The sequence below is a fragment of the Thunnus albacares genome, chromosome 20 (assembly GCF_914725855.1).
Source record: "Thunnus albacares chromosome 20, fThuAlb1.1, whole genome shotgun sequence".
Lineage (NCBI taxonomy): Eukaryota > Metazoa > Chordata > Actinopteri > Scombriformes > Scombridae > Thunnus > Thunnus albacares.
The window spans coordinates 7,361,509-7,433,597 of NC_058125.1; the positions used below are offsets into that span (position 1 = coordinate 7,361,509).

The 72,089-nt window shown below is 39.8% G+C and overlaps 2 long non-coding RNA genes across 2 annotated transcripts; one reads left to right on the forward strand and one right to left on the reverse strand.

Annotated features, from left to right (window-relative positions):
• The first annotated feature begins 32,119 nt into the window (after positions 1-32,119).
• LOC122971326 lies at positions 32,120-47,402 on the forward strand. Its single transcript, XR_006399447.1, has 5 exons — positions 32,120-32,681; positions 32,769-32,940; positions 33,116-33,215; positions 46,511-46,633; positions 46,761-47,402. It is a non-coding gene; the product is annotated as an uncharacterized LOC122971326 (long non-coding RNA).
• A 1,935-nt stretch (positions 47,403-49,337) lies between these two features.
• On the reverse strand, positions 49,338-51,004 carry LOC122971569. Its single transcript, XR_006399516.1, has 3 exons — positions 50,851-51,004; positions 50,580-50,663; positions 49,338-50,200 (listed from the first exon to the last, which is right to left on the reverse strand). It is a non-coding gene; the product is annotated as an uncharacterized LOC122971569 (long non-coding RNA).
• Positions 51,005-72,089: the final 21,085 nt, after the last annotated feature.

The window sequence follows — 72,089 nt, forward strand, 5'->3', positions numbered from 1 at the left end:
ATGAATCACCCTACAGTTGACATGTTTGGTGCAACAGCCACGGTCACAGTGGGGTAAGCGATAAATATGTGGCTTAGTCAGTCAAGCAGGCAGTCTGAGGATCAAGCTGTGCCCCAGCGGACTTATGTTCTGCGGGGTGTGTGTTACATAGACCCCTCGGTGTCTGTATAGGCTACTGACCCGTTACTGGACCCCTCCTCTGCTGCCTGCTAGCATATAGAACCAGGGTGCTGCAGGGTTGACACACACCCGGACTCACTAACATGCATATGTGTGGCCCCTCACTCACACAGAACATCTTGTTAAAGTTTATGGTAAATTTTAGATGGAAAGAGATATCAGCATGGATTTTATTTGGTCTGCTGTTGATTGGGAGCCCCTTGCTTCTACCAGTCCTACATATACTGTATCCTCCAGTGGCACTGTAGAATATTTATGTATTCATTGTAAAGGAATAGCTGGGAAAATGCTCCTTCATTTTCCTGCAGAGAGTTAGATAAGAAGATCGATACCAATCTCATGTCTATACGCTAAATATGAAGCTACACCCAGCAGCAGATTAGCTTAGTTTAGGAAAAAGAATGGATGCAAGAGGAAACTACAAGCTTGGCTCTGTCCAAAAGTACCAAATGTACAATGCTCACAAAGCTCACAAATTACCTTTGTGAGCTTTAGAGGGCTGGAACAAAGCTTTGCTAGCTGTTTCCTGTTTCCAGTCTTAATGCTAAGCTAAGGTAACCATCTCCTGACTATAAATTATTATTAACAAACAGATATGAGAGTGGTATCAATCTTTAAGCCTTTCCTCAACAATAAAGCAAATATGCATATTTTCTCAAAAAATCCTGTAAATCCAATATTGCCATATCGCCTACTGGTTTGCCACATTGCCCTTTAGAACCTGTTTCAACCAGAGATATTAAAGGAAAAGCTTCCTCGGTAAAAACAGTGTAGAAAATCTCTAAAACTTGACGAATCTCTGTGGTCTCACAGTATAAGTCACCATATCGCCTACTGGTTTGCCACATTGTCCTTAAGAACCTGTTTCAACCAGAGATATTAAAGGAAAAGCTTCATCGGTACAAACAGTGAAGAAAATCTCTAAAACTTGACGAATCTCTGTGGTCTCACAGTATAAGTCACCATATCGCCCAATCTTACAAACAGAATACGTTAGGCATGATTGATGGGTAATGTAGTCTGACAGTATGACTGATGGGTGTTTGGGGACCTGAGTCCAGATTGGGGAAGAAACTCATCCATCAGCATCCCAGATTGCCCCCCCGACCACCCACTTTTCTTTGTTCCTATTGCATAGTATCAATTTTTGTGATGTATCTCCAGTCACCCGCATAGGTCTTTTTCACAGATGACATTTTGACTTTTCATGGAAGAAGTTGATGAGCACAGACTATTAAATTTAATGATTGTTGTATTCAAGTGTCCCAGTAAGCCATGACAGGTTGACAGTGAGTCAGCATGCACAATACCAGGACCCTGAAACTGAGGCAGCCAAATGGAATTCAGCCAGCATTCACTTTATTCTTTACACCTGTGCTTTTCCTACCATGACACGTCTAAATGTCGTCAGTGAATATGGTCTGGCAGGTATGGCACCATGTTGGAAAACTGGCTTCAGATAATGAAAAACTGTAGAACCCCCATTAATTGCATTTATCTCAGGGTGTCTATTAAATGTTTACTATATTGCATCAGGTGTTGTAGCAACATCTGTCGCAACACTGAAAATGTGTCAGCAATACGGGGTGTATAATTTGAAAGAAGTATAAATTTGGATTAAATTACGGGAGTGAATCACGTGACCTAAATTCTAAAAATACACTCTTATACTACACAGTACATGTTTAAGGATACAATTTATGATTGAGAGAAGGGAGGGAGAAAATAACAGAGAAGCAGAAAGGGAGAGACGGGTGGCGTCGGAAAGAAGCGAGGTCTCAACAGTCCAGTGGAAGATTTCAATTAGTCATGGAAACGGGAGTGGCCCACCCTGCTGCAGTAGTGACAGACTTCACTTGTCCTCCTGACATACATTTGCAATCCTCCTCCTCCTCTGCCCTACAGCTACAAGCTCTATATCTCTGGCCATCCTTATTCCCTCTTCCCTCTCCTTCTCTATCCATCTATTGCATAAGCATCTCCATTTCCTTATCATTTGGTTTTATATCTTTATTCCTCTTTCCTTACACTCTAGTGTAATCTTCTTTTATGCCTTTCTCCTTTGTACTTTTTCTTAATAGCCTGTTTCACTCTTTCCTTTTTCTCTCCGACCATTTTCTCTCAATGACAGCTGAGCTTTGACAGCTTTTTACATTTCATTTTTCTCCGCCACAGTGAGAGAACAGCCGGGCATCAGGGGCCTTGTTCAAACAAACAGGAGGCCGTGTGGTTCGCCGAGGGTGGCGACACGCCATAACAAACCACTGGCTCCTGGCCGTCGCAGGCACATGGTGCATAGGGCCCCGCTACGGCGAACGGGGGCCAAACAGGACCTTCCATGTTGGTCTCCATGGTGACCAGACAGCAACATTGCAGTGGTGAGGTGTGGAGTGATGGCAGGAGCTGATGCATTGAACCACCTGGTCGGACGGTTTGACGTGTACTAGATGGAATCACAACAGCGAAAACGGAAAGGGGAATGTCTATTTTGATCTGAAAAATAACATTGAGGGCAAATATTGAAGGGAGGAGGAATGAAATAAAGAAAGAAACAAAAGATGAAGCAACTGTGTTATAATAGGCTGCAAGGAGAGGTGTGTGCGGTTTTAAGCAGCCGCTAGTACATGAGTCAGGATGTGTCAAGGCTGAGTCAAGTCAAATACATCTGCTGGATGAAGGGCTTACAAACCTTGTAAGGCTTATTACAAAGTACTTAATTGGACAGAACAGACACAGAATCAGGGTTCTCTGATGCAGGAGGGCAGGAAGCTGTACAAAGGCTTCTGGCATATAGATTACAACAAGAATTATTGTGTTAGAGCTCTTATTTAGCTGCATTTCGGGGGCCCAAACATTTGAGCACTACCACTGTCACTGCCACTGAGTTTATTTATAGTGGTGAAATTTCTGACATTCTCTGGGAATGTCAGTTCATATCAGACCATCAAATAGAAACTTTACAGGAATAAATAAATATGTACTTTGTAATTCACATTACATTACCTGTATCACAAGATTGTTTTTAGCACTGGAGTAGAAACCAAATCGTTGTGGAAATAGTTCAATGTTTTGCGGAATTCCCAAGAATTACATGAGAAGATTGATACCACTCTCATATCTGTGTGTAAAAGTTTGAAGCTGAAGCTGGTAGGTGATTAGCCTAGCTTGGCATAGACTGGAAGCAGGGGGGAAACAGCAAGCTTGGCTCCTCCAAAATTCTAAAATATGCCTACCAAAGCTTTTAAGGCTTACTATACATTATTTCTCATTAGTTTAATGAGAAATGTTATATGTCATTTTCAGAAGAGTTACTGATTTTTTTTTTTTTATGTAATTGTACAAGTTTATGCTATGTGATATCAGAATTACTTGAAATACCAAGCATCATCAAGCAACATGCAAGTCTTAATTACAACTGGTAAACTCTTAATTTTTCTGAAAGTTCCAAAATATCAGACTTGGCACTATAATACCATTAAAATGCCTCAAAAGCAAACAAACGCGGATGTCTCACTTCAGTGAAAGTCTGTTGTTCAAAGTAGGCTGACCTAAATTTAGTGGATAAAGTGCTATATTGCCAAGGCAGAGTATTTTTAATCCTCACATATCCAAGTCATACAACTGTCACAAGTTGTCCAACAACATGAGTACTCTTAAGTTGTAGGACTCATTGGGGCTAAAAACAACAACAAAAAAAACAGAGTACGGAGAGAGAAGAATATAGGACATGGAAACAGACACAAAATTATGGTTATGGAAAAGTCTTTGAATTTTATATGGCTACAAGAACCAGAATAGGGAGAGGAAAGGGGAACGACTGGACTTTAGGTAGAGAGAGAGAGATTTCTAAACAGTCCAAACAGTTTATGCCATGCATCTTGATAAGATCTCCCCGCCACAAATAAAAAACACATTAGCAGTTTGTTTCCACAAACCTCCCTCGAAACTGCTACTCCCAACTTGCACTTAGCATAGACTTTCCAAGTAAGTGGCCAGATCTCCACAAAGATTACCCAAATGACCAAACCCATTCTCTCCATCTCTACAACCAGCTCTACCCCCATCCAACATTAATCCACCTCTGGACTCATAGCACTGACTGAACAGCACCTAATGACCTCCCAAGTGATGTTTTTCTTCTCGTTCTTTCTTTCATTCTTCTCTCATCCATCCAAATTGTAATGGCCTCAGAGTTTATTTTTGTCGGCTGCAGAAATGATTTCTTTCTCTTTCCACTTTTTTTCTGCCCATCACTCCCTGTCCCTTTTTTGCAATTAGTGGAATTTTGTCTTCCATTTAGACAATTTAAGGTAATATATGCATCTACATTTCTGGTTAGTTTTTAATTTTTTTTGGTAAATTTACTTTTTTCATTCATTGCCTGTTAATTGTTTTCACTCTCCAGCTCTCTTCTTTCTTTACTCTATTCTTCACTGGCTCTTTACATTTGGTCTGTGGCCTCAGTCACAATAGCAAACACTACTTTAAACCTTACCACAAACCTCAAACTTTAACCTGCATCATCTAGCCTATAACCTAGTTTTGCCTTATTTTTGTGGTGAATGGTGGGTCAAGAATCCACTGAGAATCAGCCAAGTTTGAGATGGAGAAGTTAGATTACGCACATTTCTAAACTGATTACTCTCAAATCAAATCAAGCGGTCACTGGAGACCACAAACCTCAGACCTTTAAAACGGAACGGGCTGTACTTGTTAGCTGTTCATCAATGAAGAATTCACGTTTGTTTACATATTTACTTTGGCCATGAACGTTTTGGAGATACCTGCATGCTTCCAATAAATTTTTTCTTAACCAATTTATGGTGGGATAAATATTCACACAGGTAAACACATTTGTCCATGGAAACTGACCAGTGTCCACAATGCCCTACTGTAGCTGCGGTCCAACTGACTGGTTGTCTACTGGTCTGTCAAGCATAGAGTTGCAAAGCTGGTTCTGGAAGTGTTTTTTGCCGTCCTGTATTTCTATTTCAATCTCTTTTAACACGATATCCTCAATTTTACTGAAGATTGACACACTGGATAATGTCACAACCCTATAGGTTTCTGGTAGGGAAACCAGCTTAAATTATTTCAACTTTTGTTTGGAAAAATCACATTTTATCCATTATTTCTGCATGATGAATGTCTCTAACTACTACAAGACCCATGAGTCTTGGCTGCTGTTGCGATGGAGGAGTAGCCAGTCAGAGGGGCAATCTTCACAGTAGCACATCTGTGTTTGGGAACAAACCTACATCATAGTTGCTGAATTCATCTGAAATTAACCCAGAATCTGAAAATAAATGTATTTAATCTGCAAATTGTCAAATCCATGTATCAACAGCTTCTGCTAGATGTTTCTTGCCAGTATACACCTTGGAAATTTTTTTGTTTTGTTTTTTGTTTTTGTTAGCCTTCAAAAACAAAAGAGGAAATTGTAAATAATGGATTAAACAGCATGTTTACCTACTCTTACATAAACAGCAAACGTTAACATGTCTGGCTAACTACCTTACTACCTACAGTAACCTAGCATTACTTTTAAGTCATGGAGTTCGCACATTTTTTAACTAAGCTAGTGACAGGTTTGTGGGGTTACAGGTTACACAAAAAAACAAAAGCCCTGTTTGTGACTAGAACATCCACTGTGAAGTATTTCCTCACTACGTGGAAGTTGGTCATGGATGCTGTCAGAGTGTAGGCTAACGTTAGCAGCTGCTCTAAATTTGATATAGGAAAGTTTGCACTACAGCAAAACCTAGCCAGTGTTACCCAAGATAGCACTACATTTGCCAAACACATTGGTTAGTCATCATCCTAAAAGCTTGTTATCTTATAATGTTAAAAATTAAAAACATACTCTTTAAAAATATGAACAAGTATGTTAGCACAGTCCTACAGGGTTATGTTAGAATGAAATAACAGTCCGATCTTAAATGTTTTTTTTTTTTACCTTACTGATGTAGTACTAGGATTCAAGAGCTCTACACAGTAATTGAAGAACAGTGCTGTTTCTTTATTTTGTGTCTTTATCATTTTTTTCTATAATAATCCTCAATTGGTGAGGATGCTGATTTTAGCCTCTGTCTCTTAGCATGATATATTCTTAGCCATCAAGTGCATATTTAAGACAATTTACAGGGGTCTTACCAGAGCTAATGTTAACTTAATCAGCTAGCTAGCGGCAGTTGATAAAATCTGCCATAACGGTTGCCAGCTAAAAATGAGCTGCCTGCTTTTGTCTATCACTGTCTGAAATCAAGAACCCATTGTTATAAAAATGAATATGAATTTCGATGGAATATTCAATCTGTTCATCATTGTGAACTGTATTATGTGCTGTGCAAGAACAGAAAGTTTTACTAGTGTAGCTTTAACCACAGTACCTAGAGGAGTGTGGCTTAATCAAGTCCATTGAGAGTGAGGTCCTTTGCTCAAAGACAATATGACAGCAGTTGTTTGGGGAGAATGACGGGTTTCTCACCCACTTCATCCAGCGAACTAACTAGCTGTCACAGTGCTGCCCCTCTAAGCTTTTTAGCCTTGACTTTTCCCAGCCTGCCCAGTCACAATTCAACCACTAAGCCTCTCACCCTTTATTGTCCTCTTCCTTTTTTCTCATCTTTCCCTGAGCACATTGATGCCTTCTGCGGCGGCTTTGGTGTTTGGAGTTGGCTTGTTTAGCTGAAAAAATCAGCAAGAGATCATGCGGTGTGTGTGTTTTTTTTAAATTCCCACCCTTACAGTGAGCAGTGCTTGGTTCGACACCACTGATTGCACCCCAAGGCCTTGGGAACATTGGCAGCGTTGTATGGCGAGGGAGCCTCCAAGTCTGATAGATTAACATTAATATGGACTGGGGGAGAAGGCTGGGCATATTAAAGGTCATTTCCCCACTTCATGGCTATCGAGGGAAAATGCAACGGGCCATTGACTGCAGGGCCACACACGCATGAACGAATGCACTCGCTCACACAGACACAAGAAAAGAGACGCAATCAGGCACAGAGATATAAAGATGTACACGGAGGCATGAAGAGCACAGACGGGGATGTAATGGTGGGCACACATGCATGAAAAAAGACATAGACAGACATAAAGACAAACACTCACTCTCATACACAAAATGTGGGGCTCCACATGAGATGGCATTATATACATGTACTGCACTGGTAAACTGCTGTGCCGACAGCCTATTAAAAACCCAGTGAATTTATAACTCCCAATTTGGTGATGAAGGATTGTGAATTTGCTTGCTCTTAGCTTCAGGTTCTTGTCACACAGGGCCTGTTTTCTGTCTATAAATCTAACGGCCAGGAGTTTTCTTCTTTCCCCCACCCTTTTTATGGAGGTGATTGCTCCAGCCAATATAGGATTAAGACCGTTTCATGTACATTTTTCACTACCTCTGGCTAAATATGTGAAAGCTGTGTCTCTCAGGTACCAGCTGTACATTTCCATTTGTCTTTGGTTCACTTGTAGAACCATCCATCAGAACAGCTTTCCTAAAACCATATGACAATAGAATCAGTCAAAAAGCAATTTTTCCCCAAAGACAGCAATGGTAGATGTCCAGTACAAGTTTTAGGGTTGCAAGAACAGTACCATAGTGCCAGATGCTTTCATTCCTGTACTGCTTTATTTACATTTAAATATAGCTAATGTCACTGTCTGTGTCTGTCTGGTTTTCTTAATATTCTCAGCCCTGTGGCACCTCTGTACCTGAGATGTTTGGTTTGGTAAAAGCTATTTTGAACAAATCAACCCTGTGTATAATAAATTTGAACATTCTGCCTGCTAAGGGTAAATCCTCCTCTTCTTAGTTGCAAACTCGTCCTCTTTCTGTGAAATTAACTGTTTTAAATGAAAAATGGCACCCATGTGATTAACATAGATCGGAAGAGTCTTTTCAGGTCGTGAAAGCGGTGCATCACGAAGTTAAGTTGGTCCCTATTCTTTTCTCTGAAATGTAAACAATTCACTTCTGAAAACTTAGTAGCCATCAGGGTATAGTGTATGTCAAAACACCTGCACCAATTTCATTAAAAAATGTATTTATTTATTTTTTTAAAAAAGGACTAGTTTCATTTAAGATCATTCATTTAAGAGCTGAGGGTGATGTTTTTATATTATTTGTTTTTTCAGTCAGTTCAAAACCAAAATATAAGATATAAAAGAGAGAAAAGTAGCATATCCTCACATTTTAGATGTGCTAATGTGCTATATTTGGCATTTTTGCTTAAAAAATAAGTAAAAAGATAATTTGATTATAATATTATTTGGCAATACAATTTGAGCAGCCAGCTTTTTTTTTGACTTGATTTGAATTTTTACATAATTTATTGATCTCATTCAATTTGAGCAACCTGAATAATACCAGGCTTCTATCATTAGTATCTACCTGTAAACACATAAAAACATCTGAACACTGTTAAATGCACAGGATTTAAGTGTGAATTTTCCCTTACAGCCTAAGCAGCTTATTGACATAACAGCTGTTGTGCGCAGAACAATATTTGTAGCTTTACCAAGCAAGTAGCCAGAGAGGTGACATCACGGTTCAATAAAATGATTAATCAGGTATATATTTCATGACCATGCATGTGCTGTGGTTAAAGCACAGAATCAGATGTTTCCTCTAACTTGTTGTATCTTGAAATGTTTAAGATCCTCATAAGTCCAAATGAATCTCATTTGTTTTCTCTCTTTCCCCATCACTTCTCTTATTTTCCTCTTTTTCATTCACCCTCTGTTGTATTCCTGTTGAATTTGTGGTTTTGGCGAAATTGGATCCTGGCACCGAGAGGGGTTTCTATTTCCATGGAGACTGCTAACTTCTTATCTGCCTCTCGAACTTGCACTGGAAAGTAAACAAGCAGCTCATTCACCTCTGTTTTGCTTTCCACTCGCCCCTCACTTCAAGAGCAGAAGCAATAAATACATGGACATATAAAATGTATAACTTTAGAATAATGTAAATACATACAGCAACTGTAAACGCTGCATTACACACACATATGTTCCTTGCGTGTGTTTATCTGGACCATTGCTTTCCTGTGTGGTTTTTATCATGTGATGTTTAGGTGGGCAAAACATGTCACATAAAGCACCGTTGGATTGAGAAATCATGGAAGCCACGGAGGTAGTGGTGGGTAACGCGTAAAACGTAGTTTATGTGTCTTTTTATTAGCAGAAATAGTGTGCCCACATTTTAGCATACATAAATATTTTCATCATAAATAGTCTCAAACTAATGGAAATTACACAGATAATATATATGGTAAAATGTAATGCAGAAAACATTACCCAGGTTTAGCAGAGGTCAAACATATATCATTCAGTGAATATGTTGACACCGACAGTGGTGGAAGACATACTGAAATCCTTAAGTAAAAGTAGCAATACCACACTTGAAATACTTAATTACAAGTAAAAGTCCTGCATTCATACTGTTGCATAGTACAGAAACTTGAACAGAGGCATCAAAAGTGAAAATACTTATTATATTAACTTTTTTAAGTTGATTAACTGATCAAAGTGTTGCTGCTGATGGCTGCTTATCCATCACTGGTGAAGTAGAAGTTTAAGGCCTCCGTAAACTCTCTGACAAAGCACCTTAACCAACCATCCTTTTTAGCATTGATCTCAGGCTGAACATCAGCCTCTTTTGAGTCCTTCTCGTCCGATTTGGCTGCAACAGTTTATTTTAGGGTTTGATACACTGGTCAGCGTCCAGGTGCAGCATCCTCCTGACCAGGTCCTGACCAATATTGTCTGATCACTCTGGTGTCCCCTGTTCATTACCATGAGTTGCTCAGGATCATCAAAAGACTTGAGTCTGAGGTATCTAGTTTCTCGAGTGTAGTACCCTGTCTCATAAGCAAACTCCTCTGGGGTCCTGAATCTCCAGAGCTGTCAACTTTTGCTTTGTTTGTGGAAGAAGTGATCGGTTACCATTCCATGATCAGTACATAATCAGCTGACTGATGCTGAGTTTCTACGATAAATCAGCACGTCATAGTCAGTCTCCCCAGGATAGAGCAGGTAACCAGTGGCCAGCTCTGCAGCTTGAGGCCAAGAGACCATATATGCATGGCCTTGGTGAAAATGATGTGCAGTATGACCTCTGGTGCTCCATACCACATGATCTGCACACAGACACCAGCCTCAGCAGAAGACACATGACGGGCCAAGTCGAAGTCAATCAGTTTCACTTTAAGTGGCTGCTCCTGGTGATCCACAACCATTATACTGTCTGGTCTGAGGTCTGCATGCACAATTCCTATTGACCTCAAGTGAGATAGTGCTGCCAACTGATAGACAATCACCTCTTTCATGGGAAGACCATGTCTTCTGTCCTATATGAAACTCAACAGATTTTGATCCAGTCTAGACAAATGTGATCCTTATCGAAGAAAAAACATTCCACCTCAGGATGTTGCACTTGTCTGGATCCAGACGCTTAAGAATGGCAATTTCTTCTCGTGCCTGGCGAACGATTTTGCGGTGGTTCCTATTAACCTTAATGGTGACCCTGTCAGTCTTAGTTTTGCTGCATTTTGTTACAAAACCAATTCCACCAAGGAAAGCCTCCACCTTGCAGCGCTCGCTGAGTGTGCTCCCTACATGGAAGAAGGACAGCAGAAAGAGTGTATATGAAAGTGGGCAAATTAATGCCACTGTTGCTCTGTGGAGGTTATTCTCTCCAGTGGATGATAAAATATCGTTTGTCAGGATAAGGTCCAGAATTGGTCAACAATGTAACCCACTGACCACAACCCCTCTGACCTTAGATGGGGTCCTTGTGCTAGTGGTGGTTAGATGTTAGCATTAGCATCAGGAGCTGGTAGCAGCATGCTACTGGTGCAGCTGAATTATATTGAAAAACAGGATGACGATGAGTGTGGCAGCTTCAGCATTACCCTATTGGATGACTAGGAAAGTTGCCTCAGATTTTAAATTGATACAAGGAAAGCGGATTGCATCTAAATGTAAAGCAACCAAAAAGTACACCTTTGTGGATGTATGATTCATTATTTTTGTGTTAAAAAGCAGAAATTGCAAACGCACAGAAGTCACTGGTGTAAATGAGAGTATTTTGTTTGTGATGGACATTGACATGAAAGGAAGTACTCAGGTAATGAGATATTATCACACACATACGCACACAGTTTCTAAATTTTGCATGTCTGCCCAGAGTGATGGGAGTTAGCCAACTTTCATTGCAGGATATTAAAAACGGCAGTAGGACGCAGGTTCAGGTTCCATGCTTCTGTGCTTTGGCCTGTTTGTGTACTTTGGATAAGCCTTGTACTCACTCTGAGAGAAAATCAACAACACAGACGAGGAAAGGCTTAAGAGTTCTTATTGATTGGAATTAATTGCTAAAGGCGTCACAGGCAGAAATAACAAACAGGTAAGTAAAGAGTTTATTATATGATTCAGCTGGTTTTACACTAATCAGCACATGGAGGTTATTTATTATGCAGGAGGGGGTAAGTATATTTATGAATTAGGGTATATGTACATATGTTTGCCTTTAGATGTATGTGAAGACTGACTCATTTTTTGCCCTGATTTCTGATTATCACTATTTTTTTTGTTTGTTTACTTCTGTATTCATCTGACCTCTTGCTGTTTGTTTTACACCTCTGTAGATCTTCCAACCTTCACAATATATTAGTGGCCATTTGCCAATTCTTGTCTTGCCAAAGCTCTTTTTAATGCCTAACTGTCCATCGCTCTTTTTGTCAGTGGTCCACAAATTAGTACCTCGTATGCAGTCCCATTCTCTCTTTCTCCACTACCACATTAACAAATTTATAGTCTTGGCTTTGAGATATATAGTGTTTTCTTTGGTTCTGCTCCCATCTAAGTCTTGCTTATTTAAAAACTGCACAGCCTCATACATTACCTGTGGAGCTTGGGTCTTAACGTTATGTCACCATGGGATCGCGGTTCTGCTCCTGCACTTAAAAGCCCCCTGATGACGGACAAAGACATAATCAAACGAACTGGGAGGAAAACACGCCTACCTTACTCTGTGCACGTACTGCACAGTGCAAACACACACATACACACACACACAGTAGAAAGGAGAAGGCCTTCCATCTAAGAGACTGAAACTACATTACGCAATTTTGCACTTTGGCAGCCCCAAGTGGCAGTAAGAAGAAACTGTTTTGAGGCTTCATACTGTAATACTTTGAAACCTGCTGTGAATAACCAGCACACCTGGTTTACTTTTTCTTAGTAGAGTGGTTCAAAACCTTTTTAGCTGGTGATCCCTTCTCACAGGTTCCTTTGTCTATTAGTTGTGAGCAGTTCAACCAAAGGGTGATGTTCTTCTTCAGATTGTTTCATTTGAATAGAGTTTAGAGGCCTGAGGAGGTAAATCTATCCAGTGTTTCACAATAAATGAGCAAAGATTGGAGAAAAGTCAGAAAAACTAGTCATCATTTGCGTAGATGAAATGTGTTTTTCTTACTTGCTATCTTGTTAACCATCTTGTGATCCCTCAGATTTCTATTGCGACCCTTTGGGAGGTCCCGACCCCCAGGTCTGGTGAAAAGGCAGCAGATAACAATCCATGATGACAATTTATCTTATTACAACACATAGAGTATATTGACCAGGGAACCAAATAAGTCATCAAAGATAAAATATACTTTACCCATATTTGTTACCCATTATGGTTTTTTTTTACTTTAACCTTGTCATTATCCAGTACTTTATGGACAAAGCCCTTTAAGAATCACCAATCCATTGTCCACTTTGGTAATCCATTGTCCATCTTGGCAACACTAAAAGTTGTGGGAACATTAATCATGCATAACGCAAGCAAAAAGGCAGCACATTAAAGGGTAGAGGTCCATGAGCCTAAATCAGAGGTCCCATCAGAGTTTTCATGAAATCATCATGTACAAATGCTGACTGAGTAAGGAATGTGGTAGGAAAAATATGCCAAAGGCTGCATCAGCCATGATGTCAGGGCCAACTGTCTGACCAGAGTCAGTTGTCACATGAGTCATTCTCTTTAAAATTCACTCAAGTGCCATTCAAGTACAGTATAGTAAGCTCAGGAATAATAACCTCACTCATTTCTTTTGTACTGGTTTTGGAGACCATGGCAAAATGTCCTTTTTTTCCACATGAAGTACACATCACTGCAATAACTGGACAGAGAAATACATTGGCTTGATGGTTTGCAGCTCCTTAAGGAAAGTAGTGACTCTGGTTGCTCAATGCTGAAGCCGTCTGGGTGGTCCTGCATGAGGTTTTCTGGGAAAACTTGTTGTCTGTCACCAGTGCTTTCTATAGATGGCTTGAACTATTAATGCAGAGTTTTTTACAATGGACACAACTTGACGAACAAGAGTCATAGCTGGAGTCACTTACAGAAACGAGATGGGCATGTGCAATTAACTAGTTACTCAATTTCCTGTGATATCATATGTATGGCTATATTAATGTGTCTTGATCTCTTTATTAATTGTAAATATCTGTGTCTTAGATGTGTACTGTATGTCGTCTCTTTCCTGTCTGCCTATACAAAATGGCTCAGAATGAATATTGCATGACTTTTTTGAAAGAGGCTTTGATAATTTCATTTTGTGTCATGATGCAGGTATCCCATGAAGGTAATTGCTCCAGTACGGTATAGTTAATGGCTAGATTAATTTGATCAAAACTAATGTCAGCGTTTGAAGTCAATGCCCATTGCACAATAAATGACATGCTAAGAATGCTAGAGTGTGGAACCTTTTTATTGTCAGTTTGATAAATGAATGTCAAGATACTTTTGCAAAGTTAATAAATCCAACACTATTTTAGTAAAGTCAATGTCAAGTCTCAGTTCCAACTCTAGTTACTGACTGTGACAGTGATTTGAGTTCAAGTGACTCAAGCCAAAACGTCTGATGTAAGAATCATTAAGACATATAAACGTGTTTGTGTTTACAAATGATCACACAAATGCAAACCATCCAATATTCATGGAGGCATGACGTTGTGAGAGCTACTCAGCTTCATTCCCTATCACACACATGTGCACACACACATGCACACGCATGTACACACAGACTCCATGAGCCGCTGTGCTGTAACAAGAACCTCTGGCTGTCAGCACAGCACTGTGAAAACAAATTAGTCCAATGATTAATGGAAGGGAATTAGAGCCAGCAGATCATCCTGCTGTGAAGATGGGACACCCGGAGTAGAACAGCATGTGGCATTCAGTCACGCACGCACACACACACACACACACACACACACACACACGATTTCATTACTGAACTTGTGAGGACCTCTACTTCAAATATGAGTTTTCTCAACCCTGAACCACCATCATTACACACTTAAACTTTATCTTATCTTCCATTGTGAAATATACAGAGGACAGTTATCTTTATGTAAAAAAGAAAAGCTCCCACAACCTCTTTTCATCCATACATGTGGAGCCACATGTACACACAAAAATTTGCCATCATAGACACAACCATACATAGAACACAGAACACACACCATATATTGATGCACATCACTACTGATGTGAGGTTTTTACCAAATAATGGCAACATATCGACAGGATCAAGCTGTAATTTTTAGGAAGAAAAGTTTCTGGACCGATACAAGACAGATTCCAAATAAGTGGGACTTTTTAACTGCTACCATGCAGCATGTCATTGCCCATTAAAAATCTTTGTATTCAAAAATTATTTGGAATAAGAGAAATGCCAGAGAAAGATTGATCTATTGTCTGTTTTCTATTAGAGATATATTCTATATAGAGATGTTTTAAATGCAAAGAGTAGCATATAGGTCAAAACGTGAAAACAACCCTGATTAGAGTTAAAAGATTTTCACAGCACATTGCAAAAATACAACAATGCTGAACAGCTGAAGATCAGTTCCATGCTCTGTCCTTCTTTTTGCCTCTGTTCTAAGAGTTTTCAGCTGTGTGCTAACTCCCACCCAGCTGTATGTTTCCTTTGTACCTATGGCAACACTAAATTTTTTTGATGAAGACTAGCTTTGGATGATGACCAAATAAGCCTTTATGAGCTCTAATCATGCAACAATAGGATTTAAACTCTAATTACCAAATGAAGCAGAGAGAAAAATGATTGAAATATTTCTTTTCACTCACCCACCAAATTAGAGAAAAAAAACATTAATGTAAGCACAAAATATTGAGGTATAAGAGTCAGGAGTGATGATTGTGGTTTGGATAGATGACATTAAAACAAGAAGCAGTTTGAGCCTTTAGAAAACACTAAATGACATGTTATTTGACAGAAATGTGGTTTTTAGGTCTCAGGATCCTTTAAGAATAAATATCCAGGCAGTACATGAAGTTACTGACTAAATATGAGGTCAATGTTGGCCTTTTATTAAGTAAATAAAAACTCATATCAACCAATTACATCACCATCTGTAGATTCATTCTCCATTAAAGGCAGCATTGTATCCCAGAGTGTTTCTACAAGTGAATAGGTGTGGTTGGTCACGCTGCCTTGCAGAAATACCACCACTAAAACAATTTCAGTGGAGACTTAATGTCCATGGTGATCTAAATGCTGTTTAGAGGCTGTAACACACTGACAAGTTGTTCTGTTCCCTGACTTTTAAAACATGAACAATGACTCACTTAATAGTGGTGAATATTAGTGGAAAAATCAGGTGAGTCTTCATATAAAACCATATCCAACATACCCTACTGTCTGTTTTCAGACTGTAATTCTTACCCTGATAATGCTCTTGCAAAATGGGCAGCATTTGAAGTTTTTGGAGAGAATCAAATAACTCTCTGCCAATACCACAGATTAGTCAAACTTAGGGAGGGAAATGAGACTGATTGGAGAGAAGAGCTAATTAGATTAGAATTATTTTTCATTAACGTCATTAGTGTGGTGAATTAAGAGGGGAAACTATACAGTGGTGAGAATAATGCTTTCAACGTGCTCTCTGCTATGAGCTGGCAGCATTCAACACCAAAGTAAAGAGATATCCTTTTCAGAAAATTAGCCACTGGAAGTGATCATCACCAGAGAAAATATTGACCGCCAATTTGGATAAGTGATAGGGGGGAAAGAATAAATACGTTGTGAACTTTTACACTATACGCTGATACTCTCTGTCCTTTTTATATGTTGAACTAAGTGGGAATGACCAGCCGCGGTTTCCCCCTCAACATTTATTCTGGAGCGATATACCAATTATTTTTAATGGAGCTGAAATAAGAATGGCGCGGAGGTAGTGAGCAGCGGAAGGCATGAATTGCCTGCGGGTGGGACGCAGCAGCACAGTGATGACCTCATACAGGAAGCTTCTTCTTCCCCTTCAGTGTGGGGGAGTGATGGGTGATGGGATACGAGGCAGGCTGACAAGGTTTGGATCTGTTTGTGCCCGGGCTGCGCGAGCACTTTGACTGACCCGTGCACTGCAGATTGACAGGCGCGGGAGCTACAGATGTCTCACCTGTCAAGAGGCGTATGGCTAACACGGTGGACGGTGACGGATTGAAGAGGGGATGGATGAGTGGAAGAAAGAGAAGTTTAAAAAAAGGTTCAAGAAAAGGGATTTGATGAGGAACAGAGGTGGAGAAGGGGGGAGGGGGGCCATGTGAGGAGGTCTTTGGTAGAGAATGACAAAGGGAAATGGAGGCAGGAGGGCAGAGAAGTGAGGGATGTAGGGTGAGAGGCCTCAGTCCCTCTGGTAGCTAGAGTGGATGTAATCTAACCAGCATGAGCTGTTAATGACATTTTATATAACTATTAAGCAATTATTGAATACACAAAGCCTTTTTATAGCATCCGAGCACTGTGCACGTTGGGGACTTGAACAGCGGCAGGGAGCAGAGGGGATTAAAAAAATAGTAATAATAAAATCATTCGAACGTCCGGGCCAAAACCTACATTTTCATTTGGCAAAGCAGTCGCGCTTGTGCATGATCCACAGCGCACCTCGGGTTTCATATATGACTGGGGTTCGTCCACAGTGGCCTCAGCTACTCTCTTTAACAGGTACAGAGCTCTCTGCGGCCTCGCTCAATGAGCCCATATAGCAGACCACCACTCTGGCTGCCTCTTTCCTCCCCTCCAGGCTCCCAGCAGAGCTCACACAGTGGAGAGACAGACTCATGTACTCAGCTGATGATGGAGCAGGCCTGCCAAAAGGCTTGCAGGTCTGTGGCAGGAATCCCCAAAGTCCCGTGGTGAGTGAGCATGCATGGATCACACACTCTACAGAGGGTCAGAAGTTACCACCCGTGGAGCAACAATGCCAGTCTTTAGGGGAAACATTAAACCCTTTGCGCATAAGGGACGTAAAAAAATTTGTACCCCTTAAACTCAAAATCATAATTGAACGTACAGACATAATCCACACACTGTAAAAAGCAGCGGAACCTACCCTTTACAAAGATGGATCTGTTAAGGATAAAACTAAGTAAATCCACTTTGAAATCACAGAAAAAAAGACATTACTCATAATCATCCAATTTATCACTTTTTTTCCAGTAAAAGTTACCAAACCAGAACCAGAAGTGTAACTTTGTGGTGTACATCTACTATAATGTTAAAAAAAGACTTTGTTTTCCTCCCCCATATATGGTATCATAATTCAAGAAATAGACATAACTGAACTATGTCACAAATTGTATTGATGGCTGATACAGAACAATTACAATCAGCAAAACAATCAGAATCTTAAAAAAAAACAACATTTTCTGTCATTACTAAGGCTCAGAATATCCCATCACCATGGTGATAGAAAATAGGAATAAAAATCCTGTTGTTTTTTTTTTTTTTACACTTTTAATTTTAGGATATTAAAGTGTTAAAATAAGTGTTCATCAATGAACTATCTTACAAAGAGGTCCCCACACTTGGTCTCAAACACGAGTCTCCCAGATCATAAACGACAGTGCTGACTACTGAGCCAAAGCTCAGCTCCGCACCTCTGTACAGACAGACCTATAGCGATTTATATACCCATAACACAGACACAGCACAGTATGTAAGGTGTAGGGAGGAACTTAAAAGGTGACTATTGTTTTGCACTTTTCATTTGAATGATGGGATGATCACTCACAACAACTTTGTATTGATTTGCAGTGACCCTTCCCTCTAAGGGGACAAGTGGACCCAAACCATGCCAGCAAAATGTCCCCCAAAGCATAACAGAGCCACTGGATCCCCTCACTGTACAGGTCAAGCATTAAGGCTTTTACCGGTTTTTCTTTTATTTTAGAGTCGAAGATGTTTGTTCATACTTTATGTATGTCGTGGTGTACTCAGGACTTTTGTGTCGTTTGTGACCTTTGTAAAGTGCCTTTTTCTTGCCAATGAGGAGGGGCTTTACAATGAAATTGTATGTTCTTTCTTCTCTGGAGGCAGGTTTTATTGAAAGAATTGTTTGCTAGAGGAGTAGCATTTGTCCCGTTTTGTTAAATCTGCTTTGTTTCATTTTGACTGTAGTTTTAATTAAGGTACTTTAAGTCAGGTTAATATTGGGCCATTTGGATACCTTGTTTGGGATAGCCATTTTGTTATAGACCAGTTCATGCTTCTTCTCTTGAATCTCTTGAGCTGAAGCTTGTAGGATCTTAGTGCTGAGCAAGTAATTTAAACAATCAGCTCCGTTTGGGCAGACATTTTCTCTGTTTGCCACTATACTGGCGCACAACTAAGTTGTTCTTCTCCTATGTGGTGTTTTCATGCATCCTTTACTTATTCACGTACTGGTATCTCATTAAAGTTATATCATAGAGTAAGCCATTGACCGTGATGATCAGCTTTTACTTTGATTTAAGGACTTTTACATAGTTGAAGTGGAGTAGAAAACCACTGTGCTTGTGTTCACTTGAGGGAATCAAAATGAGAGCAATTGTTTGACCCTGTGTTACTCCCATGCATCAGAACATTTGCAGAAATTTGAACCTTTGTGCAACTGTGCAAATTTTGAGGCCTTACTGCCTTCATCCTACTACTAATCATGTAATCCCTCTGCTGTTATATCTTTCAAAGTGCACTTGTGCTACTGGTCACTAAGCCTAAGTTTCTAATTTTTGTATGAATAAAGAGGGAAATTTAAAGAGATATTGCGTAAGATACACCAAAAAAAGAGTCTAGGCACAGTCTAGTTTTGCAGTATACATGGATAAGCATTTCATAATGCTATAATGGCCTTGTAGACATTCTTCACTATGATTATGGTCACTTCAGTGCTGCTGATGTTTCAAGGGACAACCACATCAGAACCATGCTATGTGCATGATCACAGCTTCTTGGGCATTATCGCCATGTTAAACAACACGTTCAGCGCTCTGCGTCGGATTCTAGCTCCAAACCTAACTGCAACTGTAAATCATTTTATTTAGATAAATACGGTATATTTGCTCTTGGACCGTTTCCGAATGTTTATGTGTTCCTGAATTAGTAAGCGCGTGTTGCAGTGGTATTAATCACCAGTTGTCCCTGCCAACGGAACAAAGTTGTCAGTAAAAATGTGGGAGCCGAGCCGGTACTCCGCAGATCTCAGTTATATTTACTCTCTCCACAGTAGCACCATGGGACCTGCTGTGAAAGCAACCTCTGTCTAATCAGGAGAGAATATTCTGGATCACTTAGCTTTAATATTTCATCTGCCGGCAGTCCAGTGAAAGGGATGTTTTGGTCAGAGGAATCCCCTCATGACTCATGATGCTCCTACAACATCTCCAGTCATTAATGAGGAAATTTAAATTTAAATAATAGCTGCCATTTGCTTATTAGTAAAGTATGAAAGTTCAGATCTGAGTTCATGTGAATGTTCTTAATCATAATGTGCTGGATGTCTAACACACTAATAAAGCCTGTTAATAACCATTTGAAACACAGTGGGATGTAAGTGAGTATAAAACACCAGAGGATCATCAGTCCTCTTAGCTAAACTTTCTATAGTGTCAACCCTGTATATTAGTATTAAATGACTGCATATTTCAAGCTTTCCTGAGTAGGTTTTACAGCTTATTACTGATTGTGGCTTTTTAAATGCTCCCCAAATATGAATGTGTACTTTCCAGGTCATGTATATTATCCTGAAAGGGCCACATTCATCAGGAGAAAATAACATATAATTCAAGTCGCTTTTTCATTATTTACAGAAAAGAAATCAGAGTTATTCTGTGGAACAAGGTGCACCATACACGTCAAAAAACACAAACCAGGAAAAAGGCAACTAAAAATAACTGCAAAACCAAATCATAATATTTTCTCAGGGCACTGTACTTGCATGTACGCGTGACTGGCTGACACAAGGAAAATAGACAAAGAAGATTTTTAGAAGTATTTTCTTAAGACCTCACTCCATTTCCCGTGAAAATATTGGGAGTGTAAGGTATCTGGGGTGAGTAGAGAATGCTGTTGGAGACATTTATTTGGGAGAGGAGACATAGCTGAGATAAAGAGTATCCGTTTATTTTAACCCCTCTTATTTAGCAGTGTATAAGCACTTTATAAATGGTTTATTACAAACTATAATGTAGTTGTAAGTAAATATTAGTATAATTAATGTAATTGTCAACTCTTGTGTATCCTGTGTATCTGGTGTAAAAACAGATAATTGAGTAAGTAAGTGATTAACAATAATATATAACACAGTTGTAATTATATGAAGTATTTATTAATTGTATTAATTATATTTGGTCCATATTTATATCGATAATACTTATATTTATTAATAATACTTTGTTCACTTTCCATGATAACTGAGTAAACTCCATCACTGATGGAGGTCATGTGGCAGAAGGGTCTGGAATAAATCTAGTAACTGGACCTTGAGTTAAAAAAAAAATTTGTCGAACGTTCATTCATTGTCAATCGTTCTTTAACTGTTTAAAGTTACAGATGCTTCATAGGAGATGTACATAATAAACACTTAAAAATGTCCTTATATCTGATTACAACTACATTATACAATGTTGTAAACCATTTATTCCTTTTATTAAGTGTTTATGTACTGCTTATATTTGCTAAATAGGGGCAGGCAAAGTTGATCAAGTCATCTAATAAGAACAGAGATCCAAAAAGACATGTAATGAAGATGTATTGCCAATAAAATATTGGGGTTTAAACTAAAAATTGGGCTTTTAAAATGTAATCTATTATGCAAAAGCTGACATTCATCAATGAGGAGCAAATACCATCACCTGATGAGGTTATTAGTTAAATCAGTGGTGTCAACTCCCCTCAGTTATATTACAGCCATTTTGTGTTATGGGGCACTCAAAACTACATGTTTTATCCGTTGCAAAAGCCACATAGCAGACCTGAGCTATCAGCCATGTTTATAAAACAGCATGTACCTGGCCGGCAGCACTGCCATTCATCCTGACAACTCAGCCGGACAAGACTGATGGAGTGCTGACAGTATGGATGGATGGGCAGGGATGGAAGGAAGGAAAGAAAGACGGAAGGTGCGGAGGCTGGCACAGCCAGATGGGTGGAGGAGAGGAGTGGAGAAAGGTGTGTAAACTGGCAGTGGTCAGACAGATGGAAAGTGCGAGGTGGGGTTTTTGCACAAGGTGTGTAGGGTCAGTAAAGGAGAGTATAATGGGGTGTAGGTTGATGGTGATGGTCGTCCTGCGCGCTGCAGGCCTCCCCTGCTCCAATGATAACTTGCGGTTTTCAAAGTGTTCCTCAGAGCCACAAAGAGGCCTAAGAAATGGCCGGCACTTGGCAAGTACTGGACTGTTCCATCACAAACAGGGACCTGGGACCCTCACTCTTGAAGAAGGAAATGTCTCTAAAACCATATATCACCCAGTTTACTCTGGCACCGTTCTCGAAACCAAGACTTTTATATGCATAGCTTTAACAGCTTTTGAAAACGGAGCAGATGATGGACGAGGGCGGAAAGCTACCTGCTGGTAAAAGGAACGGCGCGCTTGTAAAGGGCGCGCATTACCTTTAGTTTTTTACTTGTTATACCAATTAAAGGATTTGGGAATCAAAGAATGGGGAGTTTAGTTGTGCGCTTATTCTCATTCAGCCACTCTTTGGTTGTGTTTTGATCCCAGCGAGGCCGTTACTTACATCTCCGGTTTATGCTTAAAACGGTCCAGAACACGATGTGAAAACCACAGATCACAAATACTACCGTAAGAAGATGAAATGGGCCTTGTAAAGGTCAGGTATAGGCTGGTCAAAACTGAGGAGGAAGGTAATACAGCCCTAGCCCAAGTTCCTATCCTGGGACCTTTTTTTGGAATCTGAGGTAAATGAATCTGGGACTGTGCTGCCACATCCATAATGCTTTTCTTGCGAAAAAAAGATGACGATACCCTGTGTACAGCAGTGCCTGTCTCGTGCGAATGTTGGGATGTTCATTCATGGAACGCCCTCTGTAACCTATTAGGGAACTTATACAATCTAACAGCAGTGTTTCAACTTGAATGCTCTGACTCCTGAAAAAGGTCAGGGTCAAGTCCTACCTTTGTCAGAGTCAACCTGACATCAAGCAACATAAGCAACATCATCCCAATACTCATCCAACACCTTCAACTTCTTGTCTCCACTATCATTTTTTTTAGCCCCTCCATCAGTCAACATTTCCAACATCTCCCCCCTCTTCTCCTCCCTTCTCTCCTCCCTGGCCCTCACCTCCTGCATTCTCTAATCCGTCCTAAGTGTTTACAGACCACTCCATTTCTCAAAGGGGTTCAGCTGGTGTTTCTCAAACAAACCCATCTAAAACAGATGAGTAGCAGTTGAAGTACTGGCAGAGTGAATCCTGTACTGGTCAAATATATGAGCAGAAAATGTTTTTCATTAAAGATAGGAAATATTACCATGGCACACTCGTGTAGTGTCCTTCCCTGCTCCGTGCTCAGTGAAAGTGGTTTACATGATGAACAAGATGAACTGAGCAGAAGTGGGTTTTTTTTCTCTCTTTAAAAAAGGAAGGAGCCACTATTATTAAGCTGAATGGTTTTCTTACTACTAACCAGCTGACACCAAATTAAAACTTGACAATCTAGACTGTAGTATTCTAGGTAAGCTAGTTAGCTTTCAAAGGTCATGTTGAATAGTCATCCAAGTTGTATAGAGAAGATAGAGGAGATGATTTGAAGTACTTTCTCTGCAAAAAAACCAACAAAAAAAACACACACACACACACTTTAAAGGTAGATGTGTATGTTTCTTGTAAGCAAACAAAGTGATGTTTATATATATTGTAGTATATCTCACCATTCTCACCAATATGCACTGTGTATATTCTTGAGGCCTGACAAATGTGTGTAATGTATATCATAAAACATTTGCAGAGCCTATTCTTTAAAGTGTTTGGAACCTGCAATGTATACATTATGGCTGTATTATGATACCACTTTCCAATGAAAACTGCACAGCTGAAAAAGTTTCTCAGGCTTCTGCAAGCCTCCATGGCTTTGGGCCCGCAGCGCATGCATACAAGAGTTCTTCTAGTGCCCTTTTAGACTTTTCCAATTTTATTGGACTGAATGAGTCAGGTTCTGATAATGCTTATCATTTAAGAAAAAAAAGATAAGCATTTAATTGGGGTGTTTGTGATGCTTTTAAAAATTTGTTTTTCATCTTACAGCCGTTCCTTTTGTAATGATTGTGTTTGGTAATACCACTTTGCCAAATTCGCCTCACAGCCCAGCACCGTGTGAGCTTGTTTTACATCCACTGTTGTGAGCTCAGTCGACTTTTTTCCCTGTCTTTGCTGGTGCATTGTTGTGCTTCTTGGTGCATAACTGCCACCAACTGCCACTCAATGAAATGGTGTAAATCCGTTGTATTGCATCACTCGTGTGTATGTGCATCCACATGCGCGTGCACGAGATATAAACAAAAAAGGCATCTGCTCATCAAAACATTACTCTATAGCAGTACTGGTAGTCGGAAACTCCTCAGGGTACCTTTAATGCTAAGTCAGCATTTAACTGGAAAAGAAGAAAATGAATGGTGAACAAAAGAATTGGAGAGGAGGGGAAAACTGCACACTTTGATGCAATTGAAAATTTTAGACGTTGACATTTCAGAACATCTAGCCTTCTGTGGGATAAAAATGGCTAGCATCTGACATTGTTTCTTGGACAGGTCTTTCACTGAGTTCACAGGGATCAACAGAAATATAGAAATAGAATCCAAAGTAATTGTGATCCTGAAGAAGGCAAGATATGCTGAAATGTAGATCTCTACAATTTGAAATAACATTACATTGGAATTATGACAATTATGGCAGAGTTTTCCTCTTTTATTTGTTTGCTGTCTACCTGTGAGCCAGCACTTTACTAGAATAGGTATGGGTTTTTTATTTAAATTTCCAAATTTTCAGGTCAAAACTGAAACAAAACATAAGGGGTCAAAGGTCAAACAACTGGTTGAGGAGTGCGATAATAGCAGGGAGGAGTGGAAAGATGAGGGGATCACACACACAGACAAGAAACAAAAGGTGAGAAAGGTCAGGTGTGCGGTTGTAATTTAAGTGTGTATGTGTGTATGTGTGTGTGTGTGTGGGTCTGTATGTGTGTGTGTGTGTGTGTGTGTGTGTGTGTGTTCAGCTTGTGGAAGCGATGTATGTTTTTCTGTCTGAGCCGCGGATCAATGCTGGGACAGCGAGAAGGGAGGAAACAGGATTGTCGGTGGGATGGGACGGGATTAAAGGGACAAGTGTGGAATCTGGGGGTCAAGGCTAAGATTTAGGTCTTTACCCTTGAACGTAGATCATAGAAATAACTCAGTCTGTGGGGGCTCTGTGCGTGTGTGTGAAAGAGAGACAGAGAGAAACGGAGAGACACAGATATGGAAGTATTGTGGGAAGCAGAGTCAAGTCCTGCCTGGGTGTTTTCATGCCTTGCCTAGGTACACAAACTTTGCTTGATTGCCTCTCATTTGAACCAAAACCTCCAACACACACATGCACAAGCACACATGCAGAGATACATGTGAGCTCCTGTAACACACATATTTTCTCTTAAATCCGACAGAGATAAAAGCCACCACACATGAAGACACACATACTCTTTTCACTCTCAAATTCTTTACATTAAGACAAACCTGACATATGTAAACATATAAAACATGCACACAGGGCTCCATCTCTGTCAGTGTTTGTTTTTAGAGGACAGAAATGACTCGCCTGATGTTAATCATGTCAGATAAGACTGCCAACACTCATTCTTCCTCTTGACCTCTGCATCTCTTCCTCCATATCCTCTGATCTTGATGTTGAGATCCTTAAACACATGTCCTGATGCTCTACTTAACTAGTTTTAATCAGCCGGTGTCTTCCTTAGAGTGCACAAACACACTCATGCACCACAGACCCACTTAAAAACTCTCTTGGCAGGTTAATTCTTGCCTGCCAGGTACAGCATGTAATTTATGAGTTGTAATTATGGAGGTGTCAAAGGAACAGAAACAGTCCTGCTGCATAAATGAGTGATGTGTTGCGTTGGGTTACTTCCTGTTTTTTGCCCTGTTGACCCTAATGGTTGACCCATTTCTCTTAATTAAAAGGTACAACACGGTAGCACAACAACAAACAGTAGAAATAAGATTCACCAATGGAAACTTACTCCAGAAATAGGGATCGTTGTCATCACGCAGATCAGGATCCCAGATGTGGCAGTCTCCCGCTGGAGCACTGAGTCCATGATGCAACCAATTACAAAGGAATATCAAACAATGGCAACTTGGCCAGGTTTCCAGGTTAGCATCTCCTGAGTGCTAAAATGTTCTATTCATCTCTTGCTGCTGTTTGAAGCTATAGTTATCTAAAGCTAGGAGTTAAGCCCAAATGACTGATATACATTTTGTCATCTTTTCACAGACCCAAACTTTTTGACTGGGCATGACACCCGAAGTAGTTTGTACAGAACCATGTCCAGTGTACTTAAATAGAATAATCAGTTAGGGCCGACCTGGGTGGAGGTTAAAAATGAAAAACTTTACCAATAGCTCTTTATTTTTCAAAAAGAGGAGACAAAACACGAAAGTATAGACTTTTTTTTTCCAAATTACAATCCAAATATCCTGTTCATTAGATGGCATGTGCAGCAGTTTTGTTTCCTGCACTGTGCACGCCATATCAGGACTACACCAGCACAATGAGCACAGTGAGGAGTACATCAACTGTTTTACAGAAAGCAAGTTAACGTTAATAATGACAACAACATGGCTTGGGAGAAAGAAACGGGCTGATATTTGGGCCCATTTTCATCACAATGAGGCTGAGAAAAAAAAAAACAACAAATGCATTACTTTATCAGAAAGGAAAGAATGTGGCCATAAAACAGCTGGTAAGAATCTCACAAACCTGAAGAGACACATTAACATTCACCACAAAGAAATTGAGGTATGTTAACATCTTGGTGGTAACTAAAATGACAAAAAATGATTGGTTTTAGCTAGACTAGATTGACTGAAATGTTCAATATACTCTGATGAATAAAAAGACTAAAATGTCAACAGACTAAAACTATACTTAATACTTAAATAGTTACAGTAAGCAAGATAAGACTAAATTGCCCAGACTCAGTCGACTAAAATGTGACTTAATCCTTAGATATGTTTTCATGCTGTTGCTGATCAGATAGCTGAGTTTCTGTATCAATACCAACAATACCTTGCTAAGAGGAATTTAAGCATGTGTTTCCTCAAAAATGTTTTTTGACAAAAGTAGCCAATGTTCTCAAATATTAAAATTTGCCTAAACACAAGCAGCTGTACAAGAAATACCTTGATCAAAGATTACATAAACAGGCTATGAATCTGAGCAGGCTTTCAGTATTTGACAGTTTTCAGTAGACACATTTCACTCTGTGCCACTAAAGTATTGAGCTTGGATATTTACCCCATTTGGAGGTTAGACAAAATCACAGAGTAACTTACTACGTCTTGAGTGCAGGACAGATGCATAAACAGGGACTTGTACAACATTGTACTGGCTACCTGTCATGACCTACAGGAACAGTTGTCTGGTCCAAACCTTCACATGGATCATCACTGCGGTTATATTGTTTTTCTTTCTGTCTGTGGTGAGACGACATACCGCGTGGGGGAGGCAGGAGCTTCATCACTGTTTACCTTCTCCATGCTTGGACTATACTAAAGCTGTGTGTGGGCCAGACCCCCGCTGAGACTGGTCGTGGAACTACTGTCAGCAGTGTGAAAAAACCCAATTTCACCTCCCGTGGTACGAACAGGTTCCGCACCATTATCTGGGTGACTTGCTAACCAGAATTCCTTATGTGTGAGCTGTAAAAAGTCTGCAATACTTGCCGAGTGGTAGACAGTTTTATCCACAGCACCTTGAGTGTATACAGATGTAACTGATGCAGATGTCACACTTTGTGCTTCGTTTTTTTGCTTTGCATTAAAAAGCTTTAGTTGAAGCTTAACATTTTTTAATTCGCTGGTTGTTTTCCGTCTCAGCTGAAGTGAATTCAATGTTTTTTTTCCTGTTTAAACACCCTGTGTCACCCTGACTAAGCAACCACCCCGATCACTCACAATGAATACAAACACTGACCGGTCATTATGAGAAGGCTTTAGGTTTGTCAAATCCTGTTGACGGTGTGGAAATAATGCTGAGAGAAGCCAAAAGAGAGTTGGCTCTGACTCATTTCACACATCTGTGATACTATCAGGGTATCTAAAAATCACATCTTTTCTGTCCTATTCACCTTATGAACTTGTAAGTTTAGAAGGGAGGAGTGAAAGGAGCTTTAGCAGTGATGCTTCACAGTTGCCAGCTTGTGCCTTTGGTTAGTTAGGGAAACATTCTGTGGCCTTCTTGTTTGTGTTACTCAGACTGAGCTTAAAGTAAAAATCAAGTCGAGCCAGTTGTTGTGGGGTGGACATATCCCTGTCAACGCTGTGAGATTTAAGGCTCAGAAGCGCCAGAATTTTGCAGAAATTTGGACCAAAATCAATGGAAAAAACATAATCATTGGATTCACTTTGGGAGGCACAGTGAATTCACACAGCGCTTTCATGTTGAGCATAACTTTGGTGATGATGGCGCTTGAATTCACACTAATGACCGTTTATAAACCGTTTTAAGAGAGCTGATCTTAAATTGAAAGGAGAGTTCAGGCAGAGGAAGCTATCAATGTGTCAACAAGCTTCCAGCATCACCAATTTCGCAAGATGTTGCCATCACACATATGCTTAAAAGACAAGCACTTACACACACGGAAGGGCAAATACATGCACACATATCCAAAATGTCTAGAGCATTAGCTGAAAGGAGATACAATTTATTTCCCCATTGAAACACAAATCCCAAACTAAATAAATTGTTACTGGCTGTTGGCAGTTGACTTGACATTTCTGCAGAGAAATTATCATCATCATCATTCAACTAGTGGTCTGAAATCAAGCCACAAAATCAGTCACTGTAAAATACATACAGTATGTCTCATGAACTTTGACATATAAATACAAAGCCTCATACTGGACCAGATTATACTTTGGTATATCTGTACAATTTCTCTGTAATGAAGCCATTTTTTAAATGAAAAATCTGACTTTAATTTACTTTCTCTTGCTTGCCGAATGTGAGCTGAATATTCCTGCTTGCTCAGCTCAGCACTAAATGACTTTAACACAGCATCTTTTTTTTAAAAATTTTTTTATTTACACTCAATCTTCAAAGATGAGCCCTCATTTGAACTCTTGGTACAGAGCACATTCAGGATACCAAGAACAACTCATTACAACTTCCTTGAATAAACCAGTCTCGTTTCAATTAATTTAACACAGCAACAGAACCTCCAAACACTGCAACACGGGCCTGTTTCAAGCCTCAGATGGTGGTCTCCCTGGTTGACTCTGTGTTCACTAATGACCCTGGATCTGGATTGCCATTATAAAACACAGATAAATGTTTACTGTCAAAGGATGACATCACGAGAGTTAAGGTTTGTACAAATATACAGGTGCTCCACCCCCCTCCGTTCCTTCCACTTCCTCAAGTCCACATTGCTTTGATAAAAACAACTCTAAACGCCAGTGCCCCGTGTTCACATTTGCTCTGTTTCATTTATTTTGTTGGCCGCTGAAAACATAAACTTTTACTTAGCTGTGTGTTATTAGAATGTAAGCTTTTTTCCATAGAGGAGGTTGTGGAGGGAGGTCGGGTGTGCGTGTGTGTGTGTGTATGGGAATGTCTGTATTTCTGAGTTTTCCTTCTCTGTCCTGTCACTGATTAAGACCCTGTATCCAGGCACTTGTTTTCACATACAGCATTTAAACATCAATAAATCATTACCATGTGAATCTGGAGACATACATATCATGACTACAAACAATCAAGAATGCTTCTAAGAAAAATGGCAGCTTTTACATGTCTCCACATAGCATTATCCATGCTGTGACACTGGATTAGTTTGATGAGAAATGTGATGGTTTGCTTTATGGCACAAAAGAGTGAGAAGATGCTTTTGTGTATGTGAAGTATGTATGTTATCTTACCTTATGGAAATTTATATTTTATCTCATCAAGGTCTACTTGGGTGGCTTCAAATCAAATGTTACAGAAAGCAGGCCAATGGTTGCATCCTTTATGTTGTAGGATTTAGGGTTTATGGGAGATGTAGTCTTAATCTGACAAAGCACTATTACTAAATATAGTATTGTATCTAAATGGTTTCTTTTGTTTACAGGACATATACACAGTTGATTTGACAAGAACCATCATCGTGGCTGGCTGAAAAAATCTGTTTGAAACACGTTTTCGTTAGCTTGAAAATAAAGTTTAATTTTTAGGATTCTGACTTCAAACACAAAGCTACTGCTGCTGTTTACACGCAACAATGATTTTTTTCAATGGAAAGCAAATTAAGTTAAACATTTTGGTAAATACACTTATCTGTCATCTTCCTGAGAGTAAGCTGAGAAGATTGATACCAAACTCAAAGTGGTATCAGTTTTGTCATCCCACTCTCTACTTATTTCCCAAAATTTTAAATTATTTATTTGAAAAAGGAAGTAGAGCTGTGGAGAGAAGTAATCTGTCAAACATTTCAGTTTTTACATTTTCTGATAAAATGCATGTTGCAACCTGAATTGCTAATTGGTTACATACACATTATGACTTTCTCTCCTTCCTCCATATATTTTTTGGAACACACTTCCCCCTCTTTTCACATAAATAATCCAAGGATTGTCCAGGTAATGATCTGGTTTTAATTTGTTTTACACTAATTTCCTAATTTAGCTTGTAACATGAAAACAAGACGTCACTGCAGGGTTAGAAGCAGGACAAACTGGCAACTTCTAAAATGGCTACTACTGTGTACATAATATTTTCTGCTGAAGTTTCATTTTCCTCTGAATCTCATTGCTGTCACACCCGCTTCTCAAACAAGACTGACATCCTCCCTCGTTAGACATTCAGCAGCCACACAGTAACCTGAACCCTGTGTGTACACACACACACATTTACATTCATTCAGGGTGACCCACTGCCATCACACTCCTATCACAACCTGTCTACATCTCATTTTGCTGTGCACATGTGCACGCATAGTATGTCTATGTGCGGACAAAGCACTGTGCACACATGCGCCTCAGCTGTAGCCGACACTCAGTACCAGCCCGGAATCTAATATCCCCCCCATTGGAAACATATGTGGAAGTCTGACAAAAGCCGGCATGTTCCCTGTGCCATGTATGTCAGCAGTCAGTCAGTCTCGATGCTGTCTGTTTTTCAGGCTGTGCAGTCCACTGCAGGGCTGCGGTGGTGCAGCAGCCCTTGCAATGTGTGCAGGAGAAGCCATGAAAAATGTCTGTCTACTGTTGTGGTTTCCTCAAACTTCACAAAAAGGAGAACAGTGGTGCTGTCGATGATATTTAATGCTCCTGGATTACTGTGTCATATGTTTTTGGATGATTGTGTGAATCATGATAATTCATGTTTTTTTATGGTCTGATGCAAGCCATAATAACAGGTCGAACAGTCACTTTTGACTGAATCTGCATACTTGCTAAACTGCTCTGCTAATTCAGCAACATGCTCAAAGGACCAGTGTGTAGGATTAAGTGGCATCTAGCAGTGATGTTGCAGATTGCAACCAACTGAATACCCCTCTCCCTCCCCTTTCAAACGTGTAGGAGAACCTACGGTGGCCACAAAACTCTTGAAAATCCGGAGGGCCCCCTTTAGAGCCAGTGTTTAGTTTGTCTGTTCTGGGCTACTGTAGAAACATGGCAGTGCAACATGGCAGGCTCAGTGGAAAGGGACCTGCTCCCTATGTACATATAAAGGGCTCATTCTAAGGTAACGAAAATATGGCATTTTGTTCTTGGATTGTACACCATTTCATCCAATAAAGAGTTCCTGAAGAGGGCAAAAAAGCTATTCAAATTAATGAGCTTGCTAACAGCAACTTACAGTTAGCTCAGTGGCTAGCAAGACAAGTTCACACAATTCAAAAAACATATTTGCACCATCGACTCCTGTCTCTTTTGGCTTCTCTTCTCTTCTGGCTTTTGTGGAGAAGTTTACTCTCAAACAGAAGAGGTTGAATAAAAGCGGATAGTGCAGCAAATAGGCTACAATAGTTTCCTCCATTTTGAACTTTCCGGCTCTATTGCTTCAAATAGCCCTGCCAAGACAGCTTGGTAGTGCTCAACGGTGCAAAGTCAAATGTCAAAATTCACCCAAGATGAAGACGGCATTAATTTACTGCGCAAATAAATCTGATGATTCCATTGAAATGAGTTCGTTTTGCCATTTCAAATGCCGGTGTGGAACTGGTAGGGGGGAAAAAATGATCTGACAGACCTGAATGCAGCAGAAACAATTCAATATATCTTCTTATTGCCACTGTTATTTTAATGAAAGCTGCTGTCTACACAAGATCTGCAAAAAATATGCAACTGTTCTGTTAGGTCCAGGTTCGATATTTTGAGCAGCTACAACAACATAAGTGTGTATTTATTTAAACAAGAATTGCTATTCATACAGACTGTTGCTGAGCACACATGGAAATAAAACAGCTGAAGTGTGACCCATTAAAAATGTTGGTGCTTTGGCCCGACTTGCACCAAGTTTGTTATATGTGAATAAAATTGACATAATTTGTTAGTTTTAGACTAAGTAATGCCCAAAATCATTTTTTCTGAGTGTACAGTGATGACAAAGTTCCTGCAGGGAATGCAGAGGTAAGAGCTTTCAATTCTACCTCGAAACCTTGCACCTTCCCAAAGTGCCAAATTTCCTCCTTGGTCGGACCGGGCTGGCACTTCTGTTGTTGGCCTTTGAGAGATTGTGGTTGAGCTTTACTCAGCTGTATGGACGTCTTGTCTTCAGCCACAGAGGCTTAAATACACATAACTGAAGCCGTCTCCATTCTCTTTTAGCCCACTGAGTGACTGTCTACTGATTTGAATGACTAAACCATTCGCAAACCATTCTTGACGTTCAGTTTTCTCAAGCGGCTACTAATCAGCAGTCCTTCAGTCGGAGGAAGTAATCAGGTAGGGCGAGGAGTTTTTGAAAACCATCGCGTTGTGACAATCTATTTGGCCGCTTTGTCAAAACCCTTCTTTTGTCACCACCACAAGTTGGAGAGCTAATAGGTGGTGAAAAGCCTGGTTGGAGGCCCAGATGAAGCAGATTATTTTATGAAGACTGAAGGAGAGGCATCCAAGCATTAGCATGTGTGCTAGCCAGAGTTGGTCCCAGGAGGGAAACCCAAGTCTGGCCACGGTGTCCCGACGGACATCCTCTGTCCAGGTTTGCATATCCCTGTTTCGGCTGAGCTGCTGAAAGTTGTATGTGTGTGTCTGTATATGTGTGTTAGGGGGGTTATATGGTCTGTGTGTGTGTGTGTATGTGTGTGTGTGGCTGCTGAAAGATTTGTTATTTGGAGCGGTGAATTTTAATGACGTTTGTCAACTCTAATACGCAGAGCTGCCAGGCTGTGGACAAGACTGAAGTTTTCTCAGCTTGCTTTGAGTTTATTTAAAGGAAGTGCTGCTTTTCAAGAAGACTACTGCAACTTACTTCTGGTAAGTTCTGTTATTTATAGATAGAAACAGAGATAGAAGCTCATATACAGTCACATTCACATCCTCAGTCAGCTTGATGTTGATGTTTTTTTTTCCCAGAAGACCAGTAAGCTGTCGTCACTTGTCATCAGATGAACACTTGTTTATTTGATTAATAACCAGACAAACAGACATTTATCATACAGTTTTCCTTTAGGCTTAATCACCTTCTGTTTAAAGTTAGCCAGCAACAAATTAGTTGCACTTCTAGTATGACAGCAAATACTGTAATATCACATAAGTAATAAAAATAACAGTATAATTAACAATATTAATTTAAGTATTTCCCAAGAAGAGTATTTTTATCAATTAAAAACAATTAAGGCCTTATTAATTTTCATATGGAGTATTATTGTAAGTGCTAAGTAAATGTTATAATCATAACTATTACAATATTTACGCTGTCACTCCATTAAAGGTCAAATCTTTTATATTTTTTTAACAATATAAATTGGCTAAATTCATTTCTCATTGATAAAGCAAAAATCTACATTTTTGTGTGATCATAATTGAAAATGCATCCCTGTTAAACTGACATACTGACAACAAACAGACATGACAACAGATATAAACTATATAAACTCACTTTTAATAGCATCAGAAAATATTGTTAACATTAGATTTGGTTATTGTGTAGTTGTGTGTGTCTCTGTGATCCCATTTACACCTTGCATTAAAATGTGTTTTAGGTTATCAGATTGCTATCGGATAGTGCTTGACCACATGAAAGTACAGGTGTAAATGCACCCTAGATGCACTGAGGACGGATTTTTGATCCGACTGGCCAAACCACCTCCAGAGGTGGTCAGGGATGCATTGTGACCACATTGAACATAAGTGTAAATGCAATTGCGTTGTCAATCCACATACAACTACGTGGGCGGAAATATGTAACTGCGTGACTGTTCCAAACCAGCGAGGTAGCAGCCATTAGCCAGTTAGGGAGCTGAGCTACTAGCAAGAAAGCAGCAAGAAAGCTATGTATATTCAAGACACTCGTGGATGGAGTCAAGACAACACAAAGTGCCGGCTTCTTCCTCGCTTCGAATAGCAAGCAAAAGTCCATACAATAGTGAAGCTTCATGGATGGCTACCATCTTTTTGTTGTTGTTTTTTCTTGGACCCGTGCAAACAAGAGGAGGATGTGACGTTCAGTTTTTTGAGCTGGACAGAGCAATGGGAACTCAATTGGATCTCAATGTGGACACTAGAGACACATATTAATACCAGGTGTAAATGTAATCAGGTTAAATCATATCTACATACAATCTGGATACGAGACACATTTTAATGCAAGATGTAAAGGGACTAAGAGATAAAGACAAGAGTTTGAGTTCTTTGTTTTCGTTTGGATCACAGATTGTACCTTGAAAAACACAATGAAACAGCAGTTTGAGGGTCTTCAGCTGTTTTAATGCGACACATTTCCGAGTGAGTTGTAATATATAAGTAGGTGTATCATTTCAAGGAGGATTTGATCAAATTCATCTGGGATTTAAGTGTAACGTTAAAAACAGCACCTGGCTCAGAGAGTCTGGAGAATACAGAGTAATGTGGAGATGTATATAGGGCTGGTCAGCTCCACACACATCTCCTTTACCTACAGCGTTAGATCAGGAGAAGGAGGACGACATGGAAAGATGAATAAATTACCTAAATCACAATCCTTTGGAAATGTAAAAAAAGTTCTTGAATGTCCCAACGCACATTCTGACACTCATTAACACTCAGCTACTATGACCTACAAGCTAAAACTAGAAAAATAATACATTTTTTACATATATTTGACTTATACCAAGAGATAACAGAACAGTTAATGTAGGGACACATGATAAAAACTTGGGAAATGTATTTTTGCCTCACTGGGTCTTTAAGGCTTTTTGCATTTACTTTTAAAAACACATCAGGGTTTCCTCATTCCTTTTGGAGGAATCTGCCAGATAGATGCCACAGTACACAATGAAGTCTCTGCATACCCATGATAAACCCATACAGGTGATTTCAATTATTGTACCTGATCACTCCTCTTCTTGGGACTGTGAGGCCATGTACAGACTGCTTTGTTGCATCTGCTAGAGCGGGACACTTTTATCGTTCTTATTGGTGCGTGTAGTGTGGCAACATCACATAATTCCTGCATAGCTCCATCCACCTTCAACCTGAGCATTATGTGCTCTTATTGTTAAAGTACAGACATGTGTTTGGCCAGGGCTAACACCTATATGAAAACCTTAGTGGAAAGACAATGTAGGTCATTATTGATAAAATTAGCAGCACAGTACATTTTTTTAAAAGAGTTAAAAGTTGAGAAAAATGCACTTTTAGCTTTTAATATTTAGAGTAAAAACAAAAACAAAACAGAAACATAACAATAGCTGCATATGAACCTGTAACCTCCTGTTCCAATGTGAGTGGGAACCTGGAGGCACATGTGCCACAGAGCCGCCTCTGCTGCATAAGGCTGACTGCATACCTCTGAAACCTAACAGTCTGTGAAACGTTGCCCTGTCAAACTCCGAATCCCATAATTCAACAGGATGGGCTGACAACACCACCTTCTCTTCTTCCTCCTCACCGTCCAGACTTGTCAGCTACTTCATCCATTCTGAACTGAGACACACGCAATGTGTCTGTTCACAGCTCATCATCATCAGGAGAGAGGACACGGTCAAATGGCTTCTTCGCTGTCTGTACACTACACACGGCTGTTTGTGTGTGTGTGCTGTATTTCTTGCTCTCCCTGTGATCAGATATAATGTGTTTATAAAGCGCTCCAGTGTGCCAGGTCTGAGCAGTCAGTGTTTCTTTGTGCCAGCGAGGCCTGTCAGCTGGTTAACACACATAATTGCTCCCTAATTCTCCCGTCAGTGGCTGGATAATATCTGATTAACAGGTAATGAGCCACATCCCATTCACCAAATCCCCGCCCATAACTCTGTCTTACTGTATTATCCGTTAAGGCTCCATCATTCTCTCTTTCTTTCTTTCTTAAACTTAATAACCTCTTTTCTCGTTTCCTCGTTTCTTTGCAGCATGTTTGCTAAGCATTCTCCTCTCTGGCATTTATACAAAATAACAATTATAATCAACATATAAACGGCTCTTTTGCTGGTAAGATTCAAATGCAACAATCATTTAAAGGATGCATTGATCCAAATTCTCCAGCTAAAACGAAAAACAACTAAATATGTACCAAGTACTTTTTCTTTTTCTAGTATTGAGCATGCTCATAGAGACAAATGTAACAAATGAAAGGACAAATCAAATTCAATTTAAAGGACCAGTGTGTAGGTTTTAGTGGCATCTAGCGGTGAGGTTACAGATTGCAACAAACTGAATACCCCTCCCCCTCCCCTTCCAAGCATGTAGGAGAACCTATAGTGGCTGCGATACTTGCAAAAAACACATAAGGCCATCTGTAGAGCCAGTGTTTGGTTTGTCCGTTCTGGGCTACTGTAGAAACATGGCGGTGCAACATGGTGGGCTCCATGGAAGAGGACCCACTCCCTATGAAGATATAAAAGGCTCATTCTAAGGTAAGAAAAACACAACAATTCTTATTTTCTTATTACACACTAATTAAAACATACTTATGAATATTGTATTCCATTTCTGCCAAGTCTGCCAGATGCCACTAAATTCTACACACTGCACCTTTAATTAAAAATGTACTTACAAAACAGTATTGTCAGTCCAAGATAATACAACTTACTAAAAAATGAAACATATGAAATAAATGATTTTTGTATTAATTTGCAGTCAACCTTTCCTCCAAGGGGACAAAGGGACCCAAACATGCCAGGGAAGTACCCCCACAGCATAACAGTGCCACTGGATGCCCCTGCTGCAGGGGTTTTTGATCAATAATGTGACTAATCACTTTATTACACATCTCTGTAGACTAGTGCCTAGGTTATTTGGGGCTTCTAAATGCATATTTCATTTTGATTAGTGGTTTATACACTACAATCTTAGTATAAGGACTGATTTCTGACATAGTCTGATCACTTCCTGCCATGGCTGGGTTAACCAACTTGGGAGCCCTCCATCCTTCCAACACCAAGCATCTCTGTGCATTACATGTGTATGTCACCTTAAAGCAGGGGTACTCAAATGCAAGTTTTAGAGGTTCACTTATCACATTTCCACTGCATCAAAGGTCCAGGAAGGGTGCATTGAATGGTGATATTTCAGTACAAAAAACCTGAGAACTCTGTATGTGAATTGTCATTTCTATTAAAGGTCCAGTGTGTAGTATTTAGTAACATCTAAAAGAACAGACTTGGTAAAAACTGAATAGATTATTTATAAGTATATCTTAATTAGTGTCTAATCAGCTGAAAATAATAATTGTTGTGTTTTCGCCCTTTATATCCACATGGGAGCAGGTCCCCCTCCATGGTGGCCGCCATATTGCATCGCCATGTTTCTACAGTAGCGCAGAACGGACAAACCTAACACTGGCTCCAGTGAGGGCCTTACGCGTTTTAGATTCAGTGGGTGACTACCGGAAATGCACCGGTTTTAAAACAAAGAAGAAGAATGGGCCAAACATTTTGCATTGTGAGAAGTTTTTGAAACCAAAATCTGATAAATGGAGGATCATACTTATTTAGAAAATCACAGGAGCGTGAATTGTCTCTACACACAGCTCCTGGAGCAGATGAGGAACAGCAGTGCCAGTGAATCATGGGTGTTGTTCCTGTCATGAGAGCGTCCAGAGCAGTAAATTGAATACCTTTGGTGTGGTATTGGTCTGACCCTTGTCAGCTATTATATGTGCAGCAATTTGACTGCTGGAAGGTGATCAGATAAGTTTAATCACACTGCTTTTAGTGTTCAAACAGACTAATGATTTGATAGATTATTCTATCTTTATCAGAATCAACTCTGAAGAACACAGAATAAGCTGTCAATATGTTTGTGTTTGAACAGTAAAAGCTGCATGTTTATGTTATCCTTTTATTGTCCAGACTGAAAAGGATTTCCAAAAATGTTTCTGTTAAATAAAAGATATTTTTATTACAAATGTCATTATTCTTAGTGTTGTTTTTTATATTTTTATTTTGTGGTTCAAACTAGTGAATTACAGTTAACATAACCTGAAGTGGCAATAAAAATTAATCCATAACATGTACTACAGTGCCCTGCTCTGAGGATCAGTGGTATTCCAACTTCACTACTGTTTTATGTTGCTTTATAAATATAAATAATGACAGTATAAATGAATGGTGGAAGTGGTAATGACAATATACTGACTGCAGGGAAATACTGTCATTGTATAAGTATATATTAATATGTTTATCATTGCAGTTATCACAGCACATCTGATGAATATGTTTTATTTGGTAAACTTGTACGTTTAAGTTGAACAAATGTGAATATATAAACAAAAAGCTTAATAATTATCCAGAAAATATAGAAAATGTATAAAATGTAAAAATATAAAAAGTATAAAATAAATAAAATATCAAAAATGTAACAAATAAATATAAGATGATTTGATGCCTTGATGATGAACAGGCAGGTGTGTGAGTACCTGAGATACTGTGTGGACGTTCCAGAGGACCTGGAGGGAAACTCAGAGGCCAGGTGTGAAACCAGTGTGATGTCTTTGGAGGACCAGGGAACTTGTCCCTGGTCTTCCAAACACAGCAACTAGGGATGACAAGTGGGTTTCCCTGACCTAAAGAGCCATGCTGTCAATAGATAAAATGTCTATAGGCAGCATAACGGTACTCCTGGTTGTCATCCCCAGGCTTCCTGGTTTGGCCAAATACCATAATGTCCTCCCAGTACCAACTATGAATGCATAAAAAGCATTTTCAAGACAGTACTGGGAGAAGTGTGGTATTATTATTACACAATCTGCAGGGTACTGGCCACAGCATTTCCTCTCCCAGTCTGTAGGCATGTCTGTACAGTTACTACAAGTACAACATGGTACCCCTGGCACTCCAGCAAACGGTGGGACACCATGCCTGCACTGATGCATCATCAAGGCATCAAAAATTAACCCTGGCTGCCTCTGAAGCAGTTCACTGGTGAGCTGCCTGTGCTCCTCCAAGGTCATCTCTTCAAGAAGTTTCTGAAAAAATAAAACAGGAAAGACACAGATAAGGCTTTATAGGTTATAAGTTTCATGATATGTTGGAAATATGGTAATGGTAGTGCAGAATTTAGATTGTAGGCTGTCCACTGTTCTCAAACATGTCTACAACAATAACATGATTTTTAAAAAAAGTCAAAATATTGCTGCTCGATACTGTTCCTATATAGCATTTATATAATCATTCAGTAGTGTTGCGGATGTTTTCAGTAGCCTCTTTTATACAGAGAACCTGCATTATAGCCGTAAAGAGGATCCAAGGGGAGGACATTTCTCTTCGTTTGATAATGTTAAAAGTAAAGTTAGACTTTTCTGTCGGCTTCCCGACTCATTTTAAAAAGACAAGAGAGAGAGAGCAGCTGTGGTCGAGTGAGCTAGAGGGTGAATGAAGAGAGGGAGTGCCAGTAATGTTAGTGAGGAAGCTGGTGAACCAGATCGATAAATGTTATTTTCTGATTGTTTCACAGCGGTTAGCTTCTAAAGCACAAACACACCCACACACCTCCTCAACCCTGCAGCTGTGTGCTGCGCCGCCTGATTTGGTCTGAATACGGGCTAAACAGAACAGCAAGGCGGATTACAGGCGCAGTATTCCCGCCTTGAATGAGCTGTGTAAAAGGGGCTACTGACTCACATTACACTGATAACACATCAAACTATACAGACTACAGTAATGTAAAGCAGAGTGCTGCTACGTAAATACCACTTTGTGTTGTATTGGCATTTTTAATATCATGCAGAACGGGTAGGAATATGATAAAATAATTGTATAAATAATGTCACAAACCTCAGTCGCTTCAGTCCCTTCAGAGGGTTTCCAGCCTCTTCCCCTGCTTCCGTGGTGCCGGTGTTTGCTCTCCTCCCTCGCTTGGCCCTGCCTGCAGCAGAGCCACTAACTCACCCTCTTTCTCGCCCTCTTCCTCCTTCTCTAACCTCCTGTACTTGACTCTGCAAACGGATAATAAAATATGTAACGTTATCCTGCCAACGCTATCTCGCTATCAATAATGCCTAACATTAGAATAAAATAACGTAAGTTCTGTTTAGCATGACGTTGCTAATGTTAGCTTGTAATACCAAAACAATGAAACACTCATAACTGCTATCTTGATTTGTTAGAAAATGCTCGCAGCTGTCGTGGGCGATGACATCTTCAGCAAATAGCTTCTTGTCCTTGAAGGCCACTGTAGCTTCTGGAATCTCTCCAAAGTCTTAGGGAGGGGAGGGGTGAGCGGCGGAGTGCTTCAATCTAGAACCTCACCGTTAGAGGCCGCAAAATACCACACATATTACACACTGGACCTTTAATGGGAGAGGTGACACCTTTGTTGTGTAACCAAGTTGTTTAACTTGAGCATGAAAAGGTGTGATGGCCAGGCAGAAGTGTTCCTTAATTAGACTGCTGCTGTATGGGACTGGTTTAATTTTTGTGGTTCTTACCTCTCTGTTCTGGGGATAGTTTTGTTCAAAATGTACACGTGTGGTGTCACAGTGGGGTTTCACACTAGCACTCTTCACATGAGCACATATTCCTCAGTCCACTTATCCTCAGATGCATGGTCAACCCTTTTTTTTCACTACTTTTTTTTTGATAAAGCCATTTTACTTTATTAACCAGAGCTCCTACATTTGATAACAACCGCTAACTGTGGCAACTAGCAGGTAGCTTAATGATGACAGGTGAGGTGACGTGATAGCAATGCATCATTCAAAAGTGGTCTGGGTCAGTTTGTGTTGAAATTTTGTTCCTGATCCAGATTAAATTATTGTTTGGAATCCTATTGAGTCCACCTATTGAGTCTTAAAGTAATTAAACCTATAAAACACATTTATGCAAGAATATGCACCATGTGACACAGGGCCTTAAGATTCACACAAGACCCAGTTAAATGACCTTGTTATTTTAATTTTAGGTGAAACTGTAATTTTGCAACGCATATTCAAAAACATACTTACAATCAGTTAAATTACCACAAACCATACACAATGAACCTGGGGCTTTAAAGCTCCCCTGTGGTTGTGGGGTCCCTGGGCCTTCTTTCCCTGGTTATTAATCCAGCCGTGCTGATCATCCTCTTTTCTTACATATTGCTGTAATGTACCAGCAGAATGATCATCAGTCATGTACACTACTGACCACAATTTCTGAACTTGTTGATAGGTGTCTTTCTCAGATATCTACCCATTGATACACAATGAGAGACTATTGAAACACTCTGTTCAGCAGTCTTTGTGACTGGAAGCATCTGCATTCTTCATTTTTCTTCACTCATTTAATTAGATTTTTTCCTAAAACTTTTCACCTGACTGTAGAAGCGTTGTATTTGTTCCAGCTGGAGCTCTGTTCTTGCTCATGTTTGCTTTTGAGAAAATTGTACAGGCTACTGGTCAAAAAGGAGAAAAGGTCAAAGAAAATGCCACTCCGTCTAGTCTGCAAGACAAATTGATAATGGTCACAGATTGCAAAATGACCTTTTAACGCTATCTGGCACTAACAGCATGCTGGATAAGTTTGGGGAGACAAAGCTTCAAAGTTTCAAAGATTTTTACATGAGTGTAACTTCAGCAAGCATCCAGAAATATGTGACTTTTGCAACAGTTTCATATGTGCTGTTTCAGATGGATTCTCACATAGTTTTCACTGTAAATGTTGGGGAAAATGAGAAGCTAAGAGGGCATAACGCAGCGACTCTCAGATTGTTTAATACCCCGTCTGATAGGTTTCTAAGCTTCAACGGCAGACCAAACAGCAATTTTTACCGCCGTAATTGCTCAATTTATGACCCAAATACTTAGATATGAAAGGTATTCCGCTCAATATTTATGCCAAAGCAAGTAAACTAATCAGATTCGAGGGGCAGAACAATTGGAAATGCTGTGGTTTTCATTCTAAATGATTTATTTAAAAAGAGATCGGGTGATATTTTGTGATGGTTGACAAAAATCACGTGTTGAGGCTCTTGCAATGACTGAAATCCCCTTCCAAAGAAAAGAATACAGTTTACAGATGTGTTAGTCTTCATTTTTACTGTAGACATATTCAGTATTTGTACATCTCTATGCGCTGTGTGTGTGTGTGTGTGTGTGTGTGTGTGTGTGTGTGTGTGTGTGTGTGCATGGATGAGTGTGTGTTTGCATGCATGCACATACTGGATGTGCAAAAATGTCATGCACTTGAATGCACAGAAGACTGAAATCTTGCTTGTTGGTTCAGCTAGATTCACATCACCTTTTAGATTTTTCCATAAATTTTGATGGCTGCACAATTTCTCAGAACCATACAGTTAAGAATCTGGGAGTAGTATTCAGTCCCTCTCTTACATTTGAGCCACACATCAAGTATATACATTAACTGCCTTCTTCCACCTTCATAAAATAACCAAAATACGCCCCATTTTATCAAATTCAGACACTGAAATCCTCGTACATGCCTTCATAACATATAGAATAGACTACTGTAATGCACTTTTCTCTGGCCTACCTAAGACAGCAATAAAAGGTCTCCAATTGGTCCGGAACATGGCTGCCAGAGTCCTCACAAGGTCTAAGAAGTTGGAACATATAAAACCGGTACTGATGTCTCTGCATTGCACGTTTGGAGGCAGGCACTGTTGATACTTACAAATCCAGGCTGATGTTTACTATGACCTTAACTAATTTCACTGGCCAGGAACCCAAATCACTGACTGACTGTCCTCCCTGAGAAGCAGCTACCCCAACTCTGTTACATATATATGAGCTTTGTTTTTAAATTACTAACCTCAATCTTGTTGTCATATTAACATTATTACCTGTGTATGTGTGCGTACTTTTACATATCATATCGTGTGGTTTTTTTTAATTTACAGAGACTCTTTAGCTGAAAACACACCGCCGCTGTGGTGCATCATATGACACGTGCCAAGAGGAAGCGTTGCGCCGCAGTGTGTCAATATAGTAGTTACCAGGATGTAACTACAGTTCTGTTAGCACTATGAGTTAAACTAAATGCCATGGGTGAGTTGCCTATTGTAGTTGTCTATTTTTGATTAATAACTTGAAAAAATAATAATCTGAGCAGTGAGATTATGTTTTGAAAGCAACAGATCAACTAACAATTCATTCATTTTTGCCTTGTGGATGAAGGCAGAAGTGAAATAGTTAAAAGTACAGTGAAATGCAAGCAACAAACTAGTAAATTAAATCTGTAATTGGGCCACCATTGTATAGAAGTACAAACAAGCTTTTCTGGGGGAAAAAAATGCATTTTTCCAGGAGTGGTGACGCTGGAAATAGGACAGTGGCGTGAAATGTCTGCTGCCGGTGTGGTGGTTGTACATAGAAAAACATAGGGGCAGCTGTTTTGACGCGCACCATTCAGTGGCGGTGTGATTTGGCTTTCTGGGTGATGTGCACTTTAAATAAACTGAAGTTGAAGTTGTAGTTACGCCTGAATGCATCTCCACATACTGTATATGAATTTAAAAATACACAGCTGGACCTGAACTCTGCCCTTGTGCCAGCTCAACAGTACCTCCCCTGTGCCGTACTGAGGGCATGAGACAATAGTATCATGGAAGAAGCCTGGGGGTTCAGGACCTCTCCAGTTACTCTTGGAAAACTCCTCAAAACATATTAAAGTCTCTGGCACAATAAAACAGGGCACTGGCATTATTGTTAGAGTCTCAGAGCATCAAGTATCAAGCATTGAATTGATCTTGGCTGTTGTCTGCCATTGTGGGCAAACAGGGAGGATGTATAATGCGGAGGAGATCCACAGAGGTCACGCATGTGGGCGATGCTCTCAAAACAATATGCAGAACAGTCCGTGTGAAGGGATTTCATTTTGATGTATATGAAACCAGGCAGGCAAAAAAGATTGTAGTACAGAAAGGTATGTTTACATTTAGAACTACATTAAGCAGGATTTTTTTAATGCACCTGTCTACTGTAAGGCAAGCTGAAAAAGAGAAACGACTTCCTCACAGATTCACATCTTCTTGTTTCTGTTTGACGGTTGAGTAGCTTTAACAAATCACAAATAAGTGGAGGTGGGACATGAAAATGTGCTGGGGAAATTGTTGCATCAAAAGGATTTACAGTATGTCTCCCACAACATGACACCCAATATTTCAATAAAGCTTCACACCATGAAAGGATAAAATAACTGTGAGTCTCTTTGGGCAGGCTATATCTTGCAGAGGTGAGCTCTGTGTTTGAAATGAGCTGCTCTGATATCACAGCAGGTGGATCCATTATGTGTCAGTGGACAAGGGAGACATTAGCCCAAATCTACTGATAAAAGGCTATTTTTGCCTGCTTAGATGAATCTAGTTCACAGTCATAAAATCCTCAGAAACAGAATGCTGTGGAAAACCAACAGCTTGTCGAGTTTTTAATAATATTAGCAAGTTATTATGTAATGACGACTTGTCATTACAGGCACTTTTAAGAATCTGTAAGCATCAATTCATAAAAATGTGTTCTTATTTTACTGCTAATTTGGTCAGAAGTGCCAATATCTGAGTGTGTTTTTTAGGGACTATCAAAAAGTGCCAGCTGCTGGCAGTTAATCGGCCATTGTTATTACTGTATGTTGCCATGTGTGATGTCACATTTTGTATTCTTGAGTTTCTTATTGCACTTTTTGTTATTTATGTAGCTCCCTGAGCCGGGGGGGGGTTCTTAAAGAGACAGAGCTAAAACGGCCTTTTTCAGACAGAGGCTGAACTGACTGAGGGGCTACACAAAGGACCAGTAGAGTTTTTTGAACTTTTAAATGTTGTGGTGCAAAATGAAAATAAATTTGCTCCTATTCATTTTCAATGAGACACAAGTTAGTCATCTGCCAAGCAAAGGGTTGAGAGTTGCTGATTAAGTCTGTCACTGCTAGGTAAATCTCTGTATTTCACAGTATACAGAGTTTTTAAATCTGGTGTCGGTGGTGACATTCCCACACTTGCCAGATGAATTCATACTGCAAGACTTCTACCGTGAGTGGCTAACTTCTGGTTAACCCTCTGCTAACTTGAATGGGGATAAAATAATTTAATGGTGTGGCTCTTGTAAACTTTCCAAATGTTATCGGACTGAATGGATCAAATTCCGATAATGAAACAAGTCATTTCGCGGGGGTTATGTGACACTCAAAACAACTTATCTACCGTTTTACCGCCACAACAGGCTGCAGCAGAGCCTATGACATAAGTACATGTCGACAGGGTTTTTGTAATTACTCTCACTGCCAGAAGAGGGAGACAAAAGTCCCGCACTCCACCTTTAAATATGGGCTTCTTCTCAACATTACCACATCAAGTCACCAAGTGCAGCTTTAACCTGCTTCAGAAATGAGGCAGCGATTTTAAGTACCTTGTACCTACAGTCGTCACATTTCATTCTAAAATTCGAATCAACAGAAGCTCATCCATCAAGACATTAAAAAGTTATCTTTTGTCTGAGCCAGGCTTAAAGAATGCTACAGAAAGCATGACAGGATGTCTGGCTCCTGTCATCTGTGCAGCAACAGTGCTATTTCAGAGCCTTTTTTTTTTTTTGTCCTCAACAACCTGCTTTAGTCAGTGTGAGCGTTACAGAAAGTGAGCAGCCCCTCTGACAGGAAGAGAGAAAGATAATATATTTTATTTTATGTGTTTTGGGAGGAGAGAATGTTAGTGTGACTCCATATATTAAACATAAACCCATTTAAAGCTAATTGAATACAAATACAGGGTCGGGGTATAAAATAAGAAAAGTAGGCAAAGGGACATATCAGGTATTAATGTTAACTGTTCTATTTTTCCTACTAGTAGGTGAGATATTCTATGTCCAGACTATTATAAGAACTGAGGCCTCCTAACATATTTTTCTTGGATAGGGCCCACACACTACATACACACCACATACGCACATGGACACACATCCTCCATCGAAGCTCAGCGTGCTTGGAGAGGAAAGGCGGACATTTCGGGGCACGGGGCTACATTATACTATAGTAGCGGCTTTTATGAGACAGACAACACGCCTGGCTCCAGCGGGAAAACCTCATGATGGACAGGCACTTTACCTGAGCCAAGAGCAGGCAGGTTAGGAGGAGGGAAAATGAAATAAAATCAATACTCGAACATAACTTTTTATATAAACATTTGCACTCTACGGACTTTGTTGGCAGCGGGAGCCGGTAACCTGTCCCTATTGGTGGAACTCAACACCAGACCGTTCGTGGAGGACTGGCTCCCATCGAGGTGATGGCTACTGGCAAGATGTGACGTGAATAGCAGGCTGTTTATTCAAGGTAAAAGAAGAGAGAGGGGGTCGGGGGGGGGGGACTGGCCTCAAATCCCGCAGTAAAGCTGCTCTTTCCCTGAGCAAGGGTTTTCACGGCTTGTTGATCATGCTAAAAGCTGCCTTAACCTCTGCAGGAGTGATGCCTGGGAGCTTCAAGCAACAATTCTCCTCCAAGAGGGAAGAAATGGAGAGCCTATACCTCCCCTGAACCAAGGTGTGATTCAAATGCAGCTTGTCTTTTCCTCATGAGAAAGATGAATTTAACAGCAGTAGAATATGGGTGTTAGGCCGACATATCATCAACTGAGGGGGTAAATAGATTAAAAACTGCAGTCATTTGCCAAGTATAGTGTTTTTAGGAACAATTGAAGAGTCCATGTAGAATCCAAAACATACAAATTGTAACCCCTAAATTGACATGTGTTTCTAATCCTAAGCAAATAGCTGACACCCACTCCTCTTGGAGATGAAAGCAAGATGGGGTTCATTAATTCACTGTCTCTTGTAGAAAATAAACTTAATAAAAACAAAAAATATTTCTAAAGAAAATGCTGCCTTGTAGCTCTCTTCAAAAAGACAAAAATACTATTCACAGAATGTTCCACCAAATAACTACTTTAAAGAGGTTGTTAAGTGTTGCAAAATTCTCACTGGGCCTTAAAGTAACATGCATGTATTACCAGTTATATTTTAACTGTACTTTAGTTGTACTTTAAGAATAAACCTGCTTTAAACATAATGAATGTGAAATATGAAATATCAACATAACAGTAAAGCAATATTCAAGTTTAAAATAGGAATTTGGCTTCTGTAGTGCAAACTTCTTTGTATATAAAGAAAATCTATCAAAGCTCATAATTATTCACCATCTTAGTAGGATAAGATTAAAAAAAAAGAGCTGCACACATCAACCAGAGAGAAATCCATCATATGTTAACTGTATATAGTCAATGCCAATTTCTCTTCTGACAGCAGCCTTGTTAGACCAGAATGCAATTCATCCATAAGACATCTGGGCTACTATTATTTAATTTTTCCCCCAATATAATACCTGGTGTTTCAGTACTACTTACACACTTTACTTCCATATAACAAAAGAAGTCTTCTTCAGTGTTAAATGCTGTCTAAACACAAGTAGCCACACAAAAAAATATATAATTTAAAGGATCGCAACGAGATGAAAGAAATTAAAATGGTCTCACAATAATGTTCTTATTACTTTAAGTTTGCTGGAGTTTTAATCCTGTTTTTAAGACTTTTTCCCCTTTCCATGATTCTTGTAAGAAGGTAAAGTTGTGCCAGAACCTCCACTCTACTAAATTATTTATCAGAAACTTTCTGGTCAGTAAGCAGAAAAGATTACAAATCTGACCAAGAACTACCAAGAAGTACATTAAAGCTGGACTTATTGAGATTTTTATATTAACGATGTGTGAAATGACCACATGTAATATGAAAGGTGTTGCTGTCTTAGGCAGTCTTATGCAGTGACCTCATTCAGGATTCTAGTGGCCTGAGGGTAGAAGCTCTTCGTGAGCCTCTCCGTGCTGGCCTGGGGTATCCGGTACCTTCTTACTGACCACAGCAGGGAGAAAAGGCCGTAATCCACATGGTCGGGAACCTTAATGATTTTCCTAGCAGGCACCTCTTTTGCTCTGATAAACTCAGCACCAAATGGCAGACAGACAAAGTTAGTGACTAGCTGGTGAACATTGTGGAGCATTTCGCAGCTAAAGAGCCAGATATTTTCCTCTTGAGAAAAAAACAGAGTTAAAGGGAAAGTGAATATTGGACAGTCATCAGATGGCCATAAACAAAATTCCAAATGAATGCCAATGTTGTTCTGCATCTGCTGGATGTGTGAATAGGCAGCTGTTTGCTAACACATTCACCTGATTAACTTTATAATGTGATAATATATCAGTGTTGTTTTTACAACTTGTCACATTAGGCCCAAAAAAAATCAGTTAACATTGGTTTAAAGTTTGTGACACTCTGTGCATCAGATACATTTTGGTCAGTATTGAGGTTAAAGACCTGGTCCTTAAGACATGTTGAGGTTTAATTGAGAAACACAACACTCTACTGACCAAACTGAGTGTTGAACAGCATTCTGGGAAATGTAGGATATCAGAGGATCAGGTTGAGGGAGGGTAGGCACAGCTAAAAAGTGAATTACAACACTTCATCTCAAATTAACTCCTGGAATGCAGTGAACATTGCAGACTGATGAGCAGTGTAAGAGTATGTGAGGGGGATTTTTGCATAAAACAACAATGGACAGTCTGGGACTAATAGGCCACAGAATAAACTGGGTGGCCTGGCATGGACTGGCTGCTGGTCCTACCCTGAGCTGGCCCAGGTGCTGCTGACTACGGTGGAAAAGACCTCTCACTCTCCTCACAGCTGGCTGGACGGACACACACACACACACATACAGACACACACAGACACAGCTGGTTCCTGCAGTCGCCCAGCTGCAGCAGCTGCCACACTGAGCGCTGGATGGACTGGGTCACAGTGAAACACCTGGAGGCAGACACAGTCAAGTTACAGCGGTGATCAGACTGACTTGGGAATAAAGTAATAGATCTGGATTGGATTTCAAATGTTTGCTAAATGTGCACTTTGATTGTATTTGTCATTCTGAAAAGAAACATCACTCCTGAGATGAAGAAGAAAAACTGTTCATTTTATTTGAAACAGGGCCATAAATATCAAAATTTCACTTCATGCTTATCAGACCTTCCAACACTCCTCCACACTTTTTCCCAGGTTTCTCTTGTATTTTCACCTCCTCTCCTGCTGTGCTCACTGTTTGTTGTTTTTCCCGGGAAACTCCCATAATTTGCATGGCCTTCAAACTTTATTAAGAATGATCCATAAGTTTTTGTCTCACATTACCCAAGTTGCCAGATTGTCTATGAAACACAATCTACACACACAATCCACACACGACATACAATTTCAAACCCATCTTTCACCACAACCTGATTCAAGGGGCGAGTGCACAGCTGCTGTCTGCACAGGCAGTCTGTCCTCCTGTCCTCCGTCCTCCTCCCTCTGCTGCTTAGACCAAAACAAAAACAATACCAGATTGATTTATGATAAAGTATTCATTTCATGGGACCAGTATGGGCTACTGCACATGTTTTATATGTGCACTGTACAAAGATTAACCATCCCTTCTAATCATCTAGTAAATTAAAAGACAGTGCTTAAATCCAAAACTAAATCAATGTACTCTTACACATTACAGCATCTGTGCATGAACAAAAATGTATTTAATACATTCAGGACTCAAAGTGCTTTGGATTTCTTACTTCTTGTTTAAAGCTGTACTGATATCACATATCTTGTCATACTTTGATAAGACGTCTGGCATTGTATTGTGTGGTGCCTCTCTGAATCGCTGCATTCTTTCTTACAGAAGAATTAGACCAGGCTGTGTATGAAAACTGAAAGCGGTTTCGGTGTGAAAGCCAGTCTTGGTAGGTACAGTTAGGGACTCCAGCCATCCACAGCTGTCTTCCCTGGTGTCTCACTAACTCTCCACTCTGGTCCTCTGGAAACTCTGTAATAAAAGAAAATGTTTTGTTAAGTTTAAAACAGATGTCTTAAATGAAGACTGCATGAAGAAAATAAATGACTATGAGGTTAATCTTTCCTCTTTACTTTAATGGTGTTTACACCCACAGATGAACAGTGTAGGAATTGTAGCTTTAGTTTTTACTTGTAACTAAAGTTCTCCAACTTTAGTGGACCAAAGATTATTTGACCAATTAAAACAAACTTAAGTGATTATATATAATATTTGGTGTCAAACTGTTTTCAGTCATTGACTGTCTGAAGTCTCTGACCCCAGAGGACACTTATATCTCCCCTGGTGATTCTATGCCAGACCTGAACTGCAAACTGGACTTTTGCCTTAGGCCTGATTTTCGGAGACACACCTGCTCAGCTGGACTGAGGTCACGTGAATGACAATGCCAATCAAGAACATCCAATATTTAGGATCTTCCTCCTCGGCAGACTACCTAAAAAAGGGGGGTACAGTTACTTCACTGTTCACCCAGTATGGATGTGAACACAATAAAACTACTTAAAACCAAGTCAGCACTTTCCTTTCAGTCATTGTTTCATTTCAAATCAAATATTCCATAGCCAAAACAACCTAAATGTGTCACTATCTAAGTGATGGACTCTATTCTGCTCTCTACTCACCAGCTGCTAGGTTCCCCCTGGCCGTTTCTATGGCTGTTATCCCGGTGCAGTCATAGGATGACTTTATGCATCAGCCTTCCCATAGTGGACCCACATCTGTCAAATAGGACACATGACATTTATTATATTATTTAGAACATTTCTTTATTTTGTAGTCTGCATGCACAAACACACTGCTGGTAATGTACACATCTGTGAACACAAAGACCACACTAGAGCTTAATCAACAAAAAATGCACGTCAAAACACCCCTAATGTTGTAGGCTGATGAGTCTGGTGGACTCAGTCGGAGGCAGAGGAGTTTCTTCTTCCTCAACTTTTTTCAAATAATAATAACTATTAACAATAATTTAAAAACCTTTGTGTAGCCATTGTTGTAGCATTAACATTAGATTGCAAGTCCGTTGGCTGAGTCATACCACAGTGATCACTTCAGCATTACAACCTGTCTTACAGCCTGTGACTGCTGCAGTGATTATGTTGGTTGTGCCAGCTTGGATGGCACAGGCACATCTGGGCACACCCATGTCTACGCAGGTGGACTCTCAATTTAAAGACACACTTATCATTATAAACACTGGAGACAGCTGCGAAAACCGATCCGCTGACTGTAAAAATAACTTTACTGCTCCTATAATACATCCATTGCGTGTATGCATCTTGTTATGTGCAGTGCCATATTTCTCCCCCTCCCTCCGACACTCCACATTAAGTTCTGCTCTGTAACATTAAAATATCAGTTTTGCTGAAATATGTGGGGCTATGTTCAAAACATTCGTGGCTGAAGCGGTGGCAGCCCACAGGAACGGACACAAAGCTTTGGCACTGCGTTCACAGCTGCTTTTCAGTGTTACTGAACATGAACACAAACGAGATGCAGCAGGTTTTCTGTGAACGATAACGTTACACATCCAGTGTGTTTTGGAGTCAGTACTCAGTAACTCTGAATATTGAGGAAAAGAAATCAGCTTTCTTTGAGCTTCTGGGAGAATCTGATGTCCAGTCAATTACAAATATTGGGAGGGGGACAATTTCCATGTTTCATACATTGAGGTCTAAACTGTGTTTAAGTATCATAACAGAAATGGCTATTATTAAATTAAGACAGTGCAACGTGTAAGTATACTGTACAGACCCGGCAGAAAATATAACAGAGTGCTGTGACTCATTCCCAAACAGCTTCACGGTGTTTCCCTGTTCCCTCGTCACATCTGCTTCCCGAGCATGCTCATCATTTTGCAATGACTACCCTACAGAGAGACAAACACACACTGCATCTGGATTACATGTGCCACCTGGTGGTTATTGATGCACACTGCAGCTACTCCTGGATAAATTATTTCACCCCCCTTCACTGTCGCTGTGGCATTACCGCGGTAATCACATCAATTGAAATGAGTGACATCTGTAGATATTATTAGCTACCAGTGATAAATGCACTACCCTTTCTGACAGAAAGACAATTGATATTGTTATTATCTAACATCACTAACTTTTCTCACAAAAAGATGGTTTATCTCGCTAGCTGCCAGTGATAAAATGCTTTTAATTTAGCAGACTAGTCGAAAATTTGCCTTCAACTGCTAAGGGACTAACGTTAATGTTAACTTAGCATTTTCTGCAAAAATGTAGCTAGCAAGCTAACATTAGCTAGTTAGCTTGTTAACTTTCGTACTTAACGTTAGATTTTGTTTTTCTTAAGTGATACCAGATATAGTAGTTAAGCAGTAACCAAAAAGGTTTTTTTTATTTAATGAAAGTGTATAACGTCAATAACTTTAATACTTAACAATGAAGCAAGCTCTGGAAGGTTGGTTGGGAGCTGGATTTGTGGTGAAAATGAAAACGGCACATCATTGGCAGAAGCCTTGTTTCATTCTATTGGCTGCTTCTAAAGGCTTTCTGGCAGAAAGCCGTGAAGGCAAACTTCTCCCATGTGTGTTGTGCAGGAGGACAGAGACAGAGGAAGTGTATTTTTTGTTTTGTTTTGTTTTTTTCCCCTCCCCCCTTGAAGCTTCTGTTACTGGAAGTGAGGACAGGGTGTGTGTTTTAACATGAGGCCAGACACTGTTATTATTGAGACACAGTGTTGTGGAGATGACACTGACGTGGACACACTCCATCTGTGGTCAGCGTACACACACCCATTTACTGCTGCGTATACTGGTGTGTGCCTGCAAACACAAAATAAACATGGACATCTTTACAGATTATTTCACAACGTCTTTCTTTCCCTGTCGATTTTCTTCTCTGTCTCACTTCCCTTAAAGGCCACACACATAATCATACACCTGCTTTAGAAGTGACGCAGTTCATCCTCAGACAGACCTGACTCCCCATACACCACTGTGTGTGTGTGTGTCACATTAGAAGGAAAATATCCATAAATCTCTCAAAACGTCATGTTCCATGGAGTCTTCTCTCATTAGTTGCCTTAGAGCCTACATGTAAACACACCTGTCACATGGGATGATCACTATGGAGAACATGACAGCGGATATACAACTCTTCCTGGAAAACTACAGCCAGTAGAAAAAAAGGGAGATTTAGCTCGAATGTGAATGTGATTAATAGAAATGTCAGACCTGAATTGCTGAAGCTGACATGCCAAGAACAGCTGCGCAAACCTGGCTAGTGGAGTGTGTGTGTGTTTAAAGGGAGTGTGTTGCCCTTAAGCAAGGCACTCAACCAGCAGAAGACTGCGGTTACTGGGCAGCTCCCAGGTGTGAATGTGCGTAACTGTGTGAGTGTGAAGCAAAGTTAAATGAAGCATATTGTTTTTGATGGGAGAATGGGAGGTCCACTTGTCCTGATGACAGAGGCTGGGAGCAACACACAGTGGCTGAGACACAAGTCTGAATAGCCCCAAGACATTTCTGTTAAGCTATTCATTATTATTTCACATATTAAACTGTTTATAATTTACATTTACATTTAACTGGTCATTTATGGTCTATTGCATATATGACTAGGAGTAATTATTCTTCTGTGTACTACCATATATGAGGGGTCCCTCCATACCGTGGTTTCCCCACTACAGTACCATTACAGTATATTTTTGTGAAGGTTCTCCTTATCTGGATTGAGAGTACAAGGATCCAAAATTATAAAGCCTCTGAGAAAATATTGTAATTTTGGCCCATATAAATGACTAATAATGTGACATATTTATTTATCAAAAAATCAAAAATTTTGGTTTTCTGTAATTTGCCCTGCATCAGCTGGCACCCAGGAGAGAGGCATTGCTGTGCATAGGGTAGCTTTATTTTTTTATTTTTATATGTAATTTATACTTAAAGCATGAAAAATTTGGGGATTTGACAAAGGATCATCAACTTGCTGGTTACCAGCTGGTTTAATTCTCTTAGTAGGCTCTGAAAAAAATGCATAAAATGTTTTCCAGATGCTTAATTTTGTCCAAATCTACTCAATTTCAGACAAACACTATTAAACATGAGAATCAAGGCTGCACATTGTCAAAAAATATGTTTTTATATTAAAAAGACAATATTCATCCCGATCAATCACAAAGTGGTCCTGCAGCTGATAATAGCATCACTTTGACCTAAATTGAAAAACTGGATTCATTCAGTTTTGCTCAAATGTTGTATTCAAGATGGCGCCCATTCATTCCAATGGATGTTACTCACCAAACACACATTCCAAAAGAGTTACTCCAAATGCTATGCCTACGCATTACTGCCTCTTTCCCTGGATCCACCTGCTTGACCAATAGACTTTACAGTATGATGACATCTTCCACATACAAGACACTTTACTATATGCTTCTAGACTTTTACAAATATTAAACAAACTGGCAGCAAGGCTGACTCAGCATGTGGTATTCACCTCTATTACAGTTTGTCTTTTCACAACAGTATATGTAGTTCTTCTTGCTTTCACATAGTATCGCAATGTATAAGCAGTTATCTTGAATTGCCCCAGTGACATTGCCTTGACAAGAAAAGTTTCAGAAATCACAGCATAGTGGATGTGGTCGCGTTTCAACATACAGTAGTGACTGAGAGAAGTCAAATCAGACTGAAAAACAGTCAGTGTTTCTCTTGTGTGTGCTCTTTTGCACACGTACCTACACTCAGCAGTGATGTCACGGTGTACTGACACACCCTGGAGTACACCGTGACATCACTGCATCACAGGCTTAATGAAAATTTTGGTAAAAATGAGATACTTCACTCAGAATTTAGGAATTTTAATTTGAGACCTGCACCGTGTTTTACACTGCACAAGTCCTGTTCTTCTCTTCCATGTGATCTTCTGTGTTGTAGGGAAAGTTATATCTCTCTGTTTTATCATGCATTTGCCCTTTAAGGCATCAAATCTATATCATAAAATTTAATCATCAAGGATCAGGTTAAATTATTTCTGTAATTTTCAACAGCAACTCATTCCAAAATTTTAGAAGAAACCAGTTGTATACAGTGAGTTGAATGAAATAATTCTGCAGTCATCTTTAGTTTGAGACTTGCCGAGGCCCCGAAAGAGCAAGTCCTACCTCCGGGCGGACCAATCAGCATAGAGAGTAGTGGGAGAGGACGCGTGGCTGGCAGCGTGGCGGCAGGGACCACAGCCACCTCACAGCTTATGAAGGCCTCCATTCACCTCCATTCACACAATATTCATGCAAGAAGAGAGACTTCCCCAGCGAAAACAAGCCCCGTTTAAAGAGAAAACAATCGGCCCTCCCCAACAAATTCCTGCTAATTTGCCAGCGCCGGCGGAGAGGCGGGAGAGGAGCGACATGAGTGATGGACGCCTGCCCGTCTAGCAGCTAAATGTGTGTTTCTGTGCGTATTTTTATATGTGTGCGTGTCCCTGTGCTACTACATACCCAAAAGGTGCCAGCTATTCCATCAGGCTCAGCTTTGACACATCCCTGATGCATCCTGTTCTGGAGTTTCACTCGTCAGACTTCCAACATCCCCTTCCTCCAAACACACCACCCTCTCATCTGACTCCACATACCTCCTGGTCAAAAATAAATGTTTTTCTTTACTGCTTTTTGCATTTTTGGTTTATTTTTTTTATTGTGTGTCACTTTAAAAGTTAATCCGAAAACCTAAATTGAACAAGTGTTTTCATGCCGTTTCATTAACCATAACCGCTGGTAGCCCACGTGAATGACTTGTTATTGTGTGTCAATTTAACACGCAATGCAATATGACTCAGAGTATAATTTGACTTTCCATATTTATTTTTCTGGCTTATTAGAAATAGTGCTGCTTGTTCAGCAAAGGACTGTGAGGGTGCACTGTGCTGCAGGAGCATGTTCCAGCCCATGGGGGAAGAAACGTGGGGGAAACCTCGTCTCACTTTGTGTGTGGACGGCGCTCGCGGCAAGTGTGTGCACCAGCAATATGTGTGTTCATTAATTATGTGTGTATGTGTGTTATGCATGTGTATGTGCGCGGCCACTGGTTACAGTAGCCAGACTGTCTGAGCGATTAGCAGGTGGGTCTCGTCTTTAACACTTTGGACGTGTGTGTTTGTTTGTGTGTGAGGTTCAGGTGTTATGTGATGTGAGACAGGGAAATGGAGGATTGGTGCAGTGTGTGTGTGTGTGTGTGTTACTGGTCTGAGGCTGAAGCTAGTGGTATTTCATTACCACCATTGCATTGCAGCATCTCCAGATATGCTATTACTCACTGAATCTGTGGAGGACCAAATACTTCCTAAACAATATTTGACAGAATAAATGAATAGTTTCCTGTTTTTGTAGAAACAATCCAGCCTCATAGCCAGAACAAATTGAATGGGGGGACATTCAGTTTTCTCGGGGGGCTGGACTTTAAACATGGATGGAAACGTATACTTTTACAGGGTAAAAATGCCAATACCACTATATGACATCATATAAAGATAATGCTAAACAACCCATAATACAAAAACACATTACAAAATTGTTAATTACATACTCTTAACAGAAAGAGTTCACTCGATGTCTGCGTCAGAGTGCATTACAGCATAGCACAAGCATTTTCTAATACAAACTTAATTAACAAAAACAAGAATGTTGCTGAAGCAAAAGCTGATTAATTTCACCAAAATGCCACAACATAACATAACAAGCCAGAGTTTAGAGAGTTTGTAATGTGTTCTGAGCAGCGTGAGCATTGTTGGCCTCGGTAGCAAACCGTGACTCTTAAACCTTGGCCCTCTGACCATCCTTCCCTCGTCGAGGAAAAAAGCAAACTACCAGCCTAGCTTACTGTGTCCTTTCCTATAGTATTGCAAAAGTTACCTATGACTATTCCAGCTCTGAAACAAAAATTAAGACACTAGTCCAGCCACCCCCTCCTAACACACGAAACCAACAAAATTTCATGTAAGCCTACACATCGTGACAGTGCGCGAACAGCCAAGCAACCTTTAGCACCATGTGCATTATGACTGCTGAGTTGCTTAATTTATAGATTGACTTTTAATTCCCATGGGCACAAGATGCACCGGGGGGGGCATTGCACCCCTCCCTAGCGACAGGCATCCCAATGCATTGCACCCCCCCAGCGATGGGCCCCTCACTTAAGGTGGACTGACCTTTAAGGTGGACCAGCTATTCTCATTTTAATGTCAATCTCAGCCGCCCGAAACAGAGAAAGGAGAAATGTATGGCGGCTGAGTCTCGCCTGAGTTTTCCTCATTTATGTAGTTTATCATTTTATCATCTAGTGAAAGCTTTATTCGCCCCCTCCTCTCTTTCTAGACAGCTAGCTAGCCAACGTAAACATCTTTCTCTCTCTCTCTCACTCTCTGTGTGTGCGTGAACGCACATTAGTTGTCAGATCCCGTGTCGTTATGCTGAACATCCTTACTGACAGTCAGGGCACAAAATTAGCACCAGCCAAATACTGCAAGTGGCTGGTAGATTTGTATCACTCACCAGCCAAAAAACAATGGTAATCAATGAGTGACTGTCGTTGCTAGGTACGCTATCCTGAAAAAATGGCGCCACCCCAGAATGTCCTGCTACTCCCATTCCCTATAGCTAGCTAACTAATTAAGCTAATGTTAGCTTCATGAGATTGTTGAAAATGCTGTCTCTGGCTGACTTTTTTGTTTGTGGTTGACTTGTAAGGTGTCTTAAATATCCACTGGATGGCTAAATAAATTATATTGTGCTAAGACTTAATCTAAATGTGCATGTTCATCGTGTCTTAAGCAAAATTCAGCATCCTCACCAGTTGATGATCCATGTAGAAGACATGGAAATAAAGAAACAGCATTGTTCTTTTATTGCCATGTAGAGCTAGTTAGTCTTAGTATGATAAGAAAAAATGTAAGATATTTAATTCTAACATAACCCTGTTTGGTTGCTTAGCTTAGATAGGACACTTGTTCATATTTTCAAACAGTATGTTTTTACTTTTTCAAGAGAAAAGGCTTTTAGGATGAGGACTAACTGATGTGTTTGGCAAATGAAATGGGGTAACATTGGCCAAGGTTGCTGGAGTGTAAACTCCCCAAATCCAATAAAGAGCAGCACAGAGTCACTAATGTTAGCCTAAACTCTGATAGCATCCAGAACTGGCTTCCACACAGTGGGGAAATACTAAACAGTAGAAGTGCTAATCGTAAACAGGGCTTTTTTATGTAACCTGTAACCCAACAAACTAATGTATTTGCCTTGGAGGTGATGCTTGGTTACTACTGTATGTAGTAAGGAAGGGATTAGCAAACATTCATTTAGAGAATCAACAAGGCAACCGGTGTGATCAGAGGTTATATGCTCAAAACTCAATGCATATAACCACTGACCCCTCCTTGTCAACCCCCAAACAACTCTGTCCTCCTCAATTCAAGCCCTCCACCTCTCTGCACTCCCCAGACTACTCTTCTCTCGCTCTCCTCTCTTTCCTCCTGCAGTCAGCTGGCATGGAGAAGAAGGGCTCTTTGACTCATGTGGAGGGGAGGGGAGGGGTGGGGGAGTGATGAGGGTTGGGGGGTCCCGGTGCTCTTGGAGTCTGATAGTCTGGCTGGTTTCGCACAGGCTTTTCGTCCAGGGGTTTAAAGCAGTCAGAGAGGTGAGGGGAGAGAGGAGATTTCTGACGGCACATCTCCACCATGTGGACTCCTGACAGGGACGCCTCTGAAATTGGCCAGAAAATCAGTGCAGAGAGACAATAAACTGTGTACTGTTGAGGATGAGGCTTTAATGAAGTAAAATGTCCACTTTCTAGTAAGATGCAAGTCTCCCATGATACCTGACACTAAGGTCCTTTTACTCCTAGTTTATGACAGTTATGTTTGCAGATATAAAAAGCTACATTTTTTTTTAAAGAAAATCTCTGATTATGGTTGCATGTAGGACTAGTCTTGGTGGTTCAAATGGTGACACAGCAAGTAGTATTAGGTGTATTACAGCAACTGTGGCACACTGTGGTACTAGCAATTGCCAACAACCACTGTTAAATGCTAAGGCCAGTGTACAAATGCTTGTAAAGGTACTTCCTCTTATTTTGTTACCACAATACAACTGGACAAAAATGAACTCTGAATCGTGTTGAGTTTTGAAGCATCGACTTTAAGATGGAAGGAATTTTTTGGTGCTGTTACAGTAGGTGCTAAGGCAAAGATGCTTGACTGTACCTTCAGTTCTGCTTTTTGTCCCAAATTAAAAAGAAAACATAAACCAAAAAACTTTCAACCGCCCTAGAAATATAAGGTCAGTAATTTTTTAGGAATTTACGTTTGCTAAAATAGCACTTGAATGTTCCTCTAGCAGTACATTGACTGTCCCAAGTAACTGCATTACATGAATCTGAGTCACCTTATTTGTCAAACAGAATAAATGTTATAAAATCAATATGAAATTCAATATTCAAAATGCTTAACACAAAATTCTATGATATTTTTAGCTTCAAAATGTCACATATGACTCAATATTAATTAATTAATCTTAAATCAAATTAGGTCAAAGCATCACAACATTTTATATTTATTGCTACATTTTAATAATTGTTGATAATGCTGTCAAATAGTAACTAATTCTCAAAGTATGCAGGTGTCAGTTTGTCAGATTTTAAAAAATGTGCAGTTTATGCAGAAGTCAATATTTAAAATGATTCAGAATAAGAAAACCTTTTTAACCTATTGAATATGCTGTGTTCCTGTCAATATGTAGGGTCTGATTTTACACAAAGGTAAATCATTCACACAAGAAAAAATGATGATTGTGATTGTAGTTTATTGCATCAGTTTACTTTTTCTGTTCTATATCTACCAGAATATTTGTTTTATTCAAGACACCAGACATCAGATATTTCATCACTTCTACTGTATATGTAATCACCCTAAATATAGTTACAGTAATAAAGCTACAGTAATGCAGTACTATAATGCTAGAAAGCATTATGTGTATGATGGACATGGGACATCACTCCATTTACTCTCTTTACTCTCTTTACTCACTGAAAATTCATTCAGTGCATTCATCATCAGCGTTCAGCACCCAACCCCCCACCCCCACCCCTTGCTCTCCAATAGCTGTACAGACCCTCATGCTGACACCTAATCCAGAGCCTCGCTACCATAACATTTTCACAAGGGTCGCGAGCCGCGCAATAACAGCTCCACATGAATTGGTGAACTGCTTCTTTATAAGAGGAACGACACACACAATTAGTGTTCATTGGTGGTAGCCTGCCACCACTTTTTTCTGTGTATTTTTACTAGAGTTGAAAATAATCCTTAGATAGTGTGTATCTTTATATAAAGACTGTGTGTGTGTGCTTGATCATGTTCTCCTGTCTTGAGGGGGTGAGTGAATGTTTGTGAACCTTTATGTTAACATAAGTATTGAATAGGAAGTATGCATATTTATTAAAAGACACCAAAACTGACATTTTGCTCTTTCAAAATAGTGAGATATCCACCATCTACAAGTTGGATATATTTTTGAAATATGAACTTGAGGTAACAATTTCTTTGTTTCCAAATGCAGCTTTATAGCTTTTAGGAATAAAACCCTTCAAACAAATATTTCTGACAAGCCAACTCAGACGTCTCTGGCTAGCAGTAAAACTAATGGCAAAATTGGAACAATCTGCTTTTTGAATGGCCACTTTTATTCCTCAAATGTAGCGATCTGTGCCCTAATTTGTCCTGTGGGACACCACACGCTCCCATAAAGCCACATTAGGGCTGCAGTAGCAGGGATAATGAATATGATTCAGACAAGGTGCCGGGCAGCAGCACCGCCTCCCCGGGACACAAGGCTGAAGCAGCACGCCAAGCAGTTGAAGGGAAGCACACACACACACACACACACATTTTGCTATATTTTACATCAAGGTCACTGTGATTTATCACCTAAAAAAACAATCATTTTCATCTTATTTCAGTGGACTTTAATGTGAATACTGATTGTCATTACTTTAATTGATTATGACATCACTTGTTTCTTTGGTATCCGTTTAAACATAAGATTGATTTCAATAATGTTTGGAACCTCAAATTAGCTTTAGTCAGCTCTTTAATAAATAACTGCTTTACAGGGAAACATTAAAGCTGCATGAGTTCAATTTTTATGTAACAATGCATCTAGTTTATCAGTCTAAATAAAGAATTTAAGGGTACCCTGTTTTCTTGTAAACAACCACATTTACAGTATGTTTACATTCAGTGTTTCTCATCAAAACACATTGCGGTTATATTTGAGGCCTTAAGAATGTGTTGAATGCATTTCCTTCCTTTTAAACATTTGCAAATAAGATTTTTTGAATTGAGGTTAAAAGTTTATTCATGACCTTGGAAATAGAAGCTGACGAAAACAGTCTCACCACAAAATCCACTTTAGCTTTTGATCATATTGTCAGTTGTGATGGAAACATTTATTTTTACTGAACACTTTGAGGATTTATTGTCCTTATTAGCTTAAATGATGAGATTGAAAGTTCATTCTTGACAAAAACAATCCACAAACTCCATCTGCTCAGGAAGATCATGTGATACGATCCAAAGCTTCAGAACAGCTACTGAGTGGACCTTGTAACGTCATATTTTAAATATTTGGATATTTCTTTGCATCAATGTGTACGTCATCTACCATTCTCTTCTTCTTCCCTGCTTTTTGCTGGCTCATTGCTACATTTCTTGGCACATTACTGCCACCAACTGTAAGTCCGTGGAATAGCGTGAAACTATCAGTGTGTTCCAGTACAGTATGAAATACAAACAAATCAGGGGACCTCGGGACCATAGCACCACTAGTCATCAAAACCTCCACAGTGCACCTTAAAAGTGTCCAGTGGCATCATAGGTGAGCAGAAGTTTATATGATCTGACATACACACTAATAGCATTCTGATCCTGGTATCTTCATTGATATGCTGCTGCATGAGAGCAGGAAAGCACACCTTTTACTGAAGCATACCCCTCATCCTTCACACCCCTGGCCCGTACATCACTCAGCATCCCAAGCTGTCCTGAACAGCCCAATAATACTGTCAGCATCAGCACACACACACACATAACCAATTACATGTTCATGACAGAGAAAGGTTTATATGGCCTCGATTATGAACCCATTTTTGCATGTACACACACATATACACACACCATCTGTGCACACAGTGAGGGAACATCCATCCACACTCCAGCGTGTGCCAGGGAGTCGTGTTGTAAAGATTTATATGACAAGGTGGCAGACAGACAGTGGCAGGGCTGCGGTTCTACCCGTCTCACTGCTGATGCTGACAGTGTTATTGCTCTGGCTCTGTGTGTGAGTGTATGTGTGTGTGTGTGCATGTGTGTGCATGTGTGTGCATGTGCAAAGCCTAGGTCACATTCAACCAAATGCATGTGGATTAAAGGAAATATGTTCATGACTGGAATGTTGGTATGAGTTATTTTACAGTAGAAACTCTTTTGTTGCTGCTCTCTGCTATCTGACTCTTTCTTTTACTCGTAGAAGTGCTCGCCTCATACTCTCTGATGTGTGATTGAGGCTGTTACTGTTGGCCCAACTCTTCTCACACACAGTAACAGCAAGTACTTGGTAGCCTTAGAATTAAAAACTCTGATTATCTCCGCTGCAGGCACTACAATCCTGGATGCGAGCCTTACTCCATCTATCTTCACTTCCATCCCTCACTGGGATGGCCCGCTGCCCAGGAATGACTTGCTTCATGTACAGTATAGTGGTAGAGTGGATGCAAGCTGTTAATTTCTGTCTGTGAGTTCACATTCACCTGAAGGCATACTCAAAACAACAACCTATTAACAGTATAGCAACCACAAATAATCACCCTAATCACACACTTAGAATCATTTGAAGAAGTCTGACTAGTCAGATTAAACATTGTTCCAATGTTTTCCCTGGGTGACACTTAATGATTTTTGGGCTTACATTTGCAATCAATGCATACACTTTTAAATTAGATACAAACATGAATCTGTGTGACTAGCTGTTGATTAGCTATAGGACACCACATTTACAAATAACCATGATCTAACAGATGTTAGAAACAGTTTTGATATTTAGCATTAGCCTAGCTCTGTGACACTGCTTATGTAACATTTTCTGTGATTAATGGATGCTGTAGATGGTTTTGATATTCCACCAGTCTCTTTCCAATACACCGATCTATGTGTGGCACCTTTCCTTATTCTCAGGTGGTGTCAATTTAGCTTTTTTTGGAGAATGGTTTTGTGCCAATATTTAAAGAACATCTGAACTGCAATGAACATTTTAGGACATTCTCAGACTTTAGCATCAGTTCTTGATGACGACAGTCAGCCTACAATTTGAAGGTAATACTGACCATCAACAGCTAAAGTTAGCTTAGCCCGGGTGACTTGACATAGCACTCCTAAAGTCCTGTCCACACAATGAAGCCACAGGATTCGAATACCCAAAAACTCTGAACAAAACCCTAATCTGGGTTTAGCTGTGGCTAGCTAGCCATCTAAAAGTACTGTAAATATGTAACCAAGATCATTTTGGAGTTAGTGGGAGCTGCATTTCTTCTGCTAAGCAAACCCATACCATGATGTCATGATAGAAAATTCCCTCAAATTTTTGGACCAAAAGACTTCAGACCATAGGAATCACATAGCCAAGCTAAATATTTTATCCTTTATCTACAGCAATTTGAGCTTTTTAAACTACTGTAGCAACCATCAGTGTGAGTGACTACTCCCACCAAGAAAGTCCATGTGTCTCCAAGTTTACCTTATCATCAAAGTGCATTAAAGAGCTATTAGTCCTGCAATAATTTAATTGATGAGTTTTAAATTCTTTTCGCGGGAATTTCCCACCAAGACATTTCGGTACAAAACATCAGCAATTTAATACGCAAGGTATTCATATCAGTGTTGACCCACAGTTTCCCATATTGGCTGAACTTCTATACATTTTTGCCTGCCAGATTTTTGTGCACGTGTGTGTTTACAGTGTGTGAACACCTGGCATATTTGACTTGGCAAAGATCTTGCACATTATGGACATCTCACCATGTTTCAGCTGCTCCAAAAGCCACAAAGGTTAAAATAAAAAAGGGTAGACGAACTGATCATAAAATTAAAAAAACACACCAAAGTCATCACTTCACAATAGGTCCTGGTACAGCAGTAATGACTGCTAATGTCTTTCTGTCAAGTAGGAGCTAAGCCTGTGAAAGCAAAATGAAAGGAAACTGCTCTGGTTCTTTCTTCAGTCATGCTGCAGGCTGATGCCAGGATTGAGCCACAGGCCGAGTCTGGCTGGCAGTGCAACACTAGTCTTTGGTGTTGCTCTGCAGAGGTCTGCAGACTGTCTATCTGACTTCACCTCTGTTCTGTACCAAACCACAATGTGAAAAGCAACAACTCCTCTGCTTCTCACAGGCTTACTCTAATGTGATTTTACATATCTACATGTTTCTATATGTTCTGTATATACAAGAGGTTCCATCCAAAATGAGATATTTACCATATGGAAAAAGGAACACCTACTCTGACAAAATGATTGATGGCGTAAAATTTAAATAAATTATCTACTTTGGAAGAGACATACGGTTACCTAAGTTCTTGGTGGGCACAATCATAACATTTCAGAGCGCAGCCTCTATATTTAAGACATATTGAATAATGAACATAATGGTTTTATTTTTTTTTTCTCCAACGTGGTCATGTAAAACTTATTTTAGAAAAAATGCCTATGAAAACAAGTCAAATGTAAGTTGTTTTTGTTGGGTTTTTGTTTTCACCATTTTATACCGCCTTTTCCACCTCTGCCCACACACGTCTTTCAAAAATATAATCTAACTAGTAATTATGTATGTGTAATGATTATTAAAATTAAATACATTGCCCATAAATTATGTCACAACCTTCCCAAGACCATTCTTTATATGAATTACAGTTATTAGCCAGGTAAGCAGGTCTGTTTCATCCAGTTATTATTACTGAGTATGATTTTCTTAGTTCACTTTTGTGAGTTCCAATGCTTGTGTGGCATCACTCTCAAACTTATGCCAAAACCATCACAAACACACATACACAAGAGTCAGCCTTTTTAAACTACCCGTTACTGTTTTCCTGCTGTGCTCAACCTAATTTAAAATAACTAATATATCCTATAAAACCCACCAGCAGTAGCCTGCTCAGGTTTACACAAATAATTAGCTGCAGGCAGACACAATTATACATAGAGAGAAATATGACCTGCCAGAGTGAATGATAGAAACCAAAGGTAATGACCTCATATTATGGAATTTCTCTTAAGTATTCTGCGGTAAACAAGCAACGGGACCTTTTTTGGGGGGTGGGGGGCGGGGAACAAAACAAGCAGTGATCTATGGCTTTTAAAGGGGGATTAGCAACATTACATGCAACATATCTTTCTCTAAGTCCTCCTCCTCCACCCTCTCCCTCAATCCCCCCTATTTTACCTCAACTACATGCCCTTAAACATTCAGGCAGGTTAGGTGTTTTTCAGGAACAAAACCAGCGGGCTGCTCTGTGGCTGTTTAAGAGGGCTCAGTGCTGTGTACGTCCAGGGTCTGCGGTCCCCACTGACAGCTTTATAGGCAGCTGAATGGAGATGCCATGCCAGCACAACAAGGGAGGCCTGCACCCACACTGGCTGCCATGGAGAGTCACACATTTACCATGCATTAGCATCGTAACATGATTCCTCCTTGAACATTACACAGCTGGAGTCTTAAGGTTGCAATGTGACACATTTTATGATGTTAAAACAATCTAAAAAGTAGGTTGTGCCTCATGAGTTTGTGGCATTTTGTAGATGTGTGTATGCAAGTAGAAATGTTTAGAGCGCACACAAACATTCAAATTATTGTAAAGGTTTTTAATTTGTAATCATTCTTTTCATTCAAGACTTTTTTTGAAGGCCTAGGTTGATCTGAATTCTGATGTACACACATTGTTGCTCTCAAAAACAACTTGGAAAGGGTTTCATTCATCATGTCCAAAGACCAAATGACCAGTAATTGTTTCTTGGACATTTTATGTTAGAATGTCCCTGTGAGGAGTTTTCCTGGGGTCACACTGTATCAGTTTTTTGAGAACATCTTGTTTCTTTAATGTAATATATTTCCTGTTGTAACAGAATGTTGGGGAGTGACAAGTAGACAAAAATTATGTGTCCCTGTACACGATGACACAAGTTTTTCAGGATTTATTGTTGAAGAGAAAGGCAGAGTGAAACTGTAACTTCCGGTTTATGTTCCAGTAGTAATAAAACCTCATTTAAAATCACATGGAAATTTGTCATTATGCAAATCTAATGTACCTAAATCTAACGTGCTCAAACTAATGTAACAAAAATCACTAAAAATCTAGCCTCAGGATATAACCATACTCGACAGTATGTGGTTTAGATAAGAAAGGTTCTTTCAACTAAAATTTAATACTATTGTTAATATTTCTGTTTTTAGTGGCCTTAAAGCAACATATTTTCTATTATTATTCTATTGTTAAAAGTGACCAGCCCAACAAAAAAGGCAAGTCCATAGACAAGTAGAGTGGCCATGGCTAGTTCACGGATAGCACAACAACAGCTAGCCAGATCTTTGGCTCTCCACAGGTGTATGTGATGAAAAATGTATATACAGATGAAAAGGTGTTTTCAGACTTAACACAAAGCAAATTTTCGCCTTGCTTCATTCATGTGAATTGTACCACTAGACTGTTTGTGGCAAATAAATACGGACTGCACAGACAGTGTAGTAACAGCACAGATGTTAGCATTTAGCTAGCTCTTCTTTCTGTACATTTGTTCCAGACCTCTGTCCTTTTTTCCTTGTGTCACTGTACTACAATGAATTGGAGTCTGCCTCCAATAAAGCCTTGGGATATGTGCAAATTTTTCACTCTAACTAAAACATTTTCAACTCTCATTAAAATGTTTACACCTCAATTTGCAGTTCCAAGTGAGAATCCGTGTCCATTTGCATCAACTCACATCTGTCCAATGACTTTTGGAAGTTTTGCTGTATTTCTTTTTGACTTTAAAGGATAAACTTTAATGAAAAAATTGGTATACTTATATTTAATATACTTTATGTTTGTCGCAACTTTGCAAGTCCATCCTTTTTCAATTTTAAAGGAAAAGTAGTTTCTTGATTATATAACAGTCAGACCACAAAAGATGGTCTTCCACCCAGTACTGTGGACATGAGTGAAAGAAATGAGGCAATTCTAATGACGTGCAGTCAACAACTGGTTAATCTATTAGACTTCAAAAAGAGAGAGGACAGGATGAAAATTTGTCTAGAGTATGGCTCATACAATGGGGAAGAAAATGAGTGTTAAAATGACAGTGCAAATCCATGCAGGGCACACCCACACACACCCACACAGACAAACATAGAAACACACATATCGGAAAAATACCCATGACATCACCGTCACTTTACCTACCGTTGACATGCTCCTATTTATGCACAGACGGCTGCTACGTGCCACCAGGACATAAACACACACTTTTACGTACCACACCCTCACACACAGTCACTCCACCCCACACACACCCATGCCGCCACCTATATACCCACCCAACGCCACAAACATAGTCACCATGTCTCTTCTAGAAGTCTGCCACTCCTTTCACAGAACATGCACACACACACACACACACACACACACACCTCTCAACTTGCCCAACAAACACGTAGCAACCAAAACACTAGGAGTGTGTATGTGTGTGTAGTGGAAACTTTCATTGGTCCAGAGGTGTCACCTTCCAAACTGACGTCACACATTTGCTCTCCTGACATTTACCGGAGGTTTCCTACTTGTTGCTGGTCTTTCCCCTCCTCTTTCTGTCTAACACTTTCTCTTTCACTCTTTTTCATTCTTTCCCTCTGTTATTCTCTCTGCTCGCGCCTTTCTCTCGCCATGAAGTTTTCATTTGTTGCAGTGTTATTGCATGCTAAAACTTTAGCATGCACGTTGAATGACAGAAGGTGATTCACATGTTCTGAGAAGTCAGAAAATGAGAACGTTTTTTGTATTTCTGAAGCTGGTCTGATATGTGTGGCCTGTCTGACAGCTTTGTACAAAGTCAATCAGTCAATTTACATGAAATATAAAATAAGCAATCAAATCTGGGGTGGAGCTAAAAATAATCCTGCCTCACATAAATACATCATAGAGTTGTGAAGTGGGAGGGGCTGCTGGTTACGGAAGTGTTTTCCCCACTCTGTATTCCTCTTTCAATTTTCCTTTAAACAATATCTTCAACTTGCTTGACATAGAAACTCAGGACTCTCCCGGATAATGTAACAATCCTGTATGTTTATATTATGACCACCAGTATACAATTATTTTAACTTTGTTTCTGAGGAGCAGAACTTTTGCACACCTGTAGATTGACAGGTGTGTCAGAGAAGACCGTGGGCCAACTAAGACACAGACCTTCATTAGGTTAACCTGATAAAGGTCTGTGTACCGAAACATTGTTCCCAATAAATCTTTATTAATTGCAAGTGAAGAGGACAGTGTGCAGGAGTTCTTTGTTCTACTGAACTTTGTTTCTGAGAAATCACGTCATGTCAGAGATTTTGGCATGGCGGAAGGCTGGAGAAGAAGTCAGCCAGAGGTGCAAATCAGAGCAGTAATTAATTAAAAAAAGCTTAATTGTGGACATTGTAGACAGAGATTGAGCCAATAGTAACTGAATTCACTCAAGACTTACCCAGAAATTAGAACTGATTAATGCTGCAGATTGTAAAATCAGTTTTTCAACTCTATTGCTCACTTTAAAACAGCACTGAGAATAAACATGAATGGATCAGGCATATTTGTTAATGATCTCAATACATGTGACTGATTTTTATATGAGAAAATGTCTTTTATGCTATACTGTTAAGTTTGATATTTTGGGAAATATACTTTTTAGCTTTCATGCATGAGATGAGAAGATTGATATCAGACTTATGTCTGTGTGTACAAAGCTGGAGCCAGCAGACCATTAGACTGGATGCATGAGAAGCTAGCCTGGCTCAGTCCAAAGTAAAAAAAAAAGTACGCCTACCACACCCTCTAAAACACATTAATTAACATGTTAGTTCATCATCAGATCGATCAGAAATGTAAAAACAACAATTTATGGTTATAAGATGAGTTACATGGGGTATTTCTTGGCAAACAACTAAGTTTTGTCACAGTGAAGGTTGCCAAGTTTGGTACCATCCTGCCTGTTCAGACACCTAAAACCAATGCTCACTGATCTGCAACACATAGAACTCCTCTCAAACCACAAATTGTTGTTTTTACATTTCTGTTTGTAAATGGATTAAACAATTGAAATTCATATTAAAGCGGCTTTAATCTCTGTTTTTTGGGAGGCATTGCTGGTAACCTACCACATGACTTTACCACTCCCCTTGGCTTTACAGAGCTTTACAGCAAGTTTCAGCTACTCATTGTTTAGCTATTTGGCCTGTAACTTCACGGTTTTGGTTCACTTTTACCACTGTCGTAGAGTCATTTCTTGCCAAATTAGGCATTTCTTGTCAGCAAAAAACTCACTGTACACTACCTGGTCAGCACCAAACAGCAAAAAGACACAGTTAGCGACTAGCTGGTGCACATAGTGGAGTATTTAGCAGCTAAAGAGGCAGACATTCCCCTCAGGAGTTGATAGAAACAAAAATCTGATCCAAAAGCAAGTAAATATTGGACTTAGATTCACCAGGTGAACATAAACACGATTCCAGATGAATGATGCTCCGTAACTGCTGGGTGTGTAAATAAGCAACTGTTTGCTAACAAGTTCAACATAGTTACTTTAATGGTGATGACATGTCAATGTGTTCACAACTTGCTTCTGCTGCCAAGTGGCCAAAAAAATCAGTAATTGCAGGTTTCATTAATGAAATTTAAAAACAGGCTAGCTGTTTCCACTGTTTGCAGTCTTTATGCTAAGATAGGCTAACCACATCCTGGCTCCAGCTGTGTTCTTAATGCACACTCAGGTGAGAAAAGCGAGTAAGTGTGTATAAATGTATTTCCCAAGATGGCGAACAATCCTTTAATCTTTTACTTTTGCTGTTCTAAACATTTAATTCATAATAATTATGTGATAAAATTCTCTGGCAGTTTGAAATAAAGAACAAAAGCAGCGTCACCCGCAAAAACAAAAATTCATCAACAGAAAATCTATAATGAGGCAGATGTTTCCATCTGTCACAGAAGTTTCACTGGCAGGTGACCTCTGGGAAATGAAGTGCAGAAACATCACAACAATTAGCGCTTGGCATCAAACACTAAGTTCTTGATACACACACATTGGGCCAGGTTGTGCAGGTAATCAAACCTGTTACCTTACACAGTATATATAATGTATAACAGCTGATCCACATACACACTTCTGTCTGTCTTCCTTTCTGTTTGTCTTTCTCTCTCTATTTCTCTCACTACCTGGGCCAGTTTTATTGGCGTCCTGGTTTTGGCCCAACCGCTGTGCGTTTTTTAAAGCGCGGTCAGCAGAGTTCACCATAAAGTAGGAACATGTGTACAGACAAACACTCCCCATGCACCCTGCTACTGTTGCTACAAACTCACGCCGTCTAATTAAATTCAAAATGTCAAGTTCAATTTATGTCAAAAAAAAGTTTACTGCGCTGTAAATGTTTTCGACTCTTTCGAAATATCACAGAGAAATGTGTTGTGGTTTAACTGCTTCTCACTGACAACAAAATGACGTGTTGAAGGAAATCCCTGTGTGTGTCTTTATTACTTTAACATTTCTGTCTTCCTACTTTTTTTCTATGTAACAGATACAGACGGGTGACAAATTAAAGGAAAAACCGGCCTGAATGCTTCACCCCTACAGTGAGGGGCTCTGGTGGCTCTGTTATGCTTTGGGGGGCATTTTGATGGCATGATTTGGGTCCACTTGTCCCCTTAGAGGGAAGGGTCACTGCAAATCAATACAAAGTTGTTCTGAGTCATCATCTTTATCCTATGATGAAACATTTCTATCCTAATGGGAGTGGTCTCTTCCAGGATGACGATGCCCCAATTCACAGGGCATGAGGGGTCACTGAATGAGTCATATGTTATGGCCTTCAGTCACCAGATCTCAACCCAATTGAACACTTATGGGAGATTTTGGACCAACGTGTTAGACACCGCTCTCGACCACCATCATCAAAACGTCAAATGAGCTAATATCTTTTGGAAGAATGGTGTTCATCCCTCCAGAAGAGCTCAGAGACTTGTAGAATCAATGCCAAGGCGCATTGAAGCTGTTCTGTTAATTTGTCACCTGTCTGTACAACCTGCCCAAATCTTGCCATTTTTATTTTTATCCGATCTGTGCCTGATCTTGTCTTTCCTTTGTCCCCTTATCTACCTCTTCTCCTCTCTTTTTCCTAATGTTGACCTTTTGTCTGTGCTCCCTCTACTTCCCTCATTCCTCTTGTCCATGTCCCCCTTCTTTCCTCCCCTCCCTCCCCAATCAGCCTCAGGTCTGGTTTAGCGCTGAAATCAACCCTGTGATTTAGAGTGACACTGTTAATCAGGGTTCAACTAAACGCGGACATGGCCCGCTTCAAAGTGTGTTATATAGGTCAATATAGTCTGTGTGTATATGTGTGTGAGGGGGTATAAAAGTCAGGAAAAAAAACTCTTTTGTCCACTGGCAAACATGGCTGGTGCCACTGTCACTCTTTTATCAGCCAATTGGCTATTTAGAAAAAAGTACCTCCAATGACGGTTGGTTTCCGGGCAAAGTGACTGGTATTGTGTCACATACCAGCAAGTGAAAT